This window comes from Chenopodium quinoa, unplaced genomic scaffold, assembly GCF_001683475.1.
Source record: "Chenopodium quinoa cultivar QQ74 unplaced genomic scaffold, ASM168347v1, whole genome shotgun sequence".
NCBI classification, from domain to species: Eukaryota; Viridiplantae; Streptophyta; class Magnoliopsida; order Caryophyllales; family Amaranthaceae; genus Chenopodium; species Chenopodium quinoa.
Window position 1 is genome coordinate 6,603,546 of NW_018742951.1, and position 72,089 is coordinate 6,675,634.

A 72,089-nucleotide genomic window follows, 5' to 3' on the forward strand; every position below is an offset into this window, starting at 1 on the left:
CCAATGATAGTATGATACCAATCGTACCATACATTATTATTTATTACATATACTGATATACATATAACTAATATACATTAAATATGTTATATTGAATCAATTCCAATTTCCAAACATTTGTGTTTCTTACAATTTATAAGTTACATAAAGTTAAGAGTACAGTAGTGTTTTTATTAGTACGTAGCTATGAATAAAAAAAAACATACTATCCAAATCCATTATCCCATGATCCGTGTCACCGTCTTATATTAAATATCAGCCATTGATTTGCATGTCATCTAACGGCCTATCATCGCACACATTCCAATTCACGATCTGTGTGTTTTCTTTTCCACCAATCAGATCACTCTTACCATCGTCTCTTTAGTACTCTTTTTGATTTCTCTCTCGTTTTCTTAATCCTCTTCTGTAATATTATCAATTTTTTGAAGCCATGGCTGCTAATATGCTCACTGCTCTCTCGTTTTCTCTCTCATCTCCTCTTCCTTCTTCCTTTCTTCTTCTTCCTTCTTCTCCCTTCTTCCGTCTATGTTCTCCTTTCTTCCATCTCGTTTCTCCGTCTCCGTCCACCGGCACCACGCACGACGGTTTTTATGGTCAAATTCGACCACGAAACTCTAGATCTAGTTGTTTCATGATCGAATTTGGCCTTTTAAAACCAAATTCGAGGCCAAATTCAGGATTAATATATAAGGTGTTTTCGTTCTTCCTTTTTTTATTTTTTGTTTTTCTTTTTAATTTTTTTTCAAGTTGTGGGCAACGGAGGGGGCCGAGTTAGGGTGGGTGCGGCGGCGGTTAGACTGGGTTCGGGTGGGTGGGGAGGGAGGATTTTTCGAGGGAGGGAGGGAGTTTTATGGTGGGTGAGCAATTAAAGTGAGTTGGGGGGTTTCGAGGATGTTGGGTTTCGTGGGGGTAGGTGGGGTGGGGTTACGGTGGGTTTGGGTTTTTTTTCGATTTTTTTGTATGGGGTGGGGTGGGGTGTGTTACGGTGACGGTGGTGGGTGTGGTTGGGGTTGGGTCTGGTTTTTTTTTTTTTTTTTTTTTTTTTTTTTTTTTTTTTTTTTTTTTTTTTTTTTTTTTTTTTACAGTGACGGGTGGTGGGTAGGGTGGGGTGGGGTTTGTTAAGGGGGTGGGGTGGGGTGGGGTGGGGTACGTTACGGTGATGGTGGTAGGTGGGGTGGGGTATGGGTCTGGGTTTTTATTATTTACGGTGACGGTGGTGGATGGGGTGGGGTAAGGTTTGGGTCTGGGTTTTTTTATTTACGGTGGGTGGTGGGGTGGGGTGGGGTGGGTTACGGTAATTATGGTGGGTGCGGGGGTGGTGTTAGGGTGGGTCTGGGTTGACGTTGGTGGGGTGGGGGTGGGTTACAGTAACGGTGGTGGGGTGGGGGTGGGGGTGGGTTACGGTAACGGTGGTGGGTGGGGGGTAGTGTTAGGGTGGGTCTGAGGTGACGGCGGGGGTGGTGTTAGGGTGGGTTACGGTGGTGGGTGGGTGGCCAAATTTTTTCATTTTTTTATTTAATTTATAACTCCTAATTTAGTTATACAAGAATATAATTTAAATTTTATAATAGCAAAAAAATTTACAAATTTAAATCAATAATTATATGTAAAAAAAATTGTACTGTTAAATTACATCAAACATCAAATATATTTCGTGGAATTCTAACAAATTGTTAAAGGCTGTAAATAGTTCAATTTGAATGGAACGGGTTGTAAACGGTTCGGTTTAAATAGTTTGTAATCGGATTGGTTTAAACGGGTTGCGGTTTGAAAATAGTTCGGTTTAAACGGTTTAATGGGTTATAACAGTTCGGTTTAAACGGTTAGCGGGTTGTAAATGGTTCGATTTAAACGGTTTTTTCCTACGGTTTAAACGGTTTCGGTTTATAAACGGTTCGGTTTAAACAGTTAGCGGGTTAAGATTAATCGGTTCAAACGGTTTCGGTTTATAAACGGTTTGGTTTGTTATTGGTTTACGGTTCGTAACGGGTTAACATTAATTGGTTCGGTTCGGTTTCGGTTTGACATTATACGGTTCAGTTCGGTTTTCGGTTTAAAATTAGCGGGTTATAAACGGTTCGGTCCGTGATGGTTCGGTTCGGTAACGGACGGTTTCACGGTTCGGTTTGAAAAGTCCCACCCCTAGTTTTAGTTATACACTATAGGGTTTTAAGTGCGATTAACGAAATTTTAAGAATCGTATTTTTTAAAACTTAAAGGTTGTATCGATCGCATGTGTACAAATTATACAAAACATACAATGGATTATAAATACAACATTTGATGTGTGATTTTTAAGCTGTGTTTGTCCTCTTTCTTGAGAGATTAGAGTCTCAAATGTTTCTCCTCCTCTATTGTTATTCCACAAGAACGGATCAAAAAGCTAGCTCCACATATACTAGCACATAAGGAAAGAACAATTCTTCTCTTGCTGGTAGAGTATATAAACCGATCCTAGGCTGACTTCAACCACTATATGCTCTATCACTTGTTTTTAAGGAGGGGCTGAGAAATAGTGTTTAATTTTCTTTATTATATTGTTGTGTTCATCTATATCACACATCCAACTGTATTCCATACTACAAAGTAACATTTAATAACGGCAAATTTTGCAACTCTTTACATAAATACATAATAAGTAGGGGTGTCAATTTGGGTAAATAGTTCGATTTTGAGTTGGATTTTTCAGTTTCGGGTTATAATGGGTCGGTTTATTACGGGTTGAAATAATTAGCGGGTCGGTTTGGGTCGGTTTTGAATATTATCGGGTTAGTTCGGTTGGTTTTTTTTAATTGTTAGTTTCCATTCGAGTTGGGTCCTAATCGAGTCGAGTTGTAACCGGTTCGGGTAATAATCAATTTGGGTTGAACCGGATCTATTTGAAAACGGGTTTAGCCATTTAAAATGGGTTTTGGTTCAAAATAGTTCGGGTCCTAATCGGATCGAGATGTAATTGGTTCGGGTCATAATCATTTTGGGTTACACCGGGTCGGTTTAAAAGCAGGTTTTAGTTCAAAATAGATCGGATGGAATCGGGTTGAGTCAATATCGGTTCAGGTGATAAGCGATTTGGATAGAATTGGGGTGGTTTGAAAATGGGTTTACCCGATTTGAATCGGGTTTCAGTTCAAATCATATTGAGTTAAAATCGAGTCGGATCATTATTGAGTCGGGTTAATAAGATAATGGGTAGGAACAGGTCAAGTATAATCATGTTAAGTCTTAAATAAGTTGGTTTATCAAGTAGTGGATTGAAACAGATCAGATCATAACACATATTGGGTTACAAGTTGTAAACGACTCAATCATAACGGGTTACGGGTTGTAAACAATTCGGTCTCAACGGATTACGGGTTGTAAACGGTTCAGTCTCAAGGGGTTATGTGTTGAAAACGGTTTGGTCACAACGGGTTACAGGTTATAAACGGTTCGGTCACGGCAGGTTACGGGTTGGAACGGTTCAGATTTATCGGATTTCAACGCTTTTCGGTTTAAAATGGGTCGAGTTACTATCGGGTTTGAATGTAATCGATTCGGGTTGTTTTCAGTTTTGGGTTGTAACGATTTGGCTTGATAACGGGTCGGGTCATTAATGATTTGCACAAATTCGGTTCATTTCAGTTTTGGGTTGGAAAAATTGGGTCGGGTCGGTTTTCGGTTTTCAAAAGAACGGTCTTTTAACGGCTCAGTTCCTTTTCGTATTGGTTCGAAACAGTCGAATTTAACGATTAGGGTTAGAAACTGACAGCTCCAATAATAATAAGAGACATAACGTTCACTAGCCCATGACATGGGTTAAGTCACTTAAGTGTATTTTTCCTCAATCCACTGCTTATGGTGTCACCTTATAAAATCCGATTAGTTAGCAGTTGACCTAGTTTCATTAGCCCACAGATTGGCTGGGTCCTTTGGGAGGGGGGTAAGGGAAAGAAATCTCCACTCAAAGTGTTAAAAGTGGGTTTAATCTCATGCAAATTTTTCCAATAAACCAAGTCTTGCTTTGTAATAAGATTATTTCCAAGTAGCATTTCTTAAGCTATTTAATTAGCGTGCGGTGATTTGCCATGGCTTAGTGTATTCCTTAAAAAGTTGTAGAAAATAACTCTTATGAATAGTATTTGGATCATTATACCCCGTTAAAATGTTTATTTAGTTATTTGTCTTCACTCATTAATGTTAATTGTCTTTTTTTTTTTATTAAACTCTTAAGAATAGTGTGCGGACTTTTATATCTTTAAAAATATTTGTTTACATGTTTTCCCTCATTAATGCTACTAACAACTAAAAGTTGTGATATAAGGCCAAACTGAAAGAGTTTCCAAACATGGTTAACTATGACACATGCGTTAGCCGCCCTAATGAAATCAAGTGTAGCAAAATAAAGGTCTTAGCTTAGTTTCTGTCTTCCTAACATCATACAAACAGCTTAGCACCTTCAAAGAAAAAAAATAATAATAAAATAAAAATTAGAATTAGAATTAGATGTCAATTAAAGTTAAGCAAGCACATTTTGTTAATATGTAAAATAAACATCATGTCACATCTAATCTATCAAAACCTCATAATAATACAATGTATCCACTTCAGCAATCCATTACAGATTCACATAAAGTGAAGAAGTCAAAAATATGAGACTACGTATCTCTTTGTGTTAAAAGTTCTAATAATAGTTAGAGGGTATAAATAAGCTTTGGACCATTTTGATATTTGAGGGGAACAAAAGAGAATTATGAACATTGATAGAGTTCTTGCCACATTTATCCAAAATATGTCACATTCAACATATTGATGAACTTTTTGTCGTTTTATCTTTTATTTTTTAGGGAATCTTGTCGTTTTATCTTAATTGTGATTATTCAATTAACTTGAAAATGTTTTCTTCTAAAAAAATTATTAACAAAATAATGTCGTGACTAAGTTGTTTTACAATAGTCCCCAAAACAACATTTAATAGCGGACTTTCTTCGTTCTCTCAATCCTTTTTTTCTCTCAAACCCTAGTCCTATAGTGAGATCTAGATCAGGGGGTTTATTGGTTTTACTGATGAAAAGCCTCAATCTACAATAATTTTTTTTTCTTTAGTTCTACTTCGTATCTGGGTTTATATATTTTCTAGAGAAATAATTTTTTCTCTTCTCGTTGCAAGAGGCATTTTTTTTTCAAGGATTTCAAATTGCTTTTAGATTGTTACTCATGGGAAGTTGATCTAGATTCAAAAGCTTTTTTTTTTTTATTATTTTTTTTAATTGGACCTAAACAATTGTAACACCAAATTAGAATGTTAAGGCCTCTACTTGGAGCAAAGACATCGAAGAACATTGCTCGCGTTAAGCTTGAAACAATGGAGATGGAGCTTTGCTCGAGCTGAGTATGCTTAGAACTAATAGGCTAAAATAATGAGAGTTGTTGTAGTTGCTTAAATATATGTTTTACAGATCTTGATAATCATTGTAGATTTCATATGACTTATTATTGATGATAAACTATTTTTCCGTCACAAAAATTGTTGTTTTACGATAAAAAATTTCATAGACAATTATTTCAAATCCATAGCAATCTAGTTTGTACATAACATAAATTCTTAGAATAGTATTTGTTGAGTAAGTGAATACCCAATGGATTTCGAGTCCAAAAAATTGAAAACCGAATTTGGTTAATTTTATCACTTAATATTAAAATCAGCAGATTTAATTTCAATTTCAAAACCACCCGTTCCTAATCACTTTTGCATAATTGGTTATCAAAAAGGCTAAAATTTTTTATGATCAGCCCATATACCTACACATATTGCTAGACAACAGTAGTGCTCTCAACAAATCCAAAATCTTTATACTCTACACTAAATTCAAAAAGTTTGTAACATATTAGACCCACATCATGGATAGTCCTCCAACCCTACCCCCTCTTTCCCCACCACTTAAATTTTGTAATTTTTTGGTCACTGGGAATTCATTGGGAAAGTTGAATAAATATCACACAATTTGACAAACAAATAATCTAAGCTTTTTGTAGTAAAAGAAAGCCATTGGTTTTTACATATGGTATCTACCCAAGGATTTTCTTAAAGACAAAAGGAATTATTTATCATTCTTTTAACTAATAACCATATCTTTTGCCCCTCAATCATCTCAATAAAGTCTTCCATTGCCATTATTCAATGGACCTAAGTTATTTTCAAGCCAAATGATGAAAGATTTGAACTTTACTCTCTTTTTACCTATTTTATATATTTAATTGTTATTTTTGGGTGTGTGTGAAAGATTGAAAATGAGGATAATGTATTAAATAGGGCTCTTAGCTTATATTATCTCTACAATACAAGATAGCTAAACAATAGAGAAAACCTCTTTATAAAAGCTCCCTTATAATTTATTTCCCTCAAAGGTTTTAAATAAAGTATTGCATGTAAACCATATTCCTAGACAAGCAAAGAGTAAGTATAAGCTTCAACAATGGATTCATGGAAGAGTAATCTCACTTCTTTTGCGCTCATCGTGCTCATTAATCTTCCATTGGCTTGTTGTTCATCCCTGAAAGAAGCATTGCCCGTTTCCAGTCACTTGGAAGATAATAGTGATAATGTTAGTTTTTTTTTTTTTTAATTAACCTTTTTCTTATTAGTCCACTAATATGTTTTAAAGGTTTTATTAAACCTAATATTCAATTTTATTCTTTAATAAAAAGTGTCATTGTAAGCAAATTCATCCAACTTATTTTACTTCATTCAAACTATTTCAAAATAAAGAAAATAATATACTACGATATGTAATGTATGAAAAACCACAGTTCTATCATTAAGCTAGTATTTTTGTATAAATCCATCTTGGTGATTTATTTTTATTTTGTTCATCCTATCATTTATTGACCTCAAATTTGTATTGACAAATTAAGGATTTTTATAAACCATCATTTATAATGTTTTAGTGCATTTAAATTTTATACCACCTCCCTCCTAAGAAAAAATAAAAATAAATAAATAAAATAAATAAAAAATCTTTCCTCTATCTTGCTTATAATTTAATAAGTGCTTAACTATTTAATTTATATCAACTATATGTTTAAATAAATTTGCAGCAATTACTAAGCCCCAAGATGACATTTGAAGTAACACTTCATGGACTTCTCTTATGGGCATCCTTAGGATTTCTTATGCCTATTGGGATATTAATTATCAGATTGTCCAATAGAGAAGAAAGTGGAACTAGACTCAAGCTATATTTTTACTTCCATCTCACTGTACAGGTATGTAATTTAAATTTCCTTCTCCATTATTATATCTTTTCATTATGTGGTGCAACCGTTGTAAATTTAACGTCAATTAATCAGTTCTCAACCAATCAAAATTTGCTAAAAAGTCATTTTCTTTTTTCACAATCTTATAAATACACTCCTAGCTTTATTTTTGTATGTAACGAACACTATGATAAGGCTGTACTAATGATGTGGTACAAAAATTCTACTATATTTTAAATATGCTCCTTTGGTTATGATTTATGTTCTTCGTTCTGTAGTAATCAATGTGTGAAAATCTACACTTTTTACACACACTCACTTAGCAATCTTTTGTACGTGATTTACAAGTTACTCCGTATTTAATTAGCTAGTTATATGAGACTTTTTAAGATTCGTCTAGATATTATATATATATATATATATATATATATATATATATATATATATATATATATATATATATATATATATATATATATACTTTAATTTCAAAATATTTTATTTTACCATTAATAGACCTAAAACTCCAAACGTTGCAATTAAATCGACGGATGAAAGTGCATACAAATTGTGAAGATAAAAGGAGTGAACATGGATGAAGGGATCCGTAAAGCTTATAAAATAGAGTACTTCCGACTTGGTAGCTTTTCTTTTCTTTTGCTATCACTATGTGTTGTTAGTATATAAAAGAAACTTTATGTTATGTGAAAATCATCATTACATACACCAACCTCCACAATTATTCAACTTTAAATATAAAGTACTTGATCATATAATTAACCTTATGGTGTGATTAATAGCTAGGTAATCAGTTAACCCAAGTAACTAAATAAATCATCACTCTAATCAATGTCAAATCGTAGTGATTATTCTCGTATTTATTCTAAAAAGATAGAATCGTCTTCTAATGGTATCTTAATTTGTCTCTAAAAGTTGATTATTGACGTGTCTATATACTTCGTATTAGCTTTCAAGTAGTAGAAAATTTCTGCAAATGACTAGATTTCCACTTGGGTGAGAAAGTATATTGGACATTTAGGCCACTTCGACAATAACTTTTGAGTAGCTTTTAGTAGTTTAACTAAGTCAAATTACTATTTAATAAAAGAATATAAGTGTTTGACAAAATGTAGTGGTACGAGTAGCATTTAGGGGTGAGCAAACCAGGTACCCTGTTAAAATTTTAGGATCTAGACCCGGAATTGGTTGGGACCAGGTCCTAAAACCCGAAACCGGAATTGGAATTGGTTCAACCGGGTCTTAAAATTTAGGACTTGGAATTGGAACCACCGAGTACTGGTTCCGGTTTCGGGTACCCACTTATGTATATTATTGTTAAAATATAATATAAATTATAATACTTATTTTAATCTATTTTTATTTTTAGCGTAACACTTGTATTTATATAATATATGCATTAAGCTATTTTATTTATGTTAGGTATTAATAATATTTTTTTTTTACATTTAACATAATTTTATTTTTGAAAACTTATTTAGTGTAACATATGTTGGGTAACCGGGTATCCAATCGGTGCCGGGTCTAAAAAATCAAGAATTGGAATTGGAACCTGTTGCAACAGATTTTTTAATTTATTACCCGCAATTGGAATCACCGGGTCCAATTCCGATTTCGGACCTGTCGGTTTCTAATCGGTTTCGGTTCCAATTTTGGGTACCCGAGATTTTGCTCACCTCTAGTAGTATTTAATGGTAGAGATACATTAGCTTTTGAAAATTGGAGGTCTGTTGAAATATTAATCTATAATTTTAGAAAAATAATATTAATTTATATATTATATGAGTAGATTTCCACTTAATTAGGTGAGAAAGTATATTGGACATTTAGACTACTCTTTCAATTCGAAATAATTGTGGCATTGTACTAGTATACTACCTCCCTTTTTTTTTTATGTGCAACTTTGGAATATTTTATGGAAAATTGCACATAAAAAAACGGAGGTAGTAATTTGTTTCACAATAATGACGTTAATAAATTACAAAGTGCGTTTTGACCGCCATTTATAATTTATATGTAAGGACTTTAGTCAAAGTGATGTCAGATCTTTAATTATTAGATTTAACATAATTTGTATTTTTAATATATCAGTTTTATGTAATTTTTCGCAAATACATAATTAGAGATATTACAGGTGCATTTAAAATTTTACATCAGTAAGCATAAAATAATAGAACGTAAACATCATTATTATGAAATAGAGGTCGTAAGTGAGAATTAGCTAACAAAACCTCAACATTTATTAGTATTCTTTTGGTGTTTTGTCTCCATATAACCCCTACAGAAATTATAGATTTTTTTTTTCCTTATGCGATGTATAAATGAATATGTCTAGTATCTGGTCCAACATATACAGAGTTCAAATGATGGCATAAACTCTAAAAAATATGGAGTATAATATTTTGTGATGTACGTTGTATAGTTTAACATTGTAAATTGTAATGGTTTATATAAAGTAATGCAATTAATCATACTATAGTGTTTAACATTAATCATCAATACTTAGCTATAAAGGCAAAACGATGACAATATCATTTTAAGACTTGCATATGTTCATTGTTAATTAATACTTACAATAATCGAGCATGGAATCATGGATTGTTACTTATTGGATACGTCTTAGTGGATGCAATTTACAGAATCCAATTCACAATTTTATTTATTTTTTATTTTTTTATTTTTTTTTCTGTTTATTTAATGGTCAATTTAAACTTTTACATTATTCACACAATCAAGTAATTAATCATCTTTAATCTTTCAAATAAAAAGGTGTCATCCTTAATCTTTTCATTGCTTTTTTGGTGTGACCAGCCATACCGTAAGGCAAGCTAACTCATATCAAACACAGACCAGGTAATCCTTGACCAATTGATCTGAGTAACCGCTAATCAACTGAGTAATCTCTTACCAAGTAACCCCGGTCACACCATGTGGCTAGCCACATATGAAATTTGAATATAAAGCATTTTCGATATATACTTTCAATACTAAATGGTCAAAGTTATATATTGACAAACATGAATATATTAATAACAAATACCCATAGCATTTTCCATTTGGCATTATATATTAATTTGGATTACATAAAATTCTCCTTTTATCTAAATTATGTATATGCTTATATTCTTAACAGATACTCTCATTGTCCATTGCCACTGCTGGAGCTATTAAGTCGATCAAAACCTTTGAGAATTCTTTCAATAACAACCATCAGAGAATTGGTCTAGCACTTTATGTCGCTATTTGGGTTCAAGCCGCGATTGGATTTTGTAGACCGCATAGGTAATTGACTGAGAATTGCATGAGCGATATATGTTACTCCTTTTGTTTTAAATTATAAGCCTCAAGTGCTTTTATATGCATATATAACTCATAATTTATGTCATTTAAACTTAGTTTTTATTACCATATTTCAATTTTAACCAATAAAATCAGCAAAATTAAAGTACTTTAGCAAAAAATAATTCAAGAAGACAAATAGGCTCTTAATTCAAAATAATTGATATTAAGGCAGATTTGCCCTACTAGTAACTTACTAGTAGCAAGGGAAGGTCATGAGATCAGATAGGGGCTCTTTGGGTAGGAGATTCTTATCCACCCCCTGCCCAAACGTGCTCTAGTAATGAGTATGGCCTACAAAGTTGGATTGAATTGACTAGTAAGAGACATTTGTTTAGTAGGGTTATTCTCTTTTCTTTAATTAAAAATAAATAAATAGTTGAATATCACACATACACATATACCAATCAAATTAATAATTTCAATTAATTTATTGTATTATTATTTTTGCAGAGGAACCAAAAAAAGGAGTTTGTGGTACTTCTTTCATTGGATATTTGGCACAATTACTTGCATAGTGGGAATTCTCAATATTTACACAGGCTTAGAAGCTTACAAGAAGAGGACAAAAAGAAGTGTTGCTCTTTGGACATTTTTATTCACAATTGAAATTTCTTCAATGGCTTTCTTTTATCTTTTCCAAGACAAATGGGATTACATGCAAAAACAAAGTGTTTCTTTAAGAGAAGGAGGACAAGTAAGACCTTCAGATGATCAAGAGAACTCTATAAGGGATGACAATGGTAATAAAAATTTGTGGAGGGAGCCTTGCTCCAAAGTTAATGCACTCAAAAATTTGTTCAACTAAAATAACAAATATATATATATATATATATATATATATATATATATATATATATATATATATATATATATATATATTTCTTACTATCAATTGTTTTATGATTTTCTCTCTTTATAATTTGCTATTTTATTTACAGTTTTGGATGGTTGCAAATTTGCAATGCTATGAATTTTTTTTTTTAAAATTGTTTTTTGCAAAAGATTGTGATGGGTGTATTTGTAGATATGAGTTCAATTTTATAATTCAATCAAACGATCACTGTGAAATTGACGTTATGTGATTGTCTGATTGAGGATGACACATAAAAGTATATATGTTGTGTATAAAAAATTTGTAACAACCAATTTATCAGTTTCGTCCGATTGGGTTATGTAATGTGCTTTATAAATGCATTGCAAAATGTTTAACTAATCTTCTGAGGAAGGTTTTACCTTCTCTGGGTTCAAATTTTAAGAATGTCTTTATTCCAGGTCATCTAATGGCAGATAGTAGTTTGCTGGCTCTTGAATTACTATCCTATATGAATTCCTGTCTATGAATTAAAAATAAACCCTAGCCTCTCTCTCCTCTCTCTAAAACCCTAGCTAGCCTCCATTGTTAAATTTTGGAGGGGCTTCCATCGTTTTTAATGGTGGAAAGCCCCAATCGTTGTTTTTGTGTGCTTTTTCTCTTGTTTTAGGTTTATAATAACTCTTCCTCTTCTAGGAGGAACATTAATCCCTCGAAAGACAGGGTTTTTCTTCTTCTTTAGGAGGATTTGACTCTTTCGAAAGACCGGGTTTTTCTTCTCTCTTTTGAAGGAGGCTTTGCTTATTTATTTCATGGATTGCTATAGAGTTGTTTCATGGGTAAAATTTTGTGCGGGATCGAAAAAGAGATTAATATTTCTATTATAATCTAACGAATCAGACGGAAATTTTCTGCACGGCTTCAATAGATCGACAGACCCCTCGCCGAAGAAGGTTGTAAATCACAGCGATATGAAAGAGGGTGTGATTGAAGAATGTACGATTTGCAATAACGATCGTGGTTTTACTTATGGAATGTTTTTATTTGATTCAATTATGATGTATTTGTTATATCTAAATCTCTTTGTAGATGTCGTATGACTTTAATTTGTGAATCAATTTTATTTCAAAAATAAAAAATAATCTTATATTAATTTCTCATCTTCTAAGCTTTGCTTTGCTGCTCTTAAGTTCGACATGAATAAGGCTTATGATCGAGGGAATTGGGACTTCCTTTGGGAAGTTCTTCGGGTCTTTGGGTTTCCCCCATACTGGATTTATATTATTCAGCAGTGTGTTTCTTCAGTTTCTTATCAGATTTTGGTTAATGGTTTGCTAAGGTGAGTGATTTAGCCTCATCGTGGCCTTCGCCAGGGTGATTCCTTATCGCCTTATTTAATTGTGCTGTGTATGGAGGTCTTCTCTCTTATGATTCGATGAGCTAAGTCTGAGTGGGTGATTTTGGGTTTACGTATTTCTCGCAAGGCTCATTCTGTTTCTCATCTTTTCTTTGCAAATGTCGCTCTTTTGTTTTTCTGGGTTTCTCCGTCTACTTATGATCATATGTTATCTTTCATTAATGAGTTTTGTTTTATTTGTTTCGGGGCAAGTGATCAATATTCACAAATCCTTTGTGAAATTTAGTTCCAACACGCTAGATAACTACAGGGATTATATGGCTTCAGCTTTGCGTGTGCAGTCTCATCCCTCCTTGGGCTGCTATTTGGGTCTCCTAGTGGATATGGAGCGTAGGAAGTGCAAACAATTTCAACCTTTGGTGGACAAGATAGATCAACGTTTGTCTGCTTTTGCTCCTCTTCGTTTATCAGGGACGACTAAGTTAGTAATTATCAACTCTGTTTTAATTAGTGGCTCTGGTAAATCATGTTCTCTCTGTTTTCAAAATTCCTTCTACTATATGTGCGCGGATTGACAACCTCCTCGCTTGCTTCTAGTGGCGGCCGAGTGTTCTTATCGAGGTATTTCCCTAGCCTCCTCTACGTCTATTCATGTTCCTAAGGGAATGGGTGGTCTGGATCTTCGTGCTTTGGGGTGCTTTAACTCGGCTATGTTGGCCAAGCAATTGTGGCGTCTCATTCATAATCCTCAGCTTGTGGTTTCTACGGTTCTTAGAGCTAAGTATCCTTATTTACTCAATTCTAAGGTTCTTAGGAAGTTTACACATCCATCTTAGGGATGTCGTGGTTTAATTAAAGGTGATCGGGTTCTCAGGCAGGGTGTAACTAGGAAGATTAGTTCTGGTTCACAAGTTAGTATTTTGACTTATTGTTTTTTGACCGATTGTTGGGTTCCAGGTGTTCAAGTTTAGTTTAAGGAAGTTACTCCTGGGACAGAGTTACCTTCCCTTGTGTCTGATCTGATTCAGTCCCGTTCTTTGAATTGGGATACAACTAAGATTCATCGATTATTTCCTCCTTCCACTGTTGTCCATATTCTTGGTTTAGAGCGGCCTCGTCAGGGACTTTGTCTACTGGAAATTCACTCGTGACAGTTCCTTTTCGACAAAGTCGGCTTGTACGCAACTTGTTAGTCAAGTGTTTGCATCTAATCTTTACTCTTTTTGAAGGAATTATGTCTTCGTCAAGTGCAATTACCAGATATATTATGGATTGCTATTATGGAGATAATTATTTCATTCTTTTGGGTCGTCATTGTCTGTTGCTAGATATGATAAATTTTGGGCTAGTCAAATAGTCCAAAGCCCAATAGAATGGATCCTATAAGGTCTCACACAAGGGTATTGGATTGAACAAGTGTGAGGCTCATTAGTGGGCCTTATGAGGCTATGACAAACCATGAAAGGTGTTGGGCTAGAGTAGTTAGAATAGAGTTAGGAATTTGGGCTTGACATGGACTCTTATATCTAGATATGATCTATAAATAAAGTCCATGCCTAGGGTTGAATTAAGTCACAATTAACAGGCAATGAATTTTAAAACAAGGCAACCAATTTCCCAAACCCTAATCTCTCTCTCAGTCTCAGGCTCACGCACTCCCCTCCCCCTCTCTCACCCGTCCAAGCGGCTGGCCACTACCCCTTGGTGGCGCGTGGTGCTCGTGGTGGTAGATTATGGTTAGTTTGTTCCTCTCCTCTCTGTAGAAGGTTGATTGAAGGATTCAATCACAACTAACTTGCATTAGTGGAGGTTTAATCTATGCCTGTGGACCAAGTAGTGGAATCACACTTGGGGTTCTTGTTCTCCTATTGTTCTTGCTCGATCACACGTGGAATCACGCTTCAAAGGTATAATTATGTGTTATGCAATGATCTTGGTTATTAGATGCTTATGAATATGATTCATGCAATTTCGCTTATAGTATCTAAAGTCCTACACTGTTTCGCCCTCTTCTTGGTGGAAGCGTTTTTGGGGTCTTCCTATTCTTCCAAAATGGAAGAACTTTGGCTGGAAGTTGTTGCATGATGCTTTACCTATAGCGGCTTTGCTTTGCATGCAGGGAGTTCCTGTTGATTCTCTTTGTGGGTTCTGTCATCGTTCTCTTGACCCCATTTATCATATTTTTAGGGATTGTTCGTTTTTTAGATCCATACGGCTTTTCCATCCTTGGGATTTTTCTGTGGGTCCTTCTCCTACGCCTCCTTTTGATGTTTGGTTTGTTGAGTTGATTTCCAAGTTTGTTTCTTCTAAAAAATGGTTTGGTTTGGATTGTCTTTTAAGTATTCTGTGGGCGATCTAACTTACTAGAAATAATCTGCGTTTCTAGTCAGAGGTTTATTCTCCGCAAACTATGTTCCTGATTGTTAATAGTTGGATTGCTCGGAGCTCTAGTGCTAGGGATATGGTTTCTTCTATTTGGGTTTGCGAGTTACCCTAGTCTTAGTCCTTCTTTAGGTACAGCCCCTGTAGCTTGTGATTTTAGCTTGGCTTTTGATGGTGCCTGGGATTCAGAGGATCTTAGTGCTGGCAAAGGTTGGACCTTTACAAATTTGCGTACCTCTCAAGGTTTGGACGGGGGTGCTCAAGCTTGTGTTACTGGTTCTGCTTTTCAGTTTGAGATGTTGGCTTGTTTACTGGGTTTAAGTCATGCAGTTCAACGTGGTTTTTCTAGGGTTCAGATCATTACTGATTGTGGTTCTATTCCTGGCATTTTAAGGGGCCGGCAAACTGTTGATATTTCGACTATGTGGATTCAGAAGGAAATTGAGGTCATCATTTCGACTTTTCAATTTTGGGATATTCGTAAAGTTTCGCGTGCTTCTGTTTCTGCTACTCATAGTCTTGCTCGTTCAGCTCGTCGTCGTACTTTACTTTGTTTCGCTTTTAGTTTCTTTCTTTTGGTGTTTTTTTTGTAAAAATCGTTTTATATTATTTGCAACAATTTGACATAAAAGTGTGAGTAAAAAATGTCTAATCGTTGCAAATAATATGAAACAAAGGTAATATATTATTGTGAGTTTTTGGTCAAAGTTGTAAAAATTTATAAATAAAAAGTCAAGAGTATCAAATTGAAACGAAGGGAGTAACTATGTTCAATATTTAAAGACAAACTAGTGTGTGACCCGGGCTTTGCTCCAAATGATAATTTGAATAATTTCATTTGTATATTAGGCACTTTAAAATACTTATTAATTTTTTAACATGGGTAATAAATAAGAATACTTGGAAATTTTTTGTTTTCATTCTATATTCCAATACATGTATCATGTATGTAGTTATATATAAATGTGGATTAATAAAACATGATTTAATTCTAGCTAAGATGGAAATACATGTATTTTCCAATCAAGAGGTTTGGGGTTCAAATCTCTTTATTGTATACATTTTTAATTAAGATCATTTATGGTTGTTAAATAATGATGTGGTATCATACTGATGTAAGGATACACATGGCACATACACAAATTTATAAACACCTTTTAATAAATATCATAGATAGATTATTTAAAGGAGAATGGCGTAGATATACAACAAAAGAGGCCAATGAGTACGCCCATTGATGGGTAGCCTTAATAAGTTATATTTATTTCCTTGTAAAAAAAATAAATATAAAAAAATTGAGGCCAATGCATACTCATATGAATTTGCATGTAAACAAATCAAAAGTCATCACCATATCAAAAGACTTAATCTCATGAAAGTGAAGGATAGCTCAAGTGGTTAGAGCTTCCCTCCCGGTTTCAGAAGATCTTGGGATCGATTCTCACCCTGCCCTTTGTGGCTCTCTAAATACCAAAAAAAAAAAAAAAAAAAAAAAAAAAACTTAATCCCATTGGCATTGGGAGACAAGGATACACTTGAAAAGGACCCTAAGACATGAGATTATAGAAGGCTCAAGATGGAAATTAATTAAGACAAGCTAATATCATATCACTAATATATAAAGTCGGTCTCGCAGCCAGACCACGAGATAGCAACATTTGACATTCCATTTTTTTGCCAAGTGTCGCCCCACGTAGGAGATAAATAAGTATCATTATGACACATATGATGCTAAGTAAGCGATTTTTTGGATACATTTTGTAAGATAAAAATGTTTCATAGAGTTTTATTATCGATAGAATAATAATATTTCATTTATACAAAATTAATCATAACTTTTAATAAATATCCTATAACTTAATTCTATTTTTATCATCAAATTCATTTTAAAAAGTTCTTTACAATAAGATCCATTTATAATATTACCTCCGTTTTATATTATTTGCATTAATTTGACATAAAGTAAAGCGAAAAATTGTCTAATCGTTGAAAATAATATGAAACGGAGGTAATATTATAAATGGATCTTATTTAACCATAAACTTTATACGTAGCTGGACAAACTGTGTCACCAACTATTACAAGAGTTACTTCGTTAGTGCTATATGGGTTAGTTGGTCAATTTTATAGTGGTTACTCAATCAGTTATATAGATAAGGGTTACTTAGTAAGGTTACACAATTAGTATTACAGAGATTATTATTCAGTCAGTTTTATAGGGATTACTTTGTCCGGCCAGATTATATGGTTAGCCGCATAAAAAATGCATTGTTATTTAATTTATTTTAAAAAATATTAGAGAATCAGTAAAAATAAGTTTTAATCAATAAAATTAATTTTACTTTGGAAAAAATACTTTCAGTGTAGTAAAAAATAATTTAAGTTCAATAAAAATAATTTCAACTCAATAATAACATAGATATCTATTTACAAACAAAACTACAAAAAATACACTATTATATAAATATAAGTCATATGATATCGTATGTTTAAATATCCTACATTATCAAAAGGATAGTAGAACCGTATTTACATTCAAGCAAAAAAATTTATACTGAAATTTTATCAACAATCTGGGCACCGCCCGGTCACAAAACTAGTATATATATAAAGGGGAGTTTTTTCCTGAGTTTCTAGAGAGCACGTAGGATGAAATTTTTTTAACGCGCCATGTAGGATTATAAACTTTAGTTATATCCAATCAAATAAGAGATTTGTAAATTATCTTAAGAATTAAATAATTCAAATACCACATAAATAAAAATGGCGAATGAGATTTTAAAGTTTAAATAAATTAAATATAAAATATTATCTTTTGAGATTAGAAATTTTATTGTAATATATAACGTATGAGAGGAATTTCATAATTTATTTTTAAAAAAAAAAATATTAAATGATTACTACATGTCTACATACAAGGAATAAATAACAAATTTTATCAAATAAATACAAAAAATATTTGTTTTAAAAAATAAAAACAAATCGTGCATTTTAGATACTCCACATTAAAAAATAAAAACAAACCGTGCATTTAAGAGATTAATCCCAAATCTAATTGGTAATTAAAGATATTAAATAATATTTAAGAGCTTGATCTTGGATTCAGTATTCTCTTTGCAAGTAGTAGATCATCAGGGGTTGTTATCTGCATAGAAAAAGAAAAAAAAAAATAGGGATGTATTAGCCGAATTTTCATGAATACACTACTACTAAGAGTCCAGCAATCGTTATTTACTAACTTCATTATTATGTTCTACTCACTTGCTATAAATATACAATTTAGGAAATTGTTGAAGAATATTTGTGAATATAAGATAAAGTAAGAAAGAGAATGTAAAATAGTGGGTTTGTATAAGAAAAAGGTAAATAAAGTAAGAGAAAGAGAGTATGAATAGGTGTAATTATTATAAGGGTAAGATGGTAAAAAGTGTAATAAAGCAAAGTGAGTAAAACATAAAAGAACGGCCTAAAATAGAAAGTGCGTTGAATAAAAAAAACGGAGGGAGTATTAATGTATATAAGTCGAGAAACACATTTTCTTCCATCATTTATAAATGTGAGAAAAGAAACAATGATTGATACCTTGATGTTGGTATAAGAACCTTCCGTGATGAACACTGGATGAACCTTCCACAATCGATACGTCATCAGTAACCTCAAGTCCTTTTCTGAACAATATAGCACCAGCTCTTATCAAATTCTGTCTAATGCAAGGCTAAGGAAACAATGAATCAATCCATCACCATGATAACAGAAGTTTAGAAATAAAAGAAGTTGCTTGACTAGAAATCATTATCTTTGATAAGACATGATTTTGTCAAACAGGAAGCGAGTTGCAGGCTTACTGCCATATGAAAGTCGATCAATTCTTCAAACAAGGTCTAGTGTAGAACTAATAAATCAGAACATTTTTGAGCAAAATGTTTTGATCATGAATTGATTTAGAATAGATGGCATTCTCAATTCTCACTTAAGTTGTCATAGGAAATATCATTACTAGCTCTAACTAATGAGTAACTAAAGTGAGTAACTAACACTCGATGACCAAGATGTTCCACAATAGATACGTCATCAGCATTCTCACTAAAGATGTCATAGGCATATCATTAATAGCCAATTCATTGGAGCTTCCAATTTCAGGTGCATCTTGAACTTCTTTTCTTTTTCTCTAATAAGATGCGAAAAAATTCAAGTTAATAAGGCTGATATACAAACTTTGCATATCAGCGATTTTCCCTGTTTTTGAAGGCTGATATACAAACTTTGTATATCAGTCTTATTAATTAATGCCTACAAATTCATTCGATTATTTTTTCTTTTTCTGCTCGACTTATTTCATATAAAAGTTGAGATAAGTTAATCATGTACCAGTAAGCCGATACGTTCATACCAAATAAATAAGTTTTAAAAGTACCAAAAAGTTTAATCCACATCCACAATAAATTCCAACAAGCGACAAGAAGTTTAGACACTAATTTTGTATTTAATTTTGTTAGGCCACCAATGGTTGTGATTCTGTGTGAAATTTTCCAAAAAGTGCTCAAGCTCAAACTTAGTTATGCTGTGAACAGTTTCTAGTGTCACTGAAGTGTAGGTATTTCATATGATAAAAGACATATGTCCATAGGAGTAAAACAAAGTACCTATTCACAAGATCAAAGCCTTCCTTTAGTAATGCAGGCTTGATAACCTGAGGTGGAGATGCAGGATGCATATATAAGCGAGAGGAAGACAACCATAGATGCAAAATTTCTTTAGCTACCAGTTATATGTTCAATTTAATCTATGGTATTGGTACCTGAGGAGTTTGCATTTCCCAAAGAGTTTTCCTATCCAGAGTTTTTCACAACAAAGCTCTTGTTACTTGCCTGCAGGACATCAGAGGAAATTGATAAATTCACCAACCAGTTAGAGTGTTAAATCCGCTGTTATTGATGGCTGAACTGAAGGAATATTAGGCAAGTGACCTGTAATAACTCTAATCATCAAAGGGTCTTCAAAATTAAGACTGTCTGCTATTTACATCGATATGGAAAGTCACTGGATGTCAATAAAGAATGCAAACAGAACAACAAAGAATAGTTCTAGGCATAAGAAATGTCCAGGGTTATTAGTTCTGATGTGAAATAATTTGAAACAACATTCTTGCTTAAATACAGTGGATTCTATCAAGGACGTGCATGAAAAGAAAAGGCTAGTCACATAATCATTTGATAACAAAAAAACAATTTTAGAGCATGATCAAATTTTGACAATCCTGAGTTCATTGAAATTTCACTTGTACTGTAATAGATTGATCTAGGTGTAGGGAGAATACAAGGAATGCATATAAAAATTTGTTACGAGGTAGCTTGGGAATAAATTTCCAGGTAGTCAGAGTAGAGAGGGAGGTAAAGGTAGCAGATTATCTATATATAGAGGAGATCAGTGAGAATTTTTCTTTGCTATAGCTTGTAGTTGGGAATGTCCAGGCATCCAGCCACTTGGAGGTATGGGACTCTGGAATTACATGCTAAATTTAAGTATTGAATTACATCAGCACTATAATCAATTATCAATTTTTCAATTAACTTTCATCTTCAAAAATTCAATCTATCATTTGAAGTCATGATCATTACAGATATTTTCCAGCAAGGCTATAGTTTACCTCCTTGATTGTAGCTTTGACAGGCACACCAAATACAGCTGCTCCATGCAGCCAGCCATCTTTAAGAACCTACATATAGAAATTTTAACAAATAAAGGTATCTCAGCAGAAATCTAACCTGCCGCAACCATCAAATAAGAATATAAAAATGAAAAAAAGAGAGGCAAGTATGTTCATTTGGTTAAACTGAAGGAAAAACCCAATAGGGAGATTGCTTACAAAATCAAAATCTCCTCAATGACTTACTACTGCAAAGTGCAAACAACATTAGCCTCCAATCAGAAACAAAGGATCCCATGCTTTTCAAGATCAAACTTTCACAATTAATTTATCACCAAATGTAGATAAACATTTAAAAGTTAATAGGGCAGCTAAGCACACCATAGCTAGCCATGTTTGGAAAGTTTTTTCGATTTGATCTTATGTCACAAACTTAGTTGTTGGCAGCACTAGTGAGAGAATATATAAACAAATATTTTAAGGGGTATAAATGTCCACACACTATTCGTCAGAGTTAAAAAAAATGCAATTAACATTAATGAGGGAGAATAAGTAAATAAATATTTTAGAGGATAAAATTGTCAAAACACTATTCATAAGAGTTATCTCAAACTTTTTAAGGTAGGGATATATTTTCTGCTACATACAATTCTAGCATTATATACTGGATTTTTTTTTTTTTTTTTTTTTTACTAATTCATTTAGTTAACTAGTTCATCAACATTTTAAGTTTCACATCTCCATATATGGCATTATAATTTATAAACATGCTTGTTATTTTTTAAACACAAGGGTCATTTTAGGTATTATAAGTGGATTTTAAATTCCTACGAGTTCTTTAGAATATATATTTTTCAGAAAGCTAGTTATATATAGCCCGATAACAGAAAACTACCTTCTCTACATCTTGAGAATACACCAAAGGCCTAGCAGAATCATGGATGCATACAAGTTCAGCATCAGAATCAATGGCCTGCACTGAAGGATTAGTATTAGTCTACCCAAGATTCATCAACAGCTCCATTACAAGAAATAATAATCTTTACCAAACTATAAAGCATAAACTAAGTTATTCAGTATAAATCCCAAGCTAGTACTCAGTATGCTGATTTGCATCAAATCACATTTTTATTGTCCCCTACATATTTCTCATACTTTTACCTACAACGAGTGAGGGGGAGGACATGCTTTAGTGCTACACAAAGTACTCTAACCATGAAATATTTTAAGGGTTATCGTAAGATGCAACTATTGGCTCCCCCCATTGTTGTGTCCCTTATATATAGGATCAAATGAGAAGAATGATAATCACATATTCATCAATTTTGAACTGCAATTACAAGTTAACTTTAGGTTAATTTTCTTTTACTGCAGGCTATGTTACTTCGATTCTTCATTTAGTCTTCCATAGTTGTGTCAGACACTAGATGTGAGAAATGTAAAAGGATAAGAGAAATATAAGGAGAAAACAAAAGGTATTTTCTATTGTTAAGGAGAGGGCTAATTATAGGAAACTAATTTACTGGTTATTATAGAAACAATGAGAACCATAGTTTCATTAGCTTTTAAGGGATTATAATTATCTGGAAGCTTAGTGTTGTAATCTAGTTCAATACAATTCACATCAAAGAGTTTCACATAGAAAGTCTTTTCTTAAGTTATATATATTATTTCCTTCATAGTGGTAGTTTGTTTATCCCCAAAATTTATTTATTTGTGAGTTATCAATTTCATATTATTTAGTAGACACATTTCTGCTAGAGAGCACTTAAAATTTTTTGATTTTTAAAATAACTATAATAGCATCTACTAGGGAAATATGAAATTGAAAAATTCAATCGGAAAAATGATTTTTCCTATTAGACGATGCTAATGAATAATTTGCTTATATCACAAAAGTTGCACAAGGCATGAACAGGAAAAAACCGAGGACATGAAGGATGAGGATTGGGAAGAGTTAGATCTTGAAGCACGAGTGGCCATAATCTTGTGCCTTGAGAGGGATATTGCATTCTTGGTAAATGAAGAAGCAACGGCCGCTGGCATGTGGTCAAAGTTAGAGACAAATTTCATGATGAAAATTCTAACAAACAAGATGTACTTAAAATCCAAATTGTATACATGCAAGATGGAAGAAGGCAACTCAATCTGGAAGTATATAAATAAGTTTGATTGGATTATATTAGACTTAAAGGATATAGATGTGAAGGTAGATGAGGAAGACCAAGCACTCATGCTATTACATTCATTACTAAAATCATGTGAAAATCTGGTTCAAACATTAATGCTTATGGGTGATACTCTAACCATGGATGAGAGTAGAACTTAACTTTTAGCGGATGACCTTCGAAAGGTCGCTACAAGTGGAATGATGTCTAGTAATAGAAGAGAATACAATAAACAATCCCTGAGCATGTTCGTTGTATTCTCTTCCATTAATAAACATCATTCCCAGCAACCTTTTGAAGATCATTTGCTAAAAGCAGCATTCTAGTCTTATCCAAGTTTAGTGTATCACCCACAAGCATTAATGTTTGAACCTGATTTTCATAGGACTTTGGAAATGAAAGTGATAGCATAAGGGCTTAGTCTTCCTCATCTTCCTTCACAACTAAGTCTGATATAACCCTATCATACTTATTGATATACTCCATCTTGCATCTTGCTTTCTTCCATCTTGCATGTATACAATTTTGAATTTAAGTACATCCTATTTGTTAGAGTTTTCATCATAAAATTTGTCTCTAAATTTGACCACACGCCAGTGGCCGTTGCTTCTTCATTTACCAAGAATGCAATATCCCTCTCAAGGCGCATAACAATTCCCAATCCTCATCCTTCATATGCTCATGTTTTTGTTCCCGTTAATGTCTTGTGCAACTTTTAAGATACAAGCAAATTTTTCATTTACATCCCTGAATAGGAAAAATCATTTTTTCCATTTAATTGTTTGATTTTACCGTTCCACTAGTAGATGCCATTATAGTCTATTAACTATTACTAAAACAGAGTATGCTGACATCACCGCTGCCCACGTGTCGCTCTCTTAATAAAAAATTTCCCGCCCAAATGCAATGATGATGTCATCTTTTTTTTTTTTTTTTTTTTTTTGTGTGGAGGTATCATATTTAATATTTTTGAAATTTAATATATTAGAAACTTTTACATAACAACTAAACCCTATCAATTTATCGTAGGAAATTGGAACAATTTTAAATAGCTAACTAATAAATGACCTCTTATATTAAATTATGTATTAGACGACGTTAAACAGGTATGTACTATATCATAATTTTGATTAAAATCAAAAATTTTAAAATTACAAATATTTTTTGTATGTAATACTTATTTATATTCATGTATAATAGCCATTTTTTTTAACATGTACAAATTACAAATAGGTTTTCTATAAATCGTGCATCGCACGGATTCTAACCTAGTTATTTTTCAAATCAAAAAAATTTACCACTTAACATTTTGACGTTAGCTTTGATATCAATTGTTACGGCTCTCGCAGTGGAAATGTGGCTTCTACTAGATAGTATAAAACCAATATCTCACAAATAAACAATGTGTTGGGGATAAACAAACAACCACTGAAGGAAATAATAATTGTAAGAAATTAAACAATGTTGAATTGTATTCTAACCTTTTCTGCTGTGAATGATGATTAACAACTACATTACAACCTAAACAAATTGTAACATCTTATTTGCTTTACATAAAGAATGGCTTAAATTCTTTTACTAAACAAAACACCGAAACATATTTTTCTTTCCACTATTCTGCAAACATTTCCTCTTTTCACTCCTACAACTTCTCTTCTCTTTTCACATGGACTCACAATGCTTAAATTAGAGGATTAATTAGTTTGTTTATTATAACCATATTTTTCCATAACGAGGATAATTATTGTCACTCCGCTTCAAAACAATGCAATGAAATATGTGGTAAATGGATGATTGTTTCAAGATCATCACACCGTATGTGCCCAAACAGGAAGTGGTTTACCAGGATAGTGGCATTGTTTCGATGAGAAACAATCGTGCTTGCAAAACGATCGGGTTAGGTACTATCCAAGTCAAGATGCATGATGGAACAATAATAACCTTGAAGGATGTGCGACATATCCCACATTTGCGAAAGAACCTTAGATCTCTTGGTTTATTAGAGAAAAATGGATGCAAAATAGTCTTGGAGAATTAAAATTTAAAAGTTGTTCATTGTTTCTTGGTAGTGATGAAGGGGATTCATCATGGTAATCTTTATCCTCTTTTGGGGATAACTGTTACACATGATTTAGCCGTTGGAATCGATGGAAGTAAAGAACAAATAAAATGCACGAGAATATAGCACATGCGCCTTGGGCATATGGAAAAGGGTCTATCATTGCTTAGTGACCAAGGTTTGTTAAAGAACATGAAGAAGCCGCAAATGGAATTTTGTGACCATTGTGTGTATGGAAAAGCACCCAAGAGGAAGTTCTCTACATGCAAGCATAAAAGTAGAGGGTTTTTAAACTATGTGCATACGGATGTTTGGGTTTGGCTAAATTTGCTTCCAAGGGTGGTTCTACGTACTTTGTTACATTTGTTGATGATTATTCTAGATATGCTTGGATTTAATTTCTTAAGCATAAGAATAAGGTATTTGACATTTCCAAGCGATGGAGAGCAATAGTGAGAACAGAAGGTCAAAAGCTAAATACTGTACGGTCTGATAATGGTACCAAATACATAAAGTGAGCTAGGCATGGTTCGAAAATGCGGTTTCGATATTGCAGAAACGGTCGCGGTAATTCGTTAACGGGATTGATGCGTTGATCGCGGATTGCATCGCGGTTATCGCACAAGAATTTTATTTTATTCTATGTTTTTAATATTGATTTTCTCATAATTTTTAGAAAATTTATATTCTTATATGAGTACAAATACGGATCGGAGTAGCCTTTTATAACCCTTTTCATTAAAAAATGGAGACTCTTTTTATCTACCAAGTATTAAAGTACGTATATTTTAAAATTAAAATTCTAATTGTGTGCTAGAAGACTACTAGATTTAGTCATTAATTGAAAAAAGGGTCATGTGGGAAAGAAAAAGAAGACAAAATTAAAGAGATGGGGTGGGGTGAGGTGATGGGTTTAGTCAAAATATAAGGATTTATAAAGAATCTTCAACTCTTTTATTCAGAAAAAAAAGTCTAACTTAGAAAAAGTGGTCGATTTTCATGGAGGAGCTGAAAATTCTTAATGGAAAAGCAGGAGAGAACTTAAAGTTGGGGGTTTTTTGTTCGAAACTGTGTGAGTAACATTAGATGCGGCCGATTTTCTCTTCAAAACGGTTGTACCGGCCGTTTCATTGACATCCGTTATATCCCGGCTGTTTCGCGACGTAACGACTGAGTTTTTTGTGAAGAGGAAGACATTGTGAGACACCAAGCGCTTTAATTCTAGGTTAGGCAAAGAATGGTGGGGGTTCGATTGCTACAACTTGTTAAATAGTAAATTAATCCCCACATTTTTATTTAGATGATGACACGCCTTATAAGGTGTGGTCAAGGGAACAAGTAGACTACGGGATACTTTGGGTGCACAACTTATTGTCAGGTTATGGACAAAAAACTTGATGAAAAAGCCAAGAAAGCAATCTTTTTGAGGTATCCAAACAGGGTTCAAGGCTATCGTCTTTGGAGTGTAGAGGATTCTAAATTTGTTATCAGCAAGGATATGACCTTTTATGAAAAACTATGGTAGCTTTATCTAAAGTTATGGTGCCTAATGATGGTGATGTTGGAATGACTTCAAATACTAAGTGGTGGAGATAGAATCTAAAGACCAACAAGATTCTAGTCATATTCAAGTGGAGCATCTCAAGATAAGGAAGAGGATGATAAGAGATTTAGCAAGAAAATGCACATTTATTACAACAACACCAAGATTCTTTGGCATCCACTAGGCCAAAGAGGAATTATAAATCAGTTCAGTTTCCTAGCATGTAAACGTTGTAGAATATGCACTCTCTATGGAAGATCATGAGTCAGTAACCTTCAAAGATAGATATCGAGAGTTAGTTGGTTGCTATGGAGGAAGAGATGCAATCTCTTCACAAAAACATTAACCTAGATTTTCAAAAAGGCGAAACGAAATTATAAAACAAATTGAAAATTGAAAATAAAAAACAAATAGCAAATCTTAAAACATAGAAAATAAAAAAAAATATATATATATATATAAAAGATCTTTTTCAAAAGCTAGATGAGATTCTAACGCACAATTCGTTTAAATCATAGAAAAAAATTAAAAAAAAAAATAAATTAGAATCAACTTTGTAAAACAAAATCAAAACCAAAATTAAAATTAAAAGTGTTTTAAAATAAAAATGGAAACATAAAATGAAAATAAAAAAATTAAAAACTACAAATCTAACTTTGAACATGTTGAAAAAAAATATATTGTACAGATTTTTTAAAAAGATCCATACAAAATTCTAAACAATTTGCTTTGAAAAATAACTAAACACAAAAATCATCATACAAAAAAAAAGCATTTGTAAACAAATTGAAAAACAAAATATGAAATATAAATAAAAACCACGATGTAAATGTACTGGAAATATGAGTAACAAAATTAAAAATATTGTACATTGAAAATAGATTAAAAAAATCTTTAGACACTGAAAAGGGAAAAAAAATTATATATATCTTTTGTTTTACAAAAAAATTATGCAAACCTTTTGTTTCAAAATACAAATTATACAAATTTATACAATTCTGAAGAATATGTAAAGGAGAATTCGTTTAAAAAATAATTAAACATAAAATCATCAAATTTAAAAATAAAAAAACTAATTACGGAACAAATTTGAAAAATGAAAGTTTAAAATAAATAGTAAACAAAGTTGAGAAAATTGACTTATCATAGCTTCTTTGAATGCAAGACCACCATTTCATCTTGTATTTGATGTACATATTGACATCAATTATTTATTTTACTTGAAATAAAACAATAAAAATTGTAGATTGAGGGTAAAAAAGAGGAACAATAGAGAGAAGGAAAAAACAAAGAGGAGAAGGGTGAAGGTAAAAATAAACTAATTTTCAACTTTCTTATATTAAAAATTACAGGAACCAAGAGGCACAAGTGACTTTTTTTTTTTAGAATTAAAATATAGAGTGTTTAAGATAGAAGAGAAGATTCATTTTAGTTTATTTTTGTTGGATGGGGTTAAAATATAAAACGAAAAACAACTTTACTTTGAAAAGGCATGATTATTTAATATATATGAGAATTGGAATAGAAGAGATGTTTGATTGAGTTTTTGTCAAATAAAAAACAAAAAAAAATTATTTTAAAACAGGAATAGCCGGAAGAGGACATGCCCTCTTCCAACTTCCTGTTTTAAAATATTAGTATTGATGTAAACCATTGTTTCATTAGCTTTTAAGGGATTATAAATATCTAGATGCCTAAGTGTTGTAATTCAGTTCAATATAATTTACAGCATAAGAGTTTAATCAAAGAAAGTTTTTCTTACGTTATATATATTATTTCCTTCATAGTGGTTAATTTGTTTATCCCCAAAATGAGAATTTAATTGTGAGATATCAATTTCATATTATTTAGTAGATGTCACATTTCCGCTACGAGAGCTCTCACAATTCAACAAATGTATGAAATCCTTATCCGACACTTCAATGCCCACTTATACACTTCAATCATCTTTAGCCACATAATCGTAGAACGAAAAAGTAGAAGTAAAAAGAGCATGTGAAAATGTGCTACAAAATGTAGAAATGACAATAGATTAAGATTTATTATTTTGCACCTGAAGTCCACTGTAAACAGAGTCTTGTCTTTCCTTCCCAGCTTCAGTAAATCTGAGATCTACATGTATCTTGTCCTTGGTGTCTGAAAGAAAGAAAAAACTTTTCTTACCTATCCTACCATAACAACAAAATGCAGGGAAAAGATAGGTTGGGAATATGCAATTGGACCTTCAAAAATGTCTTTGTAAGATGGATCACAAACTACAACAATTTCTTTCACTTCAACCATCTGTGAAAAATTATACAAGCTGAAAAAATGCAAGTACATTAGTTAACTACACACAGATGCACAAGCATACAATTATTGCTAGTAAATGAGGCAAAAAAAAAAAAAAAAAAGGAAAGTTGGATCACATATACTACATTGATATTTTTATTTTTGAATTCCTTCACACATTCTACATTGACAAATTAGGGAGTTTCAAAGAGCGCTTCTGCCACAAGAATTTATCATTTATGTTAGCAAAATGTTTAGAAAATAGAAGACACAAAGCAAAATAACAGTTTATATTCATGCTATCTGAATAATAATTAAATTTAAAAAAAAAAAAAAAAAAAAACTATAGAAAGGGGAAATATATACCAGGACCCTCAAAATCACATACCCTTGCAAAGAATAAGATGTCTGAACGTCACATTTCTCTTCAATTATCCTTCATTCAGAACCTACCCCCCCCCCCCCCTCTCCCCCCAGCACACACACACTTTCCAGCAGTTATATCTAACTTAGCCCTGCTGATAAGATTGTACCATGATGACCAAAACCTCCCTATGACAACCTTACTCTTCTTTTTATAGGTTTCTTCCTACATTTATATGTCCAACATTCCAACCAGCAAACTTGTTACAAACATCACAAATTATATAGGTACATCGTTGCCATAGTAATGTTGGAGTATAATACCATACTAATCAACAGCATCCACTACCTAATCAAATGTAGAACAAAACTTGATAACCATAAACCAGCTAAGTCTACAAAAAATGACAGCTATAAGGCAACCTAAAAGCAAATGTTAGATCCTGAAAAAGCAATAGAGGATAGCTCTAGCAGTCGTTGCATAACCTCACACAAGCACAACACTATAGTACAGGAACCAGGAAAAAAATCCTCATTCTGAAAGTGAACTATCAAACTTAAGGTCACATTTATTAGCATTCAACCGAAATCTCCAAGATATTGACCAAACCATATTAAGAGGTAAAATGATGAGTAGATGACATATAAACACCCAGATGTAGTAGACATTTAACGTTATCCTTTATTGTTTGACAGTAAATGTTCCAGTATATCACATCATTCTCATGATATACAAATAAAAACCCAATGGGCAGTAGGCACAAGATCTTGTCCATTGTGTTTGAATATACCTATACAATACAATGCAATAGGTTGGCCCAGAAGCGGAAGGTACTGCTTTGGCATGTCTGCCTGTTGAAAAGGAAAATAAAAAACATCAGAAGTGTAAGAATGAGAGCTGAAAACGGCACACAGTGAAGAACCAAGAAATTCAAATTTTAACGCAGACTTATACAAGATAAGCAGTTAAAACAGAAAAATAGTAAAAAAAAAAAAAAAAAAAAAAAAAAAAAAAAAAAAAAACCCAAATAAGCATACAGCACATAATGAACATCTGAATTGAGGAACGAGTGAAGGCATCTAATTCATCATCAGCCTACTCAAATAGCTAATCCATTCACCAATAAAAGCCTTGTCCTGGCAATGTCTAAGGTAATCCTGTGCATTCCCCGGCCTCCAATCAGAGTTTTATGACTTGTCAGTAATTCACGAGTCAACGGACAAACCACGTGTTACAGATACACATTTGCTCCTAATTAGCAGTAACACACTCCTAAATTGAGAAGTAGTTCATCATGCTTGTAGGCATTGACTAATTGGTAATATTTCTTCGTAAATTCATGATGTCCTTCATTGCCTGGTCATAACGTATAATCACATACAGAAATTGATATAAGAATTGAAATTTTTATAGGATAACTCATTAATCGTGGATTTAAAATGTTTGCAAAGGTTCCAACAACTCTAATGTTGGTCAAACAGAATAATAATAATAATAATAATAATAATAATAATAATAATAATAATAATAATAATAATAATAATAATAATAATAATAATAATAATAATAATAATAATAATAATAATAATAATAATAATAATAATAATAATAATAATAATAATAATAATAATAATTACAATTCGCTATTTAAAAATTAACAAATAAATATATATTAATAGAAAATGTAGGAGAAATGCATACACCCATTCTCTTGCCTTTGCCACCAGCAAGAAGGATGACAGAAACGCTTCTCTCCTACACAATTGCATTTTTCTGCAAATAATTTCAACACCCATGAAAATCAAATTTGAAATAATTTAGATATTAAAAAAGAATAAAAATAAAAAATACCCAGAACGAGAAATTGAGGTAATTAAAAATAAAGAATCCGAAACCTGAGTAATTAGGCCAGAATTTGCAGAACAATGGATTCTTAAAGTAAACCATTTTGGGTTTCTGTTTTTAAGGACTTGAATATTCTGGAATTGAAAAGGGGAAATTATTTAGAGAAATGGCGGGCATTCTGGATTTGGAGGAACACCCAAAAATAGGAAAAGATAGACTCAAGCCTGTTATTTTGAGCTTCCGGAAAGAGTAGAGTAGGGGTCAAAGTGTCAAACAAAGCAGATTTCAGCAAAGAAAAGCAGGTTAGATTTCAGCAAAGCAGAGCAGATTAGATTTCAACAAAGCAGAACAGATTTCGCATTATTATCAATACTATTATTAATGTTATTATTATTATTATTGTCGCTACTACTACTATTATTATTATTTTTATTATCATTGTCATTCATATTTTTACTATTAATATTATTATTATTATATTTTAAGAATTATTACTATTATTATTGCATTTAATTATTATTATTATAATAATAATAATTCAGCGCATACCATTGATTTAGGTGAATGAAAACATAAATAATTGTGTACCATTTTTAACATATGTTAATAGTAGAAAGATAAAAGACAATAGTTTAACATCATCAATTTATTACAGCCGCATATCAAAATAGGAACATAATTAGATAAGAGTTTAACATCGTGGTGTATTAACCATCTACTTCCATATGATCTTCATTTTCATCGTCTTCATTGTCTCTTTGATCTTCATTGTTATCACCTTCATTGTCGCTTTGATCTTCATTGTTATTAATTCCGTTCAAAAAAGAAATTGGTATTAATTGTTATTATTATTAATTATTAATTAATATTTTTATTAAATATTAATTCTTTATATTGTGAATTATTAATTATTATTAATAATTATTATTATGAATATTAAATATTTATTAATATTAATATTAATAATTATTAATTTTTTTTAAACACATTAATTATTATCATCAATACAATATTAATTATTATTATTATTATTATTAAATATTAATTATTATTATTATTATTATTAAATATTAATTATTATTATTGTTACTAATTATTATTTGAAAACAGGGTAGAGCAGAGCAGATTAGATTTGAGCAGAGTAGAGCAGCTCTAAAGAACAGGGCCTTAGTTGCTTCACTCCAACTAACGCCATTTTTTTCTTTGTTGTATCAAATGAGACTATGAGTGGCTTTTTCAATAGAGAAAATCCAAGTTTATAAGTTTGAAATTTCGTATGCAAATCAGGGGTATTAGGGTCATTTCATGTATTTAGTTGGGGTAACTTTGTAATATCACCCTTTCTTCCTCCATTCTCTATCACAGCCAACACAGCTTCTTTTTCCACACAAGCATACTGCGTATGCACACCAATGCCTATGATAATTAGAAATGTGGTCATGAAGGAGATGCTTCCTCTAAGAGATTAGTATGACCCTACACTAGTAGAAAAAAAGTAATAGGCACCCCCCCTATGGCAGCGGTTCATGAAAACTGTTGCCAACTAAAATGAGCGCCAATTAAAATTTCAAAGTTGGCAACGGTTAACCGTTGCCAACTGTTTATTTTTTTTTAAAAAAAATGCTTAGAATTGGCACTGGTTAACCGTTGCCAACTGATTTTTTTAAAAAAAAAAAAATAAATAAATAAAAAGGTTAGAGTTGGCAACGGTTAACCGTCGCCAACTGCTGTTTTTAAAAAAAATTAAATAAAATTTGGCAACGGTTAACCGTTGCAATTTTTTAAAAAAATAAAAACCCGGGTTTTTTTGTATACTCCCTTACGTTACTGTTCTTCGTTCTTCTTCAATTCATAACAAAACAACAACGCCAAATTGCGTTTCCCTCCTCCCTTCTTCATTCAACTCCCCTCTTTGTTCCTCCATTGAAGTGCTGCAGCTTTCTCACCTCCGTTGAAGACAACACTCGCGTCGTACCTACAGCCAAACTCCCTCCATTGAAACAGCTTGAACCTAATTAAGGTAAGTTCGTAGCAATTAGGTTTTACAATTGATGAATTCCTTCGAGTTTTTGGTGGTTTTGATTTACAATTTAGTAATTATTAGTTCCTGTAATCTAGGGTTAGTCAATATAGACGCGCATTGCCCCCCCTCCACGTACAACAACATTCTTCTCGCTCTCACGGTTGGTCTAAGGCGCCATTTCAGGTACTTGTTCGAAACCCATTATTCATGACATACAATTACAAAGATTTGCTTTACAATTTAGTTGCTGGTTGTGTTGTTGATTGTGAAAAAAAATAGGGGGCAGTGGGGAGTAAGGCTGGTGGAGAGAGATGCATGTATAAGGGGGCATAAGGGGGCAGTGGGGAGTAAGTATAAGGGGGCAGTGGGGAGTAAGGCTGGTGGAGAGAGATTCCCTTCTCATAATTGTTGGGTGAAGCCGGGTTTGGGCAATGTTAGAGCCCTGTGCTCTGTGCTCCTGTTGTGTTGCAGCTTCTCAAAGGCAGAATTCCCTAAGTTCTGCCCTGTGCTCTGTGCTTCTGTTTCTGCTGCCTGTTCAGGCTGCTTTCTCTGAACTGATGCTGCATTCTGTTCTGGTGCTGGATGTCAGTGTGCCTGCTCAGTGCAGGTCTATAGCTGCAACCTGTTGTAAAGCTTGCTTTGGTTTGTGTAGGTCTATAGCTGGTTGGCTTGCTATCAGGTGGTGCTCTGGAAGTGGCTCTGCTCTGAGGTTTCTGTGGTGCTGGCTGTGTTGTTCTTGTTCAGCTGGCTGATCCTGTGTGCTGTCAGGTGGGAGCTGTTGTTTCAGCTGCTGTGTTTTTTTTTGGTTTCTTGATGTATAGCTTGGGCTTGTTTTAGCCTTGGTGTTTTTGTTTTATTTTTTCTTGTTTGTTTTGGTGTTTGGTTCTTTTGTTTGGTTGTGTATAGTTAGTCTCGGGTTTTGGTTTTGTTTTTTTTTACAAAGTTGGTTTTGATTGGGTGGTTGTTTGCCCGAAAGCCTTGTGTAGTTTAGCGGTTACAGGTTTTTGTATTCTTGTAACTGTTTTTGTTTGGTAATAAATTTTTCTTATTTACCCAAATCTCTTTAAAGTAAACTAATTCAATTTAAAAGTAAAAACTCAATTGAATGCTAAATATAAAATCTCTGAGTTTGTGCTAATTGGGGTGCTTGGTTTTTTAAAGTTGGTTAAAGAGTTTAAGAAGTATGTTGGGGATGTTTCTGGTGGTATGCGCAGGGAGGTTTTTTCAAACATTTAAGCATCTAAGGCACTCGTATGTTGGGAGTTCATTGATTGTTAACTACTTACTTACCTATAACTAAGTGATAATGACATGTTTTAACTACTTACTTACCATTTTCTCGTTCTCTTTAATCATATGTCCCTATTTGTATTTATTATCCATTTCTCATACATACTTACTAACTTTTAATTTGTTTTTTCTTTTTGCGTTTTTATAGGTTCATATGTGAATTGAAGTTCAAGCTAGTTAAGTTTGAAGACTACATATTAATTTAGCTCAAGTGGGAAGTTAGAAAGAATACATCCATTGTGTTGGTATGAATTATAAACTTCTCTAAGCTATAAATATTTCTTTCTCTCTATTATTGTTTTAATAAAAGTTTTTTCATGCTAGATATTAGATTTGTGTATTATATAATGACAAACTAAATACAACAATAAATATATGAAATGTTTGCATCATCATATGCCTAGATACCCGTTCAAGGCTTTCTCATTAGGAGAAAGTCTTGAATAGTTCCCGGTTGGGACTGTTCTTGAACGTTTACTCTCACTTAGGTGGTGAATGTATGTTCTTTTTTTTCGATTTTAAGGAACATCTTGGTTTACCATTTCCTCGATCACCATGTTCTCTGGGTACATACGTGGGTAAGTAATTACCTACGTCGTGTACTTGGAGAACTGGGGGGAAATGCTGCCGGATTTTCCTTAAAATTGGAAAGTTGACATACATTCACTAGTGAGAGTAAACGTTCAAGGATGGGTTAGGTTGGAGTGATAAGGACCCTTTGGAAGCATATATTCATTTGTGTATGTATATGAAAGTTATATGCATGGTGTGTGTTTGAATTTGATTTATATATATAGTAGATGTAGCAATTATACATTATTATTCGTAATATGTTGCCATGTTTAGAGACAATTTGCTTAATGGAGAAGGATCGTGGCTAGATGTATGGTAGACGTGATACATTGGAATTCTTTGATGGGGTTCAAGAGTTTTGCGAGAGGGCTTTAGCTTATCAGCGTAGAATGGGTTTCGAGTGCCTCTATTGTCCTTGTGTTGATTGTAATAATGTGAAGGTGGTCAATAGTGTTGATATCATTAGAGATCATGTAGTTTGTCGTGGGTTTAGGCTTAAATACCATGTGTGGATTTGGCACGGTGAAGAAGGAGAGTACAGTGGGGATGTTATTGGGAATGATGTGCATGATGATAGAAGCAATGACATTCGTGTGGAAGAGGAATACAAGAATAATGATGATGAACATATTGTTGATGATGGTGCTGAGGAGGGATTTGAGGATGATCATGTGGATGAGGTTGAGGATGAAGGTGCGGATGAGATGATGCGTGGTTTTGAAGGTGACGTGTTTGAGTCATTATCGGAGGCTTCTAAAAAGCCTTTGTATCCTGGGTGCAAAAAATACTCCAAACTATCAGCCGTGCTAACTCTTTTTAACATTAAGTCGAAGCATGGGTGGACGGACAGTAATTTTACTTCCTTGTTGAGCGTGTTAAGTGATATGTTTCCCGATGGGAATGAAATTCCTAAGTCTTACTATTACGCTAAGAAGCTCATGTGTCCATTTGGTTTGGAGTATAAGAAGATACATGCATGTCCTAATGATTGTATTCTTTACCGAAATGAATATGAACAATTAGAGGAGTGTCCAAGATGCAAGAAGTCGCGCTACAAGCGCAAGAGTTGCAATGCTGGTACGAAGGGACCTCCTGCTAAGGTGTTGTGGTATCTTCCCATAATTTCAAGGTTTAAGTGTCTGTTCTCTTTACCAAAAGACGCTAAAAACTTGAGGTGGCATTCAGAGGGAAGAAAGAAAAACATAATGCTGAAGCACCTAGCCGACTCCCCGCAATGGAAGAACCTTTAATATGAAGTTTGGAGAATTTGGTGATGAAGTCAGAAATTTAAGGCTTGGTTTGTGCACGGACGGGATGAATCCATTTGGCACTCTTAGTACCCAGCACAACACATGGCCGGTACTTTTAGTGATCTACAATTTGCCTCCTTGGTTGTGCATGAAACGGAAATATGTAATGCTTTAACTCTTGATATCGGGGCCAAGGCATCCTGGAAACGACATAGATGTGTATCTTGCGCCATTGGTTGATGATTTGAGAAAGATGTGGGACGAAGGGGTTTCCGTGTTTGATGCTCATAAGAATGAGATGTTCACATTGCGTGCAGCTCTTATGTGGACCGTTAATGATTTTCCTGCATATGGCAACTTGTTTGGGTATAAGAATAAAGGGAAAAAGGCATGTCCCATTTGTATTGATGATATGCCAAGCAGACGCCTTGATCATTCTTTCAAAGAGGTGTATTTGAGGACAAGAAGGTTGCTCAGGCGCGATCACCCGTACCGTCGGCAGAAAAAGGCTTTCGATGGGACGGTGGAAGAGGGGACTGCTCCTAGGCCACTGACTGGTGAGGAGGTTTACGCTCGGGTTAAGGGTGTACGAACAGTATTTGGGAAATCTGAAAAAGCGGCGGAATCAGTTGCTCTCTTTAAAAAAGAATAAATCTTTTGGTTGCTCCCGTACTGGAAAGAACATGACGTTAGGCACTGTCTTTATGTAATGCATATAGAGAAGAATGTGTGTGACGCTCTTGTGGGAACGTTGATGAATAATCAAAACAAGACAAAGGACGGAAAGGGTGCACGTTTAGATTTGGAAAAGATGGGGGTGCGTCCAGAATTGTGGGTTCAGCAAAGGGTTAGTAAGGGAAAGGAACAGGAAAAGGAAAAAGAAATGGGTTCGAAAAAGGGAAAGGGGAAGAGCAAGGGAAAGGGAAAGGCCGCGGATGCGTCGAAGAAGAAAAATGAGGGAAAAGCCAAAGAGGGGAAGGCCTATTTACCTCCGGCTTGCTACACATTGTCAAGGGTAGAAAAACGGATGTTTTGTGAATGTCTGTATGGCATTAAGGTTCCATCATGGTACGCATCTAACATGAAAAGATTTGTATCCTTAAATGGAGAATTGAAGTTGATAAGTATGAAATCCCATGATTGTCATGTTCTGATGCAAGTTTTTCTATCAATTGCAATACGTGGTATTTTGCCAAAGCATGTGAGGGAAGCTATTACAAGCCTCTGTTCGTTTTTCAATACAATATGTAGCAAAGTGCTTGATCCTTGTACACTTGATGCTTTACAGGCGTATGTGGTTGTGACTTTGTGCAAATTTGAGATGTACTTCCCGCCCTCGTTTTTCGACATAATGGTGCATTTGATTCTTCATTTGGTGCGTGAGATTAAGTTGTGCGGTCCAGTGTTCATGAGGTGGTGCTATCCTTTTGAAAGACACATGGGTACATTGCAAGATAAAGTTAGGAATCGGGCTCACCCGGAAGGAAGTATGATTCAAGGGACCGTGGTCGAGGAGATTGGTAATTTTGTGGCCGACTATATAGCCGTTTCTGAACCTATTGGTATCCCTACTTCTCGACATGAAGGTAGACTTGATGGTCATGGCACAATCGGGTCGAAACGAATGTCACCTGATCGAGAGAACTTCTTACAAGCACACCTTTATGTGTTGCACCATGTTGCAGATGTTCACCCATATTTAGACGAGCACATGGCTAGTTTGCGTGATGAGTTTCCGTCGAAAGGTGAAAGGGCATTGATGCAGTTGCACAATAAGAAGTTTGTGAGTTGGTTTCGTGATCGAGTGATGGGTGGAATGGATGAGAGTGTCACAGCTACAGTAAGGTGGCTTGCTTATGGTCCTAGGGATGATGTTCGCTCATTTGAGGGATATGACATAAATGGGTACACATTTTGGACTGAGCGTCAAGATTTAAAATCATCCTCGACCCAAAACAGTGGTGTAACAGTTGTGGCATCGTCAAGAGAGTTTGCAAGTGCTAAGGATAAATCACCCGTTGATGTAGAGTTTTCATACTACGGTCGAATTCAAGAAATATGGGAGCTTGATTATTGTGACTTCACGATTGCTCTTTTCCGGTGTAAGTGGGTTGATAATATCAGGCGTAACGTCAAATTTGATGACTTTATTCTTGTAGATCTTGGCAACCTGAATGATAGTGCGGAACCATTCATCCTTGCATCTCAAGCTAAGTAGGTGTTTTACGTATCTGACCCCGCCGACTCAAAATGGTCTATTGTGCTAGCCGGAAAAAGAAGAATCCTTAGCGTTGGAGATGTCGAGGATGAGGAAGAATATGATGCCTTTGATGACTCGGCACCTTTCACTATTCCTAGACCTGTTGTGCCAAATGAGATAGACGACCAAGCCAATTACATGAGATCAGACCACGATGAAGGAATATTAGATTGAGGTACTGTATATTTTCTATTAATTTGAATTGCAGGCGTAGAAAGAATTAAAAAATCACCATTCCCTTTTCCTCGACAACACCGGTCGACTTAAGTAGCCACCCACGAAGAGAAGGAGAACAGGAGATAAATGCACGCGAGGAGGTACATGATTAGAATTCAACTCTATAAGTTTTGATATGTTGAGTTACGTGGGTACGGTTCTAATTAATGTTTCACTATCAATACACTATTGCAGATTGGTACTCCTTCACATGCGAACTCAAGGGGGCTTGATACTCCGACACCTCATGACTTTCCTATTCTACAGGTGATTTTTTACTTACTTGTTTGGATAATAATATTGGTTTTTGGATTGTGTTGTGAAATGGTTTAGTTGGATGTGAAATGGTGTTTGTTCGCTGTGTTGTGTTGTTAGTGTTGCTTTGTTGATGTGATGTGTTGTTGTTGTTTGCTCTTCCTTCTCCTTCTCCTCATTCTCCTCCTCCTTCTCCTTCTCCTCCTCCTTCTCCTTCTCCTTCTCCTCCTTCTCTTTCTTCTCCTTCTCCTTCTCTTTCTCCTTCTCCTTCTCCTCCTTCTCCTCCTCCTTCTCCTCATTCTCCTCCTCCTTCTCCTCCTCCTTCTCCTTTTCCTCCTCTTCCTTCTCTTTCTCCTTCTCTTTGTCCTTCTCCTTCTTCTCCTTCTCTTTATCATTGGGAATCACGCGAGGAGGCTGCAGCTGCACTGCAGCAGTTGTGCAGCACTACAGCAGCTGTGCAGCAATTGTGCAGCACTACAGCAGCTGTGCAGCCTGCAGCAGCGGTGCAGCTGTTGCCCTTCCCGCCCGTTTTTTTTTTTTTTTTTTTTTTTTTTTTTTGCACCTAAGATACTTAGTTATGAATATTTATGGCTTGAAACAACATAAAAAAGCAATTTTACAAGTTTTAGGTTCATTTAAAGTGTTAATGGTTCTAAATGGGCAAAATGACTTCTAACATGCCCATTTTTCATTATTTTAGCTCAATGCTTGAATTAACTCCTATATTACACCTAAGAAACTTAGTTATGAATATTTATGGCTTGAAACAATATAAAAAAAGCAAATTTACAAGTTTTAGGTTCATTTAGAGTATTTATGGTTCAAAATGGCCTAAATGAGTTCTAACTTGCCCATTTTTCATGATTTTAGCTCAATGCTTGAATTAACTCCTATATTACACCTAAGATATTTAGTTATGAATATTTATGGCTTGAAACAATATAAAAAAAAGAAAATTTACAAGTTTTAGGTTCATTTAGAGTATTTATGGTTCAAAATGGCCTAAATGAGTTCTAACTTGCCCATTTTTCATGATTTTAGTTCAATACTTGAATTAACTCCTATATTACACCTAAGATATTTAGTTATGAATATTTAAATGAAGTATCTTCCTAATTGGTGCAGGAAGAGACCCGTTGTGAACTTCTTCACCCGGGCGAATCATATGATGGACCTTTGAATGTTGTTGCCTATGGTAGTGCACAACCGACTGAACAAGGTACGGTCCATCTTCGACCTCTTCTGCCTGAGCATTATTCTGTCGGGATCCATTTTGTGGTTCCCGGGTTCGAGGACATCTTAATACCTGTGCCCGTGGAGGAGGATGAGTTCACTACACTCTGGGCAGCAAAAGGTAGTTTTGTGCAATGGCCATCTGCTTGGATACGGTTGATGAACCAAGTAATTAAGATTTAGATTTCACGCTTTAATCTTTTCTTTCCAAGAGTTGGATAGAAATATTTTCTAACCATTTGTGTGATTTGTCTTATTAGCCATCGAGGAAAAACCAAACTCCAAAGAAGAGGGTGGAGGGGCCAAAGAACAGGAGTGAACATGGCTCGGTGAGTGGAAAAGCGTCAATGAAGAGCCCTTCACGAGGTTCAGCTACGCAAGCTAATCCATTAGTTGAAGACACGGTGCTTCAATCGCTATCTCAGGAGTTAGCTTATTTGCACAACCGTGTTTGCGTGTTGCCTAATGACAGCCCCATCCAAATTCAACTTCCGAAGGAAATGTTCCACTACGATGATGATGCAACGACATGGCTATTCAAAGAAGATGTGAAGGAATTTCTAAGTGGTGCAATGCTTAACATTTCCCTCATTCAAATATCCATGAGGTAATTCAACTGGTACTTAATTTATGTTATTCAGTTTAGTGGTGTTTGTCGTTTGGTTTTCGATTAACATTTTGTTATCATGCATGCAGAGCACTCCAGGAGCAAATATGGGAGCTTGAATCTCCTTGTCAAGTTGGGTGGTTGTGCCTTGATGTCCACTGCTAGAATCTTAGGCAACTCCGCAGACGTGTTGTACTATGCTGAACGGGGTATCAGGCAATCAGTGAATGCGGGAGACAAGTTTATATTCGTCCCATATTATGAGGAGTACGTCTGATTTTGCTAGTCAAGTTCATTTGTTTTCCCAGTTTATTTGTTGTAATAGGCTAACTATTGATTTGTTTGTCTCGTGTGTAGTTATCATTGGACCCTACTTGTGATTTGTGTTTCCAGTAACACAATCTTCTACTTTGATTCTACTCGGTTACCTCAAGGGAAAAAGTATGAAAATACATTTATGTTAGTTGACATTTACTTTCAATACATGCTTCTTGACGATGATGTAGATACCTATAAGACTATGAAACCAAATATGGCACCATTCCTCACTCGGGCCCTTCCCAACCATCCAAAAACGTGAGTAAGAAGGCCAAACATTTATTTTCACAAGCTACTAACTTGATTTCAAGGTTTTCAGGTGATTCATCAATAAGGAGAACGTAAAGCGATATCTCGGAGTTGCAAATGTACCTGAGTTACAACTTCACCAAGGGCATGGACGACGATGAGATAAACAACCTCGACCTCCTTGCATGGTGGAAACAACAAACCACGAAGCATCCAACTTTGGCGGCAATGGCACGAGACATTCTTGGTATCCAAGTCTCCTTCGTTGCCTCCGAACGAGCTTTCAGCTCATCCAGGAGGGTTTTAGACGATAGAAGAACAAGTCTAAAACCCAAAACACTTGAAATGTGCGTGTTTTCAAAGATTGGTTGGATGCGGAAAATCGCTCACAAGACCGTTCTTACAACGACCACGACAACGATGAAGGAACCTCCGCTTCCGACCGTTTGGGTTCGACTAGTTCCTAATCTATGCAACTAGCCGATGACCTTGAAGCCGAAGATGAAGACGAAGACGCACAAGAAGAAGAAGAAGAAGAAGAAGAAGAAGAAGAAGAAGAAGAAGAAGAAGAAGAAGAAGAATAGACAATTTTTGTATATTGTACGATTTTTATCATTATCAATATTATCATTTTACGATTTTTATCATTATCCACTTTTTGTTTAATATCCTTGTACGATTTTTATCATTATTATCATTGTACAATTTTTTCAAGTAATAATAATATGAAGTATGCATTATTCACATCCAAAGTCCAATTTGCCTTTTTTCCCGTTAAGTTATAATTTGTAAATTAATATAACAAAAATAAACTTAAAATAATTAATAATACAAAAATAAATATAATAAATTATAAACATTATAAAGTAATAGTATAAACTAAATATATAAATTTAAATATTAAATATAAAAAATAATAAAACATAAATATTAAACTTAATTTATTTTAGAAAAATAATAATATAAGATTATATAAGTTATAAACTATTAATAAATAAATAAATAAATATAAAAAAAAATAAAAAAGGAAGGAAAGGCAGCAGCCTAGCAGGCCATCCCGACACGAGCCCGCCTGGCACGTGGGTCGTGCCGTGCCGTAGGCTGGCCTGCGACTTTGGGTGGCACGGCACGCCTACTTCGGCACGGTGGCACAGCCTACCGGAGACCGTGGCCTGCCAGGCACGGCCCACGGCGGCACGACACGACACGATGCACACCTTTACATGCCACCATGTCTATTCAACGAGTATTTACACAAGGGTTTAAGATGTCACACGCCCGCACCATATTACAACTTATTAGAGACCACAAAGGATTATGGAAACAAAGATTCAGTTGCACGCCTACCTTGCTTCCATCTGCAGGTGAAAGAATTGTTTGAGAACTTCATGGAATGGTAAAAAAATGTGTAAACAGAGATCTCAAAAGCCAGCACAGACAACAAAGTACACAGAGAAACCACTATGCTTAGACAGTAACACTAATTGCCATCAATTACAAAAGACGCCAAAATGTTGTCATTTATACAAGGAAATTCAAGTAAACAAAGGTAATAATGAGCTGATTTTATAAAAATAGACAGCAAAAGAAGGTTTAATTTTAAACACAAGTTCAATAAAATCTTACGTAGGACAGACCCCTAAAATATAAATGAGGAAAAGAGCACTTCCAAGATATAATTTTAGTAACAGAAACAAAAACTTGGGCCTGATTTAACTAGCCATCACAATATAAATCTCAATGGCATTAATCACAGTGGTTGAGGTGGGGGAGAATCAGCAATCACAGTGGTGGACAATCTGCTTCAATATTCCGAGACAGTAGACACTAAACTAAAATCAAGTTTTACACTATTGAAGCATCATTGTTCGACTTGTAGTAAGAAAATAAAATCATAAAAGATTCAAATTACATGAAACAAAAGAGCAAGTCTATTAAACAGAAGCAAAAATAACAAAGAAACTCAAATCCCAGACACCTAAGCCTATATGGCAGCTAATAAGTAACATTACACGAGAATAACACACCACAGAGTCTCCATTAAAGAAACTTACAACTAGAGCCAAATCCACTCACAGAAAGCCAAACAACCTATGTTTCCCAAAATCGGATTTGGGTGTCATGTCCGACACGGAATCTCGATTCTATATAATTTCATACAAGGCCACTATACATTTGGGTGTTATGTCAAAGTGTAGTAGGATTTGACAAGCAACACTCGACGTACAACAAAGTTTTCAAGTAACATAGCAAACTACTAATGCAAAATATAATGAGCCACCTAACAACAAAGGAAGGCATGTGCATGCATCCATCTTGCTTGATTTCCACCCCACCTTTATGAATCTTTATCACTCCATTAGTAAAACCTACCAAACATCCCACCAAACACAAACAATTACGGTAGGAAGGAGATCCAGGAGTCTCCTTGGTGTAAACCTCTTAACAAAGAGAATCATCTTAAATGTCCCATTCATCGAATCAATGAGTGGTAGCCCCACATCCAACATCTCCAAGATCAAACAAACCTTCTAAAAAGTACCCCCCCGGCCCGGTGGCCGTAAAGCTTCTTAAGATCTAAATTGAACAATAATTGCCTTTTGCTAACCTCATCATAATCTAGATTTTTTTGGATATTGTGTTGTGCACTTCTGTGAGTATGACCCCCTCCAACCTTTAACTAATACATTTCAGAAATCTTGTAGTAAGCAAGATATCAAGAAATGATTCTTAATAAGGTCCTTAAGTAACAATTCTTCTTCGAATGTGAGTAATTAAGATGGAACTTATGTCCCAACAAACAATCCTAAATTTACAAAATCCATAAAGAAAACAGGAAAGAACTTGTAGTCACATCCCTTCCAATTGATAGTGAAATTATACAAAGTGTTTCGGGTAAAAACAATAGGACCTTCGGAAGGTCCTTTTCTGAGGGCTGAAGACTGATCCCAGTCCAAGTGATGTTGGGCAAAGGATTTCTTGCACAGCAAACACACGTAAACTGGCTTCGGGGGTTGTGCCAAGGAAGGCCCCTCTGATGCCGAAGGCAATACAGTGTTTAGAGAGAAAAAGCTATGCAAGAGTATTAATTGCTTGAGCTTGAATTGAATGTATGTAGAGAGAGAGGATTATAGGATTTTATACCTTTGTTCAATGGATAAATGGACCTTAAATCAAGTGGGTTTGCCACGTTGACTGGGCCTTGACTGACTTGGCAATCATTGGAGAGTTGAACCTTGCTTTGGGCTTTGCAATTATATCATTTATGGACCGGCCCAATTGAAGTAAATTGGACCCAAAAAACTTGCCCCCAGACCCGATTCGGAAGCATGACGAGCCAGGTTTTGACTTGCGAAATGGAGGGAAGTAAATGGTTTAATTATAGTTTGAATTTGGGTAGTTATTGAGGCAATAATAGTTATTTAGAGATTAATTATAGAAGTTGGAAGGTTTAGTGGGTAGTTAATTAGGGAAGTGTTTAACGGTTGCATTAAAGTGGAGTTAGTGGGGGTTTTAGTGGTGTGGACTCCCAAAATTCTACTTCCGGAAGGTCTTTTTAAGCTTCTCATCCCACTCTCTCTCCTCATTTCTTTACTAATTCACTTCCGTTTTTCGCTAATCACCACTGTTAAACCGCTTACCTTTTTCCGCATATTCTTAGCAATCCGAAACCTAAAACCGAAGTTTGTTGCTCCGAACTCATAGATCGGCGAATTCCGCTTCTGATAAAGGTAATTTTCCTCGAAATTTCTTCGGATTTCTTTGATTTTTAGAGCACCCCCTTTTTTCTCGATTCCTCGAACTTCTACTGACGAGAATGGCTCAAGACCGAGGAAAGAGACCCATGGTGGCCGATGAGGAAGAAGAAGTTCCTCAGTTGATTCTGCGGCGTAATCATTCAGTGGAGATGATGTCGCCTTTAAGCGGCCGCAACCCTCGTCCCAGGGTTGGGGCAGCAACCTCCTCCAGTGGAGCCGCGATTCTTGCGGTGCTGCTATCATTAGCGCCTCCCCGAGATTCGGGGGAAGCTAGCACCTCTGGCTAAGGCAAGAGCTGGGTGCCCGGACCCTGGGATTTGCCCCTTGGAGCGAGGGAGTGGGGCAACGTTGATGATAATTTTGGGTTGATGACCACCCCTTCTTATGACTGGTGGGTGGACGAGATTCCCCTCTACCTCTTTGCCGAACAGATTGAGATTTTTTACGACATAATGGAGGCAGATGGGTATTGGTGCGGAATTCCCACAGCTCCAGATAGGATTCACCGTCCTCCCCCTAGGTATATCGAGGTGTGCCAATTAACCCCCGCCAGTATCCGAAGGATGATGACGTTTCTCTGGGTGTGCCTCTTTAATGGTTTTGCGTTGAGCCTCCATTTTTGCGGGAAACTACACAAACTGGTGCCAAACCAACAATCAGACGAACATCATGACACTGGATGGTGGCGGATTGAGACCCATATGGGGCATCTCACCACCTCGCCGAATGATACTTCGGATAAAGATTGGCGGGGCCAATGGATCTAGGTTCGGGAGCCCTCGGAAGAGGACCATCCGAACTATTTTGGCGGGCCGAGGTACTTGAGCGAGCATGATCCTCAGATGAGGAGCATCGGACCTAACGAGTTCGATGACCATGAAAAGAAGCTTCTGACTCTCTTCGCCAAGAATAAGAACCCACGGGGCACAACAGAATGGCCTAAGTACCCGCAACTTGGCTGTCGTGCTACCACTACATCTTCCATGAGAAGATGCTTGCCATTGTCGGCCTCTGCCGAAAATACCAAGGGGGTAAGGAGTTCGGCTGGGGCCAATGGCTTTTGCTTTTTTTCTTTTTTCTTTTACTGCTTGCTTTCTTCATGCTGACTAACACTTGAATTTTGGCTTTTTAGTGCTGCACGAGGGAAATTCCGATATTAACTACAATCGGCTCGGGATCAACGCCGCAAGGCGGGTGACGAAGAACGCTCCCGATATAACTGAGTCATCAGACCGGCCCCCTTCTTTGCGCAAGACTAAGCTTCAGATAGTCAGCACTGCTGAGTACGAGGCGCAGAAGGTCTGGTGGAAGAAACGTGATCCCTTCTTCCTTCTTAGCCCTGCAGAATAGACTGTTGTTGCTACTGTTGCTGTGAGGGAGGAAAGGGTTGTCGAGACCTCTAGAAGCGGTGCTGGACCTTCTACCTCTACTGCTGATCCTCCATCAGAAAAGGAGGAAGCTAAAGAAGAGGAAGGGGCGACTGAAGACGAACACTTGCTGAAGACTTCGGTGAGCCTTCTAGAGTTGTCTTGATGCTGCCTTTCTTTTTCGTTTTGTTTTTTTTTTTTTTTTTTTTTTTTTTTTTTTAGTACTCATACCTCTCTTTGCCCCCTACTCCTTCTGCTGTAGTCTGACAAAGAAGAAGGAAATAGAAGAGAGTCGGTTGGAGAAGAATCCTCTTCAGACAAGTCTTCAGACGAAGAGATGTGTGGGCCGAAGAGAAGAAGGGTTGTTTTTAACCCTGGATAGTTTCAACCTGCCCTGGTTCTTGCCAAGAAACCTCTTGAGGAGGAAAAGCCAAAGGAAAGGAAAGAGAAGACCCTTCCCCCTCCTGAGGTTCGTGCCGAGGGAGATAACCTGACGAAGACTCCTCCTCCTGAGGCATTTGGGGAGGATGAAGCTTTGCCGGAAGCTCCTCCTGAGACTTAAGAAGTTGAAACTTCTAACCTGGCCTTTCCCTCCTCTCCTCTCCTCGACATGTGGCCGAGCCCTTTACTGATGAGGTTCAGAGGGAGGCTAATGAATCGCTCGTCCATCCTAAGGACGAGGAAGCCCCAATTTTGACTAAAGACCCCAAGGTTCTGGATGATGATGGTCTAAAGGAGGCCGAAGGGGTAAAGACAACTGAGGAGGCCAAAGACACTGATATGCCTTTGACTTTGGCTACCTAGTCCTTCTAGACGTTTCAGTCTATGGAGATGGGGTTCGACTCTGCCCCTCTGGTGCCTGTTCCCGACTACGCCAGAAACGTCTTCGAGTCTAGGGGTAACTCAACCATGGAATACTTCGGCAACCTCTTGAGCATGTCTGAGCTGGAGAGGGTCGGGGCTTGGACCGTTAGGGCTGTCGCTGGCGCATCTGAGCCACTTGTTAGGGTGCCGGACCCCTTTGTTGAAAACCAAATGATGTTGATGCGGTAAATCTTTCGGTGCTTAAGCTTTTTCACTTAAGTTTAAGCTACTTTTTTTTTACTACGGCTGATTGTTGTTCCTTAACTTTTCAAGTCGTTCATAATCACTTCTTGGCTGTGGAGATGAACGATGAGCTGAGATCCAAGGTAGAGAAGGCCGAGGAACCTGATGTCAAGCAAAGATTGCTGAGCTGAAGAGGCTAGATGCCGAAGATGCGGCCGATGCTCTTAAAGCTGACCTGAATTCCATGGCTGCCAACTCCCGGACCTTCTGCCAGGACTTGGAGCAGACCTTCTTCCCTTGCTTAGACGAGGGTCATGTGCTGGTCTAGGAGTACGGGGGTGCAGACACTCCCAGCCTCAAGGCCCATATTGAGCAGAGGGTACAACGGGAGGTCAAGACTCGGCGTTTGATGGTCGAGGACTTCAAGGCGAAGGCTGCCCCAGGCCGAAGCCGAAGCTAACAAGAGGCAATCTAAGCTTGAGGTTGAGGTCCTGCGACTTAGGAATAAGCTAAAGGCTCGAGACGCGAAGCTCTCTGAGGTTGAGCTTAAGTTGGAAGATGCCGAGCTTTCCCAGGCCCGAGCTGAGCTTAATGATATCCGAGGCCAGATGAAGGCTCAGAGTGAAGGTGCTACCAAGACTCAAGCTGACCTTGAGGCTGGTCGGAAGCTGTTAGAAGTCAAAATCTGCACACAAGATGAATATGACGAAGGTTTTGACAACGACTTCCAGACAGCTCGGCGCCTTGCCTTTCATGCTGATCCCGACATTAACTGGGAAGAACATGAGGAATGGTCCATGGATCCCAACGACTCGCATCTGCATACGGCTTATCTTGCTGAGGTTGCTTTACTGGCTCGTCAGGCTGAAGCCAAAGCTCAGGCAGAGAAGGAAGCTGAAGAGAGAAAGAGAGAAGAAACCAAGAAGAGATAGTCTAAAAAGACTCTTGCTCAGCCTGCCTCCTCTTCAGGTTGTGCTGAAACCTCCAAGAGCCCAAGCGCAGCTGCCTGATCGTGCTAACGCTGAAGCATAGGAATTTGGGCAGTCGTCTTCAGAATCTTGCGGACCAACTTGTGCTTAATTGTTATGCTTGCCGCGTCTATTTTTGCCTTAATCTTTTGCTTCAGCTGGCCTCGATTGTACGAACTCTAATTTCTTTTTGCTTTGAGTAATTGTACTTAATTCGGCAACTATATTTTTCTGCTTGTGGGCGGCTGCCGATATAGAAATTCTTTGTGTTTTGCTTTGAAGATTTTAACTTTGATGTGGCTCAGAGATTCGAGCATATTTGAATTGTTGTTTAGTGCTTTTCTTTTCTTCCCGCTTCCGTGCTCTCTATACTTAGTTCTCTTACCGTTTTCTTGGATTTTGAACTTTTTGCAAAATGTTCTAAGTATCGAACATCGGCTTGGGAAGTCTTTCGCAGCTGAGGATCTCTTGCCCCCCCCAGGAATCTTAAGTTAAGGAATTTAGGTTCCTAAGGTGCTTGACTGAACTATTTCGGCAGACGAAGGTTCGTCTTAACCAAACTTCAAGGGTTGACGTAATTTTGGGAGTTTCGGGTTTCTCTTTTCTTTTCTTTTATTCGAGGAATCTATGAGTTCCCTGCTCAAAAGTCCTTTACTCCAAGAGCAGCATCTCTCGATTCTTAGAAATTTTTCCAAGGAATGACTATCCGAAACACAAGGCCATCAATCTGGCAATGTTTCGGATATAACTCCTCTGAAGGACAGTGCCAATGTTTAGGCTATACCTCAGATTAGTCCACGACCTCTTGGTCCCAGGAACTGACTCATCTGAAGTACAATGCCAACGAGTGGCTATAGTTTGGGGGTGAAGTCATTGTCCCCTATTAGGCTGATTCCTCAGCAATTTGAAGCGCGCCGCCACTGTTGGGCTACACTCCGGACAATGCCGTGGGAAACCTTTCTTTTAAAAATTTAAAGAAGACAAAGAATAGTAACTCGCAACTTTGGTGGAAATGGTGGCTCAAAGGTCTTTCATTAACTTGAAGATGCACTTACATAGATTGTTCTGAAAAGTACGTCAGCATTCTAGTGATTCTTTAGCTCAGTTCCATCCAACTACCAAAGTCGATATGTTCCGGGTTGTAGTTTATCATAAATTTCATAGGGTCCCTCCCAAGTTGGTGAGAGTTTCCCATGAATACGTCCTTTTTGCACAACCGCAGCATTCCGAAGAACAAGATCACCAATTTTAAGAAGTCTTGCATGAACTCTTATGTTTTAAAGTTTGCTGATCCTTTTCTTATAAGCAGTCATTCTGTATCGAGCCGAGTCCTGGACCTCGTCAAGAAAATCGAGGGATTCTTTCATGAGTTGTTCATTTTCCTCGGCTGAGAACAAATTTACGCGCAAACTCTCTGTGCCAATTTCCATAGGAAGGACAGCTTCAGATCCATACACTAGCTCAAAAGGAGAATATCCCGTAGCCTCTTTTTCAATTTTTCGAAGTGACCATAGGGTTACAGGGAATTCCTCTATCCACTTGGACTTTTGATCTTCAATCCTCTTCTTGAGAGCATGGAGGATTTGCTTGTTTGCGGCTTCGGCTTGACCATTGCTCTGCGGATGGCACACTCCCGAGTACGCCAACTTAATGCCGAACTGGTTTGTGTACCGCTTCAGCGACAAATTGTTAAATTGCCTTTCATGATCAAAGACAAAAACTTTGAAACCTCGAAGCGACTGATGATATTCTGCCAGAAAAATTTCCTGACGATTTGCTCTGTGATGTTTGAGGCTGCTTTAGCCTCGATCCATTTGCTGAAATAGTAAATGCCGACTATCAGCCATATTTTTTGGTACAGGGCATCAGGAAAGGGTCCCAAGATATCCAGCCCCCATTGGGTGAATGGAAGCGAATTCAGGATTGGCTGAAATCTCGGGCTGGCTGATGGATGACTGGCGCAAATTTTTGACATTTCTCGCATTTTTTGTCCATCTCCTTAGCGTCTGAGATCATGGTGGGCCAATAATACCCTGCACTCAATGCCTTGTCGGCCAAAGCTCTCCCCCCGATGTGGTTTCCACATATGCCAAGGTGGATCTCCCGAAGGATGTAGTCAGCATCTGTTGGTCCTTCGCATTTTAGTAGTGGGGCTAAGAAGGATTTTTTCAGCGATTCTCCAGTGAAGACGATAAACCTTGAGCTAATTCGTTGCAGTTTGGAGGCCAAGTTCCTGTCTTGGGGAATTTCTCCTCGAAGCTTGTAAGCTAGGATGAGGTCCATCCAGCTCGGCTTGTGTGTGACGCAGCAAACGTCAGGCGCTTCGTCCACACTTCTTACTTTCTTGGTGCACCTCCACATATGCAGATCAGTTCAGTTCAGCTAAAGTTGAACTTACAAGTTTGGAGAGTGCATCGGCTTACGCGTTCTGACCCCTTGGGATCAACTCAACTTCAAAAGTTCTTAGCTTCGCAATAACTGTTTTGATTCTTGCAAAATAAGCTATCATTGAGGGCTCTTTGGTCTCATATTCGCCTCGAATCTGATTTGCGACGAACTAAGAGTCTTTCTTTAGACATACATGCTCGACCTCCAATGATTTGCACAGCTCTAAGCCTGCGATTGCTGCTTCATATTCAGCTTCGTTGTTTGAAGCTTTGAATTAGAATTTCAGTGCATACTCAAAGGACTTGCCTTCGGGCGAGGTTATGACTAACCCTTGCCGAGGAATTTTTCCTCTAGTTGATCAGTCAAGACCACTGTTTGATGGCAGTCGAAATAGGGCCTCAGCTTCCGGGCAGCTACCACTACTGCATATGCAACTTTCTCGAGTAGGGGGTAGCGAGCCTCGGCATCCTTCGAACAGGCCCTATTTAGCTCCGTGAAGTCAATGCACATTCTCCAGATGCCATTTGCCTTCTGAACCATCACCACATTGGCCAACCATTCTGGATACTGACAAGGTTTAATGAAACCTGCGTCCAGGAGCTTTTTGACTTTGGTTGCGATGTCTCGATCTTATTTGTGGAGTAATTCCGCTTCTTTTGCTTAACCAGTCGACAGGTGGGGTCGACATAAAGCTTGTAAGAGATGAGGTTTGGATCAATTCTAAGCATGTCTGCTGCCAAGAAAGCGAACACATCTTTGCTGTCTCGAAGAAGTTGGATGAGCTCAGCACGGACGTTCGAATGGAGTCCGAGACAGATGCTGACACATTTTTCAGGGTCTCCCTCAGTCAACTCTATTGACTCAGTCTGCTGGCCAACTTCATTTCTTTGGTACCAGACTCTTCACAATCTAGCCTGCTATCAATATCAACAGGCTTCCTAGACTTCGGCCGGTGCTCTGAGTCTTTCGGCTCAAATGAGGAACCTGCTTTTTCTTTCCCCAAAGATTTTTCTCGTCCTGGGGCGCCTTGGGCCAAAGCACTTAAGCCTTTAGGCTTCTTTGTGCATCGGTCTTCTTCTCTTTCTTCTCTTTCTTCTTCCTCATCATCCTTGTCGTCACGGTGACTTTTGGAGCCCGTGCACTGACGTTGGAGCCGCTCCTATACGTGCTGCTCGACTTTTTGCGGAGCTTTCTAGGCAATTTCGTAAGGGGTATAAATAGATTTTTTGCTCATTTTAGAGAGAAGTATTCATTTTTTCAGTAGATTTTAGGTTAGTTTTAGGTTTTTAGAGAGAGAAACTCTCAAACTTTGGAGAGAGAAAGTGAGAAACACAATGATTTTCATGGATTTTGGATAATCAAATGAGGAATTTGATGATTTGAAGATCTCCATTTTATATCAATGAGCATTTCTTACTCTCTCTTCTTTTTATGCTTTATTTAATTGCTTTCATCATGTTTGAGTAGTTTCCCTTCTACTAGGTGTTGAGTGAAGCTTTGTAATGATTAATTGAGTTATTTGAGATAAATTTGATGATAATTGTGTGATTAAATTGATTGAATTGATGTTGGCATGTTGTTTGTTTTAGATTGGATTGATCTCCCATGATAGCAAACTTAATTGCATATTGGTTCTAGTTTGACAAGGGATTGTGAATTAGAATTGATATATTTGATTGCATTTTGGGTAAATTTCTTCTATACACCTAGTCAATGAGGGATCTAGGCTAGGAATTTGAGAGATTACTTTTGAGTGTAGTTAATTCTCATTTTAATTCTTTCTTTGCATGATTGATTATCAAATGGATTTTCATTAGCTTATTAATTGTTCAAAGTGGATCTATTCCCCTAGCAGACTTTATCATACCTTGTTCTTTATATGTGTTTTAGTGTAGTTGTAGTGTCCTCTATCCATAACTCGACTTCGGCGTAGCTTAAGCTTTAGATCAAGAACAATCTAGCATTACTTTTCCTTGTGGTTCGACGCTGAACTTACCACTAGACTTGTTTAGGGGTTAGTTTTAGGATTTATAAATTTATTTGAACGTTAAGAGGTTAGTCAACGACCTGATTTCCCTGCGTTCAATGGTTCACTTGATGGGTCAAGCCCCTCAAAATGCGTTTTCGCACTTTCCGAGAGCTTGTTCCTCTGAAAATGACAAGGATGTCGGGATTATCTTTGTCCTGCGGCTTGTCTTTTTTCCGGGGGAAGTCCAGTTCTTGCTGAGAATCTTTCTTGGCTTTTCTCTCTTCACGGCGATCCGCGAGATATTTTTTCAAGTAACCTTTTTGAACCATATCCTCGATCTAATCCCTCAGCTGGATACAATCCTCGGGGTGATGTCCAGGAGATTCATGGAATTCATACCATCGGTCCTTGTTTTTCTGCTGATGCCACGATGGTAGTGGCCTCGGCTTTTTGTTCTTCTGCTCGTCCTGTGTTATGCTGTAGATCTTTGCACGTGAAAGGGCGAGAGGAGTGTATGATTTGTATTTCCCCACGAATGGGGTTTTTTCTTTCTTCAGCGCAGGAGCCGAGAACGGTTCTGAGGCTTTCGCCTTCCCTTTCCTCTGCCTCTGGCTTTCCGACTGCTATCCCTTTGTCTTCCTAGCCTCGAATTGAGATTGGAATTTGGTTTTGTTCCATTCATCGGCTCGAATGTATTTAACCGAAGCATCCAGAGCTTCCTCCAAAGTCTGCGGGGGATGCATGACCATGAAGTCAAGGAACTTTTCAGCTTGCAGCCCGTTTCGCAGTGCGAAAACGGATAGCTCTTGTCCAGACTTGTAATTCTGGACGACTCGTTGCTTAAGCGAGTAAGATAGTCTCGAAGGCTCTCGTCCTCCCCTTGCTGCAGACTCATCAATTCTGCAGTTGTCTTCTCCCGGCGGTTTGCCGTACAAAACTTGGACTTGAACTTGTTGGAAAGGTCATTCCAACCGGTTATCGAGCCTTCCTTTACTCCCTTGGTGAACCACGCTTGTGCAACACCTTTGAGAGTGGTCGATAAATATTTGCACCAGGTCGCCTTGGACCTGGGGTTAAGATACATGTGCCCCTCGTAAGAGGCAATGTGGTCCTTTCGATCCGAAGTACCGTCATAAGTTATGTGTGTCGGGATTTTCACCGTCGGCACATGGTCTTCCAAAATCCAGCTTTGGAAGGGTGAGCTGGTGGGAATCATCATGGCCTTTCCCTTATGTCTAACCGGCAGAACCTTGCTCCTCCCTCTCAAAGAGTTTTAAGTGGTTTTCGTCCTCGACGGAGACGATTCGGGACAAGGCTCAGTTCCCTAAGGGTTATAGGTGGGCACCGTGTCGTGCTGGGCCACCGCGGGTCGTGTCTAGCCGTGCCTGTTAGTGGCTCATGCCAGGCCGTGCCGTGCCTTCCACTTCACGGGTCGTGCCGTGCTGGACCACCATTTGGCACACCTAGGGGTGTTTAGATCCGGGTACCCGGATATTTGGGTACCCGAAAATCCGGGTACCCGGATCTTCGGGTAGTTGATAAATCGGCCCGTGTCCCGTCTCGGATATTTCGGGTACCCGGTATTTGGGTACCCGAATTATCCAGGACGGGACACGGGTACCCGGATTCTATTTAGTTATTTTTTAAAAAAAGTTTATACCTAAAATCTGTTGTATATTTAATAAACATCCTACTGTATTTTTTGTAAAAAAAACCTGCTGTAATTTTATTAAGAAAAACTTGCTGTAATTTTTTATTAAACAACCTGTTGTAAACAATACAACTCCACTGCCTGTATAATGTATATCATCAGACTATCAAAGTATCAATATATCCTGCAAACTTGCAAAGTACCTACAATTTTTTAATATATGTCTAGAAGACACCAATGGACAATTGGACATCAGAACATGTCTGAAATCTAAATACATGTCCACTTCAGAATACACCGTGCATAAAGTCTCAAATCAAAGGATCTTTACTAATACATATTACAACAAGAGGGACACATGTTTAAATTTAAGTTAACAATTAACAATCTATGATACATAACATTCAATCACTTGTGAGATCCGATATTTCCATTGTTTCATCAACAACAATCGTTGGTTGCTCCAAATCCAAGTCTTTCATTCCTACAAAACACAAATAATGCAATAAAATAGTTACATATCACATATATTATATATAGTAAAGTAGTAAATAAAGTAATATATAAAGTTATAAAGTCACCTTCTTCTTCCATATTTTCTAATTCAAGCAAGCTTTCCTCTATATTAATAGGGACATTAGAACTACACATCCAATCTTGGCCACAAACAAGACCTTCTACCATATATTTTTGTGCTCAAAGAAGTGCGAAAGGAATCTAGAACACGTCCTCCCGTGCTAAAAGCGGACTTCGAAGCAACGGAAGAAACCGGAATAGCAAGAATATCACGAGTCATAGTCATAAGTATTGGATATGTTTTTCCTTGTGCACTCTACCATGCCAAAATATCAAAATCCTCATCACTAGGCTCTAGTTTATCCCCTAAATACTTTTCTTATTCGATCATTCCTTTGGAAGATGAATCATTCCCAATCTCCCTTACAAAACTATCCCTCAATCGAGATACATTGTTTGGACCCTTTTTTTGTTCTTTCCCACCCTTTTCACTTTGACAAGTAGAGGCAATATTTGTAGAAGATGACCCCACTTTTTGTGCATAACAATCATATAATGATTTTTATGTATCTTGAATACGTTGACACAAATTATAGGAATTGCTAACATCATAAGAATTACGCACAATATGCTCCGTATGCCTCAACTTATTCCTTGGATCAAGAATCAATGCAATAAACATCAAGATATTAATATTATGAACATTTGCCCAATACTTGTCAAATTTCAATTTCATTTGTTTTTCCATATTCCTAATATCATCATTCGGATCACTAGCATAGTCATAAATGGTGTACCCAATATCATAAATCTCTTCTACAAAAGTATTTCCCGTCACATAACGAGATCCTGACAATTTCAAAGTAGCATTATAAAAAATTTCAAGAAAAGGCAAGAAACTTTGAATTTTATTCCAATCCTCATCATTGGGAGCACCCTCCACCGGTTGCTTCATAAGCTCTTTAGTGTAAGGAGAGAACTTTGTTTTCATATTCTTAAAGGCTTTCCTAAACACTAAAGCAGTCTTAAGCATCAAATAGGTGGAATTCCATCTTGTTTCAATATCTAAATAAACAAGACCTTTACAAGTGATGTTCTCTTCTTCAACACAAGACTTGAACTTTTGAAGCCTAGAAGGAGAAGACCTCACATATTTCACGCCAGCTCGGACTTTTAAAACAGAAACATTCACATCTTTCAAGCAATCTTTAACAACCAAATTCAAAATATGTGCGGCACATCTCATATGCAAAAACTGAGAATTCAACACACACCCATCCCAAAGATTAAAGATTTTTTTCAAGTATTTTATAGCTAAATAATTTGAACTAGCATTGTCTACTGTTACAGTCATAACCCTCTTCAAATTCCATTCTAACAAACATTTTTCAACAGATTTACCAATAAGCTCCCCAGAATGACCGGCAACAGGACAAAAGTTAATGATTCTTTTATGCAATTTCCAATCATCATCAATGAAATGAGCAGTAAGACACATATATGACAAGTTTTGACCCCGAAGTCCATGTATATGTAGTAAGACATACTCTAGAAGACAAATTGTTGAAAAAATTCTTTAACTTTTTCCTTTGCTCAATAAAAAGACCATAACAATCCCTTGTAATGGTAGCACGCGAGGGAGGAACAAATTCAGGAATAGCAACTTTACAAAACTGACGAAAATCTTCACGTTCAACAAAAGCAAAAGGCAACTCATCTACAATTAACATCTTAGTAAGTGCTTTTCTAATCTCATCATGATTAAATCTCCACAATTTAGGAACATTAACAGTTTGAACACTCCCATCAGTATTAATCTTTGTCCTAGACTCAAAATCTAAGATAGTTTGAGATTTATCTTTGTAAAACAGAGATTTTTTACACCTATCAATGTGTTGATTCATGCCATTAGTTCCATTCTTTGGATCACAACCAATTATTGTCCCACAATAAAGACATTTAGCATGGTTTGGGTCAGTTTGTATTACTTTAAAATGTTCCCAAGCATTAGAGGTTTTTTTTCTTTTACCTCCTTTTTCATCTTTTTTCTTCCCTGCCCTTTTCTTCTTAGGCCATGTCTTTGGGGCCTTCTCCAAAACCTCTGCCTCATCAAAATCTTGTGCTTCAACTGGTTGACTTGAATTTGTCTCCATCAAGTCATCGGAATCATCCTCAAATGTTGACATTTTCTGGTTAAAAAAAGAAAACAGTATAATAAAGTATTAAGTAATCATATATTCATATGATATAAATTATTATAAAGCAAAAACAGAATAAAAATTTAATTGAACTGCCTATTCTTGGAATAACTTCAACCTTCTACCCTTCATCTCCGCTGCTTTATTTGAATCCTATAAACTTAATTTTATTACAATGATGATTTGGACATCAGTGACAAGTTTTATTTTCTCTTATGCGGTCATAGGCCAAGAAAAGAACTCATAATTTATCAACTCCAACCAAGAAATACCCTAGTGACTACAAGACCAGCAAAGAATTTAAATCTGCCCCACATGATTTTGGCAATACCCATAAGAGATTAAAACAAAACAGAACCCTAAAACAGGAAAAAAAAAAAAGAAAACATAATAAAAAAAATGACAATAGAATAAAAAAGAACATAATAAAAATCGAAAACAGATAAATTATATAAACAAATAAAAATCGAAAATAGAAGTGAAAAAAAAAAAATCAAACAAAAATAGTATACTATAATGAACAGAAATTACAATAAACTAACCTGAGGTGGTGAGAAGATTGAGTGAACCGATGAAAATGAGCAGGACCACGAAACGATTTAGAAGCAATTGATGTTAAAGAAAATAATTAGATTAAAATTAACTAAACTAAATACCATAAAAAAAATTCAAAAATACCAAAAAAATAGTACAAATTAAACTAACCTGATGAAGTTTGAGGATAGATCCACAAAGCTGCTTCAATGGAGGAACGAATTGGGATGACTAATGAGGCGCAAGAGAGAGAAGAAGAAGAAGAAGAAGAAGAAGAAGAAGAAGAAGAAGAAGAAGAAGAAGAAGAAGAAGAAGAAGAAGAAGAAGAAGAAGAAGAAGAAGAAGAAGAAGAAGAAGAAGAAGAAGAAGAAGAAGAAGTGTTTTCTGTTGGAGTGTTGGCTGCGATTTTTTGCAGTGAAACCCTAGATCTAACTATCTAAGAAAGTAAGTTGTATTGTCTTAGTGAGTTATTGGGCAAAACCGGGTAGTTCAGTAAGTTTGTTTTTTTTTTTTTTTTTTTTTTTTTTACCCGGTATTCGGGTACCCGAAGGTAGCATAGTTTGTCCCATGTCCCGGCCCACGAAAATGCTTTTTTGGCGGGACGGGTACCCGACCCATAAAAAACAGAAAAATTTATCAATTTCCCGTCAGGTTTTTTGCGGGTCGTCGGGTTATCGGGACGGGACAACCGGGTCGGGTTTTTTTTAACACCCCTAGGCACACCCCATCCCACGACACGGCACGGCCCACGTGCCTGGCGTGCCGTGCCGGGCAGCGAGCCGCCCCGAATTTATATATTTATTTATTTTTATTTTTTTTAATTGATATACTTCCTCCGTTTTTTATTTATTGCATCATAGGGGTTTTGGAGGCAAAATTTGGTAGTGGTAAAAAGTAAGAGAGGAAAACGTAAAAATACAAAATTGTCCATGTAGTGTAAAGATAAAATAAAAAGTAAGTGTGAAAAAGTAAGGGTATGTTGGGTATTTGCAGTGCGAACAGAGATATTTTGTCCTAAAATGGAAATGATGCAATATTTGTGGAACTTCCCTAAAAGGCAAGTGATGCAATATTAAAAAAAAACAGAGGAAGTATGTTTTTTTAACAACCTTTTAAAATGAGTATATTTAAATAATTTTATTAATTGATAAATAACTTATTTACAAGTGCGATAACACAAAATTTAATGAATAACTTATTTAATTTTATTATACGCCGGTACGATAAATCGATAATACATTAATTTATAATGATAAAAGTCGTATAATAATTTATGAATAACTTAACTTTATAACTTATTCTATTATACGGGGTTCAATAATACAAAAATTAGCTATAATTAATAGTCTGTAATGATCTAATTATTCTTCTTGTTCTTCTTCGTCTTCGTCTTCTTCTTCTTCTTGTTCAACTTCAACGGCCAATTGAATTGATTGAGAGCTAGTAGAACCCTACGTTCCTTCATCGTCGTCGTTTTGTGCATAAGTACGCTTTTGGCAGCGAATTTCGGCATCCAACCAATCCTTGAAACAAACACACATTTCAAGTGTTTCGGGTTTTAGTCTTGTTCTTATATCGTCTAAAATCCTTCCTGACGCATTAAAAGCTCTTTCGAAAGCAACAAAGGAGACTTGGATAGCAAAAACATCACGAGCCATTGTCGTCCATATTGGATGTTTCGTGCTTTGTGTTTTCCACCAATCAAGGATCTCGAGGTCGTACTTCTCTTCGTCATCCATGTCTTCCATGAAGTCGAAACTTAAGTACATTTGTAACTCCGAATAGACCAATTAAACATGATTATAAGCACAAAGATTATAAACAGTTGTGCAAGCAAACATGCATTGCTAAAAAAAAAATAAGCACAAAGATTATAAACAGAAGAAAAACAATGTGCCATACTATATAATAATTGTAAAAACAACATATATTTTTCACAATTAGACCAATCATCTAGTAAAGCAAATTGTGGAAATTTTTTATTATAAAAAATTGTTAATGGACCCTTGTACTCGATTACCCTACTCAGGAGTTCCACCTAGTTGCACAATCCGTTAGTATTTTAATAGCCTTTATTCTTTGTTGCCTGCAAAAAGCTTTCCATTCCTAAAATCTCATGTTGGAGCTGTTAATAGACATAATAACATTCCTAATTTTGTGATAAAATGGACCAATTGCTTGTGTTCCATCCTTCACACACAAGTTAAGAGCATGACAAATGCATCTAATATGAAGTGCATCTCCATCTAATATTACATTAGTCAATTGTAGTTTAACTAAATTTGGACAAAATGTCATAGAAGTTGCATTATCAAAAGTCATAACATGATTTTGGGCCTAAGATTATATGCATCGATAGTTTGCATTAAATGATGAACAATATTAAGACCGGTGTGGGGGTATTCAAACATTTTAAAATGGATAATGCGTTTTTGTAATAACCAATCAATATCCAACCAATGACAAGTGACATACAAATAGTGATATCCGTAACCACTATCCCATGCATCAGCAGTTAAAGAAACTCTACAAGTAAGATTACTTAATTCATCATATAACTTTAATTTGTACTTTAGAAAAGATTTCATGGTAGCCGAACGGACAGTTTTTCTAGAGATTTTTTTGTTTTGGGGTTGTAGTTCTCGGTTAATGTAATTGTTAAAGAGATCATTTTTCGGCAAAAAGAAAAGGTTGTTCGGCATGTACTAACATTCCCCCAATTTCATCTCTATCTCTCATAATTGTCCGTGAACCATGTGGATGGAATTAAGAAATTTTGGGTTGAGTTGGATCACTAGATGGACCACCACATTTTTTTATATGTCTACCAAAGTGTCCCGTCCCTCCCATGATTTCGGCCGAGTAAATTTTGTAACATGTCTTACACTTGGCTTTGGTTCCATCTCTACTTAATTGAAAATATCCCCAAACATTACTCTTTTGATTGATATTGACAAGTTCCTCTTCGGTACACCATTCTAATGTGTTTGGAATTTGGGTGGATTGTTCACTCGACCCGGCGGCATGTGTTTGGCTACCTTGACCAGTAGGATAAGAAAATTCATGTTGTGAGCCGAATAAATGGGGTGAAAATTGGTTTGGTTGAAATCTCGAACTAGACATAGTCCAGGGAGACATATTGTCAAATTGTTCGAATCCTCCCATGATTTGGGGATGGAAGAAGCGGGTGGAATTGTTCGGATTAGGAATGTTAGGGGGGCATTGAAGTGTTGGAATTTGGTGATTCCCTACTAGTACTAGTACATTTTGACTTGGCTTTCCTTGATGAGGAAGAATGGTTTGGGTTTGATGCCATGATTATTAATAATAACAATAATAATATCAACAATAATAATAATACAAAAAATAATAGCAATAATAAATAATAATAATACAAATAATAATAACAATAATAATAGTGACAAGAACAATAATAATAATAAATTAAAATAACGTTGAGTTAAATCTTACAACGATGCTTTGATTGCTTTCTGCTAATTAATTTCCCAAACTTATATTTTTTTTTTTTAATTTTTATAATTGAGAGAATTAGAGAATTAAAGATTATATGAGATTTTTTTTTTTTTTTTTGAGAAGTAAAGATTAAAAGAGAGTAGGAATTAGAGAAAAAGAGAATTAAAGAATAAGAGATTTGAAAATAGATGAGTTGATGAATTGTGGAAAAAAATGGAGGAAGAAATGAAGTATTTATAGGAATTAGGAAGCTGAAAGTAGGCGTTAATATAGCCGTTTATGATTGTTGGAAGAAAGTAGCCGTTTATGACCGTTGGGTCGTGTCTGGTGTCGCGTGCTATGCTCGCAGGCCAAATGACTGTGTCTGGGACCGTGCCATGCCGTGCTCGGGCCGATTTCCGAAAATTTTGTTCACGGCACGACCCACTGCTAGGCACCGTGTCGTGTCGTGCCTATGGCGGGTTCATGTCGGGCCGTGCCACCACCGTGTCGTGCTCGTGCTCGTGCCGCCCGCGGGCCGGTACGACCTATGCCCACCTCTACTCAGGGTGCACGCTCACCTCCCTTGAGCCTAACGTTCGTGAACATTTCGGCGAGTAGGCTCTTGCCACGCGGAGGTGGTGTTGCTGCTTTTGTAGCTTTGAGAGTTTTGGGTCTCGGAATTTTCAAAGAACTGAGGGTTCTTTTTCCTCTCCCGCTTAGTCCTCCAAGGGTCCTCCCATTTATCCCCAAGCTCCTTGAAGGATGGAGCTCGTCCACCTTCCTCTTGGTCGGTCCTCCTTCTCAGGTTTCTCGGCTAAAGAGGTGAGTGGTCACAGGATGGTGGAAAGTTGTCTCCTTGGGCCTTCATGAGTAGGGGTGTCCGTTCGATTTTCGGTTTGGATTTAGTCCAAATCCGATCCAATCCGAAATATAATTCGGTTTTCAATTTTCCAATCCGATCCGATCCGAATTTCTCTCTTGATCCAATCCGATCCAATCCGAATTAAAACGGTTATTTGGATCCAATCCGAAAATCCGAATTATAATACATTATTTTTTTAGCGCCTAATACAATTATAAAAATAAAGGTTTACTATAAATAAAAGTCTTCAAAATCATGATTAAAATACAGTTAAACGTTAAGTCATTAATTAATTAATACAAAGTCTCTCTAATTTATTTTATGTAGTATTATGTATTTGAGCTAAACTTCAAAATATACAAAATATACAAGCTTAATTTTACAATTCAGTTTTTGGTTTGGATTGGATCCAATTAGGGTCAATCCGATCCAATCCGAAAATCCGAATTTCCAAAAAATCTCAATCCGATCCGATCCGATTTAAAGTTCGGATCCGATCCGAATTGATAATTCGGTTTGGATTGGATTGGATTTCGGTTTTTATCCGAATTATGGACACCCCTATTCATGAGATCCATGAAGACCGCAACGACTCGTGCCACTTCTTCGTAGTGGGCCCCATTTGAGGGGTTGTTCTCGGCTGAGACTGTGAATGGAAACTTCGAGGAGGACACTCGACCGATATGAGCTGGTCGGCTGGCGAGTATGATGGTATGATGACCTCTCTAGTGCTGCCCTTTCCGAGGATGAGCGAGCTTTCGAAGAAGAAAAAGAAGAAGAAGGCTCCGGTGATGGTTGAACAAGTGGATTCCTCTTCACCTAAATTGGACCTTTCCTCGAAGAGGAAGGGTCGTTCTTTTTAGTACTCTTAGCACTCTTACCACTCTTAGTCATTTTTTGCTAAAATTGGTTGATTTTTGGCTTACTTTTAAATGTTCTTCCCACAGACGGCGCCAAATTGTTTCGGGTAAAAACAATAGGAACTTCGGAAGGTCTTTTTCTGAGGGCTAAAGACTAATCCCGGTCCAAGTGATGGTTGGGTCGAGGATTTCCTGCACAGCAAACACAAGTAAACTGGCCTCGGGGGTTGTGCCAATGAAGGCCCCTCCGATGCCGAAGGCAATACAATGTAGAGAGAGAAAGCTATGCAAGAGTATCAATTGCTTGAGCTTGAATTGAATGTATGTAGAGAGAGAGGATTGTAGGCTTTTATACCTTTGTTCAATGGATAAATGGACCTTAAATCAAGTGGGTTTGCCACGTTGACTAGGCCTTGACTGACTTTGCAATCATTTGGAGAGTTGAACCTTGCTTTGGGTTTTGCTATTAAATCATTTATGGACCGGCCCGATTGAAGTAAATTGGACCCAAACACAAAGTATAATTATATAGGGTAGAAGCATACCGTACCCCTTAGGAACCACTCGCCTTTACAGCCATACACTCAAATGATAAAACTTGGAACTCAAATCAAACCCTCAATCCTAAGCTTTTATACCGCTTTCCCTCTGAATGCAATGTTGTAAGTTTACTTTTTCTATTGAGATTACCAATATCAAAAAGAAAGAAAAAAAAAAGTAAAACAGCAAATGATAGCAAAGTTTTTCTTCATATATCAATACAAAACTTGCTGAAACTTCTACAGCACATTCATCTCAAATACCACTTCAACATGGGACAATCCTTAATGGAAAGCAAAAGGAAATAATAAATAAAATAAAATGCTCTGAAAGTCATACACAACCCCAACCCTACCAAAACACCCAGTATTAATGTATTATAGTAGCAAAGAATGTGGAAAGGTTAAGATACTTGTTTTTCCATTAGTTTCTGAGTATTGTTCTCGCAGGTTTCATTTGACATAATGGCATGTAGCCAAGAAAACCCTTGTCCATGGTTTGAATATACAGTTTTGGTAGTGACAACATAGACAGTCTTTGATTTAAATGTCATAAAGGATATCATAACAGTGGAAAGCTATTAGAATAGTTAGAGTAGACTATTAGAGATTTAAAGCTATTATTGAGAGACATGTAGAATCTTTCAAATTACTCTAAATAGGAAGTAGTTTTGGGACTTTGCTTGGTTAGCAAGTAAATTTTGAGTGCAACAGGAGATGTGACATTCAATGTGGGGTTGAGGGGTGACTTGGGGTTAGAACTTTTAAAGAGGCTCACGTTTTTTAAAAACAACGCATTAAACAGACGATATTGGTTTGGTCAATTGAAATCCTTTACAATATGGCCCAACCAAAAGTCCGAAACGGTATGACCTTAATTGTGCACCATGACCCTATCCATAAATATTTTATGTCCTTGTCTTGCGACTGGTAAAATCAACACACAAGACTTAGGCAGCTTAGTTCAGCACGCCCTCTCACATATGCTGCAATATTTTCAAATGTAATCAAGTATATTGATATATTAATTGTCAAGCAAGCAATAACCCATAACTGAATACGTTCCCCTAAACTGTAAAGTACAATAAATAACCTACATGGGTAGCAATTGACTCTAGAGATATTTTCTCCCAACACTATGCTACTTATCACATTCATATCTAATTCCATCCTATTACTGAATTTACCCCACACAAGCTTGTACCATTGTTTTTTCAACAACAAATTGGAGAGGAAAGATGGAAAAAAGAAATTATGGTACACACAAATCTAAATACTACTCCCACCTTCCCTTTTTATAGTGCATGTTTTCCTTTTTAGGCGCCCCAAAATGATGTTCCCATTTCATCTCTTACCATTTATAGATGCCGTGAAATGACCAAAATAACCTTATCTTTTTTTTGTCTTTATTACTTAAGTACCCAAACTACCCTCATTTCTTTCTCAAACTTTGTGCCCTCACCCATGTGCATGTACTTTATTCTTGTACACATAATTATTATTAGTGGTCAGTCAATTTTTTAGTACTTTTCTTTCTTTTTGATGTACTTTTTGTACTTTCTTCTCCATTTTCTTAATTTCCGTGTTTTTTTTTTTTTTACAAAAGAGCACTATAATAAGGGACAAAGGGAGTAGGATTAAAAAAAAAAACAGCAAAGTGGTATGAACTAGCATATCTAGAAATAATAATGGCCGAATTAATAGATGATGATGATAATTGTGATTGATAATCTGGAAATCAAAACAACATCAATCAGACAATTGATTGATAAGTGTTCAAGTGGCTTGTTTCATTTTTAAAAGCTAAAACTAAACTAAGATAATAACTTAATATTTTGGATGCTCTCTTCTTCCCCTACTCCCCTTAGATATAACTTTTCTAATTCTCTATTTCCTACACTACCCTTCCAGTAAGGCTAAAGTTCAAAACACAAACATTTCCTATAATTGCTTAAGCTCAATTTAGATTCAAAGGCTTCCTATTTGCTTTATACCACAAGGTCAATATTACAAAGAAATATCATTATAAATTTATTTTAAATGCTCCCTTGCATATATAAATCAAGAGTTCTACGAAACTTAATTAACTGCGGAGTACAATGTTTATCCTGTGATTTATTTAAAAACGCTTGATCAAGCTCTCAAACGGTAATTCTTATAAGACGTAACAGTTTTGTCAAACTTTCTAAACATCTACTACACGATACGAAGAAACAAGTAAATCAAAAAAGTAAGATCATTGAACTCAAGCCCGTAATATAAGAAGCCAAATAGATCATTTTTTAGTACATCATTAAGTTAATTGTTCAAAACAAAAGTAGAGCATGAAATCGAACTAATTAGACATGCAATACATTTAAGTTCAGTTCTTCATCCTAAAAACAAAGCGAGGTAAATCCATGAAAAATAATTTTTAATGAACATGACCTTACCTCAACACGGTAAAGGCATGGTCTTTCTAGAAGAAGCAAGAACCCACTCGATGCATTGGTAAGGCTGGCCACAATAACTTTTCCCGACATTCCTAATGATTGCAGCGTAGAATTTTGTCTCAACCCCACCCTCTGATGCTACCAGTAGAACATGGTAAAGGATAACATTCTTGGATATCGACTCCTCCCAAGCTCCTCCAACGACCCTCGCAAATCGAAGGCGTACTCGCTAGAATCACCATTAATTTTTTTATTATTAAAACTCAACTGTCCCAATCAATATATGACATAGAAACAAAGTAGAAGTCGAGCTAGTATGAAACAAGCACGCAAAAGTTTATGTATTTGCCAATTTACACAAAATCTTTACAAGATATTAGTCATCTTACGGGCTACACAATCTAAAGTCTAGCGAAATACTCCCTTGTCCCTAAATAGTTGCCCCAATTTCCTTTTTTGTCCGTCCCTTTAATTTTGCCTCATTCTATTTTTGGACATATGGGTCCACATTTCTACTCTCACAACTACCCCATTAATCCCACCACTTTTCTCTCTCATCACTTTTTTCCAACTAAAACTTAATAAAGTAACGTTACACTATGGGGCAAAATATAAGGGACGGAGGGAGTATCATAAATAACGCAAAAACAACTTACATATGACATGACCCCCATCACCATGAAGCACAAATGTGGCAAAATGAAACCCTAATTTTAACCTACAATTTAGCCCTTTAACTTTCAAGTGTAGTAAAATACTACGTTGCACGGGGAGGGCAGTGATTACATTAAATTGTTTCAAATTACTGATTTATTTTATTTATATCGTAAAATTCTTATTTATTTTGTTATATGTCTATATAATTGTCTTTTTTATAGCTAATTTAGTGAATTATTTTAGAATTTATATGTGCAAGATAGCAAGTAGTAAGATGTAATAAATAATTTGAACTGCAAGTTCAATGGAGTGTTTAACAATATATAAAGAGGCAATAGAGGCTTTGTTGCGCCTCATCGGGGCATACTAAAGAAAAATGAAAAAATATCTGATAAATGTTGGTGAAAAAAACAGATGTGCCTTAGAGTGTGCTTTGGTGCGCCTCATTAAATGCGCCTTGCCTAGAGCCTAAGAGCTTGTTTACTTCAGCTTATTTTCAATTCACTTCAGTTCCTAACCTAATTTCCTTCTCTCATAAACAATTCGTTTCAATTCAGTTTCATTAAAGTAAACAGACCCTAAAAGGCGCCTAATTCAAACTCTAGTGTTTAATCTCATAACCCCACCAAAAATACCACCTCACCTATACACACCACTTACTAATTTCATACCCCATCCCAATCCACTAGCAATAAGGGGTTTGTTTTTTAAACCTAAAAAAAACCCACTGCAAACCCTTCACAACTCCTTAGTGTGAGTTAATAGCTCGTTTGACAAATAGCTATACTCCTGTTTCTAGCCCACGCATTGAATCTAAGGTATTCATTTTTTTTAATTAATTTTTCTTTTTTCTATTTTTGAGCTTTTTTGTTAAGAATTGATAAGTTTTTTTTAATAAAAATTAACACTTATTTACGTTTGAATCTTTATAGAGATATTATAGTAATGATAGGTTTCGTGAGGATCCTTCTAGAGTTGCTCCCCATAGAGATGCCTAAAACTTTCATGAAAGACTGAAGTGTGTTCTTGAAATGAGGATGATCAAGATAAAGCCTACGAAGAGTATGCACAATTCTCACTCACGATGGGTCCATTTGAAGACCCAACTTTTCTTTATTTAAAGAGAAACTGTGCAGACCGTACCCTAAAAGTTGGTGGGCTAACTTTGGTGGCAACAATCCTTAGTGTTTATCCACAAAAACCTTTCAACCAATATAAGGATGAGAAGACCAAAATGTGGAATGTTCGTGGTGATGCTTTTGATTCAATGGGAAGAGCAACCGTTACACAATTACTTTCCCATTTTTCCATTAAATGTTGTAAACACAAACCCATTTTATTTACCCAAAACACTGAAACCTCTACTAAGTCAATTGTCAAACACATGAGTTATGTTCAATACTTCAGTTTAACTTATTTAAGCACTCTAATGCTTATTTTAAAAAATTCAGATTAAGAATAAAAAAACAACTACAATAAGTTCAAATAACATCAGATCGAAACAATTTAGATGTTGTCATTAGACGAACTAAACCTAGCTTCAAGATGTTATTCATCTTTCACAGTTTGATCACTCCCACGAACTAATTTTTCTCAAATCTACTCCATGAAAAATTGAAATGGCGAAAAACAAAAAGTGAGATGAAATAGCAAATCAACGTACTTACAACGTCCAATTTTACTCTTGCTCACCAAATCACTTTTCTTCTCACATCGTTCAAGCATCTAACCATGGTATAATTGTTTCATATAAAATGGCAAATTCCTCTAAATGCACCTACAAATATCTTGTTCTAGTGATCTTGTAATTAACCAAATGCTTTGTAGTTACTGTTCATAATGTCTATGGCAAATCTTCAGAACAGAAAAATTGGAACTTGACTTGAGGATAGTGGGGTGGGTGCTATTAATTAATCAATGCAGAATATAGAAGCTAAAGTAGGAAGATAGACAAAGAAGACCTGATTTCCAATATTATTCTGCTCCTGAACAGCAAATTTCGCAAGTATGGCAGCATCATCGTTGACAAGCCTAATAACCTTGCCACGAGTCAAAGAGTTCCGTTTGATGATGTCTTTGTTAAGACCCAACCGTTTGTCCATTATAGGACAATTCTTGAGATTGGCAAAGAGGAGGGCCTCACAGTCAGTTTTAGACACATCCTTGAGGTCCCTTCTCCTTTTAGCCTCCTTTTTATCTTTGCAATTCACCTTCATAAACGGGACTGCCACATATAACCAGATTAAGAAAAAAAAAAAAGGGTTTAATTTCAAAATCCAAAATCTGGATGGTGACGATTAAGTTTGTTTTAATTTATGAAAAAGAAAAGAAAGTATTTTGACCTGGTTTGGGAGCGTAAAAGTTGCAGATCTCATTCAAGGGGATGGAACATGAGGCTTGGACTTTGATGCGCGCACCATGAGCAAGTGGGTCACGAGCTTCGACCAACATATTGCTGTACAGGGGATGGGGCTCAGGCAGCACATGAGCCACCCTCCGTAATTCAAGGTTCCTGTGATTGTGCTGGTTGTACATATGAATTACGCGACGAGCCATACGAACTACATCAACATCCTCCGCATTCAACTCCTCAAGATTCAACTTCACATCATCCTTACCCCTTCTAACACCCCGGCTCAACCTCCTGAAATCGTTCAACAAACCCTTCAACACATGGAGATCATTGCTCATTATGCGATCAACCACTTTAGGAGGAAAAATTGGGTTGTTCGAATTATCAAATTCCATCTCTGAGTGAATTTTATCCCGCAGTGATTGACGTTTCTTCGCATCGATCATGTCTGGAGTCATCACCAAGGGAAGACGGACATACGAGTAGGGAATGGGTTGTTTGGCTGTGCTGAAATTTATTCTAGACGCTAGCAGCCGCTTCGTTGCTTTCCGACCCAAATTAAGCATTGTCGTTTCAGAGTGCCAAAAAAGCCCTAAGTGCCAAGAGCAAGAAATAATGTATAATTACAGTAAAACCCAGAAAGTGAAACGAAATTATCAGCAGCTCAGTAAGATGAGGCAATTACAAACCCTATCCAACAAGAAAACAAAAGATTCTAACTTTGGCTTTCCATGTATAATATCAAAGAATAAAAATCCTAGCTTTGGATTTCTACCGTGTAAATGTGAATAATTTAATAAGTTAATTTAAAAATCAACGCAATTAAAAATAAATCTAATCGAATGAAGTATAATAATAATTTGGCCTTTTGAATATAAAATAATAGAAATGCAGCACATAGAAAATTGGAGCAATTAAAAAATCCTAATGATGGAAAATAAAGGGGAAAAAAGCATTTACCTTTGAACAATGAGTGAAGATGGAGCCGTCAAATTTACTCAGCAGCGGCAAGAAGGCCAAGACAGAGATAAAACCAAAAGGGCAGAAAAGCAAAGCAGGAATTTTTCTACAATAGTTCTGATTTTAGTGGGTGAAATTGTGAAAAGTGGAGGGGGATCACAAGTATAAAGGAAGAAAGGAAGGTAGTGGATTAATAATCACAAGAGTTTTGTCACATGTGCCCCTAGGGTTTTTCAAATTCTAACGTGAGCCCTTCGATTTTTAAAAATTACTCATATGTTTCTTTAACATTTTTTTTTAAACCAGTCGTGGAGAGGTTAACACTAGTCGAAAATCGGATCAGAACCGGTTGGATCACCAAACCAAACTTCGAGATTTTCACTGAATTTTGTCATTTGTGTACTAAAATCATCCATGTAAAGGCTACACCACATATAAACCAATGATGTGGCATAATGTAATTGGTGTGTGTCTTGGGGCTCAAAAATATTATTTTAAAACATTTCATTCAAATTTTAAATCAAATTTCAAATCAAATTTTAAATCAGATTTCTATTTTCAATACACATTCAATGTACCCAAATTCTCAACCACCCAATTCTCTCTCCTCTCATTTTTTTGACTGAATTTTTTTTTGTTTGGTTTTCTCTCTTCTCTCTCTTCCAATGTTCTTGAATTCTATTTTCTTTTTCTTCGGATTTTTACTATTATTTCATTTTTTATATAATGTTTCACAAATTAATTTTTTTATCTATCTAATTAGTGAATATTTCTCCTCAAATTTTTTCGGATGAATGTTATGTGGTCTGATTTATTTCTCTATTCTCTCTCTTCTAATATTATTCATGTTCTTGAATTATTAATTTTTTTCTTCTGATTTTTTCTATAATCTTTTTTTTAATATAAAGTTTCACGAATCAAACATAAGATATCTATCTAATTAGGGAAAAATCCCCCTCTCATTTTTTTTTGAGTGAAATTTTTTGTGGTCCGTTTTTCTCTTTCCTCTAATGTTCATCATATTCTTCTATATAATCTGAAAAAATTAATTCTTCATCTTTTGCTTAAAAATATATTTGTTTTTTCAGAAATTGATATGAATTTACATGTTTTGTTGTACCTTTTTTTTAATTAGTTGTTCTTTATCCTTTTTGTTTTAGATTTGTTTTGTGATTTTTTTTTTTTGGTTTTTTTTCCAGATTATTCATATACCAGCTTCATTTTATTGATTTTCAGATAATTAAATTGGTTTGAAGACAAATTATGTTGTATATTCATTCCAATTATTTTCAATTGAAACGTATTATATTATGTGAATGGAAATATCGTTATTTCTAATGTTCTTCAGTTTTCCCAAATTTTAAACATCAAAGTATAAAAAATTTTCAAGTTAGACTATTGATTAGTAACAGAATATGGACACTGAATTATTCACAATGGCAATACAATTAACTCCTTAAATTATCTCGGTGACAAATTAATTAGAAATTTATATTCAGTTTTAGAACCAAACATCACACTTTTCAATCCATGAAACATTTGGAGTCAATTAAATGATTATTAAAATTATGATTAAAACAAAGGATAAAAATGGGCTAAGTCTTAAAAATAAAACGATTTGTAACAATTGTAAGTTTGTAATTTATTTAGTAACAACAGTTATTTAAATAGTATTCAATAACTATATAGCATTAAAAACAGTTATTTAAATAGTATTCAAAACCTATATAATAGTTTGTATATAATGGCGGCGTATATACTATAAAATATAAAGTATCATTATGTTAACATGGTGAATATCCAACTATTTTTGTTGTTGATATGTTTTGAAACTTTTACTTATTTTTAATTTTTAAATCATAAGTTTCGAATATTTTCTTACAAGAAGTAAACAAAGTTTTGAAAATTTTAAATTCTATTATTAATATGTTTTAAAAATTTTACTTATTTTTCATTTTTAAATTTTTTGACAAAATAATATATATATTAGTAACCGATAACTATTATATGTATTCCAATTCTGTTTATTTTAACTCTCCACCATTTTATTTTAACCCTTCACTATTTTGTTTTAGCCCATCAACTTAGGTGTTATCACTTGTATTGGGTGTTTCAAGCAAACATTAAATATTTTGATAATTATTACTTAATTTGTAAATGATTATTTTTGCATAATGTCACTTTTTGGTATAGTAATGGATCTAGTGTTAGTATTTGTATATTATAATATTAATAATTGCTATTGTTTCTGGGTTTT

The 72,089-nt window shown here is 35.8% G+C and overlaps 2 protein-coding genes and 1 pseudogene across 2 annotated transcripts; 1 reads left to right on the forward strand and 2 right to left on the reverse strand.

Annotated features, from left to right (window-relative positions):
• Nucleotides 1–6,103: 6,103 nt before the first annotated feature.
• On the forward strand, nt 6,104–11,412 carry LOC110728585 (cytochrome b561 domain-containing protein At4g18260-like). Its single transcript, XM_021908224.1, has 4 exons — nt 6,104–6,584; nt 7,078–7,245; nt 10,388–10,536; nt 11,047–11,412. The coding sequence occupies exons 1-4, from the start codon at nt 6,456–6,458 to the stop codon at nt 11,399–11,401; spliced, it is 801 nt and encodes a 266-aa protein (XP_021763916.1). The 5' UTR covers nt 6,104–6,455; the 3' UTR covers nt 11,402–11,412.
• Nucleotides 11,413–17,995: 6,583 nt separating this feature from the next.
• Nucleotides 17,996–31,458, reverse strand: LOC110728586 (annotated as a pseudogene).
• Nucleotides 31,459–58,983: 27,525 nt separating this feature from the next.
• Nucleotides 58,984–69,999, reverse strand: LOC110728587. Its single transcript, XM_021908226.1, has 5 exons — nt 69,833–69,999; nt 68,862–69,464; nt 68,481–68,743; nt 65,863–66,091; nt 58,984–59,488 (listed from the first exon to the last, which is right to left on the reverse strand). The coding sequence occupies exons 2-4, from the start codon at nt 69,436–69,438 to the stop codon at nt 65,864–65,866; spliced, it is 1,068 nt and encodes a 355-aa protein (XP_021763918.1). The 5' UTR covers nt 69,439–69,464; nt 69,833–69,999; the 3' UTR covers nt 58,984–59,488; nt 65,863.
• Nucleotides 70,000–72,089: the final 2,090 nt, after the last annotated feature.

Coding starts and splice junctions, on each gene's coding strand:
- LOC110728585 (XM_021908224.1), top strand. CDS start 6,456: ATGGATTCATGGAAGAGTAATCTCACTTCTTTTGCGCTCATCGTGCTC. Junction 6,585..7,077: donor TGGAAGATAATAGTGATAAT/GTTAGTTTTTTT, acceptor ATAAATTTGCAG/CAATTACTAAGCCCCAAGAT. Junction 7,246..10,387: donor ACTTCCATCTCACTGTACAG/GTATGTAATTTA, acceptor TATTCTTAACAG/ATACTCTCATTGTCCATTGC.
- LOC110728587 (XM_021908226.1), bottom strand. CDS start 69,438: ATGCTTAATTTGGGTCGGAAAGCAACGAAGCGGCTGCTAGCGTCTAGA. Junction 68,744..68,861: donor CTTTTACGCTCCCAAACCAG/GTCAAAATACTT, acceptor TATATGTGGCAG/TCCCGTTTATGAAGGTGAAT. Junction 66,092..68,480: donor AGAATAATATTGGAAATCAG/GTCTTCTTTGTC, acceptor TGGTGATTCTAG/CGAGTACGCCTTCGATTTGC.